The 72,089-nt window shown below is 38.8% G+C and overlaps 3 protein-coding genes across 3 annotated transcripts; 2 read left to right on the forward strand and 1 right to left on the reverse strand.

Annotated features, from left to right (window-relative positions):
* The first annotated feature begins 19,155 nt into the window (after positions 1–19,155).
* On the forward strand, positions 19,156–26,048 carry LOC145781836 (DCN1-like protein 3). Its single transcript, XM_082593517.1, has 7 exons — positions 19,156–19,466; positions 20,408–20,495; positions 20,779–21,054; positions 21,600–21,747; positions 22,342–22,452; positions 23,370–23,519; positions 24,277–26,048. The coding sequence occupies exons 1-7, from the start codon at positions 19,328–19,330 to the stop codon at positions 24,652–24,654; spliced, it is 1,290 nt and encodes a 429-aa protein (XP_082449643.1). The 5' UTR covers positions 19,156–19,327; the 3' UTR covers positions 24,655–26,048.
* Positions 26,049–29,906: 3,858 nt separating this feature from the next.
* Positions 29,907–44,374, forward strand: LOC145782379 (uncharacterized). Its single transcript, XM_082594162.1, has 5 exons — positions 29,907–30,068; positions 30,705–30,860; positions 43,375–43,443; positions 43,540–43,665; positions 44,069–44,374. Exons 1-5 carry the CDS (start codon positions 29,907–29,909, stop codon positions 44,372–44,374), a joined length of 819 nt encoding a protein of 272 aa, XP_082450288.1.
* Positions 44,375–50,734: 6,360 nt separating this feature from the next.
* On the reverse strand, positions 50,735–54,364 carry LOC145782380 (uncharacterized). Its single transcript, XM_082594163.1, has 3 exons — positions 54,285–54,364; positions 51,968–54,080; positions 50,735–51,172 (listed from the first exon to the last, which is right to left on the reverse strand). The coding sequence occupies exons 1-3, from the start codon at positions 54,362–54,364 to the stop codon at positions 50,735–50,737; spliced, it is 2,631 nt and encodes an 876-aa protein (XP_082450289.1).
* Between the last annotated feature and the right edge of the window lie 17,725 nt (positions 54,365–72,089).

The raw sequence follows: 72,089 nt of genomic DNA on the forward strand, positions 1-72,089 counted from the left end.
CTTAGGCTACAGCAATGTTGAACACAGTAGTGCTAAATTTTCTGTTCAAATGTTAAATTGCTTATTATTGTAAAATTTCGGCGTTAACTTTCGGCTCAGTAACGTTGTTCCAATGAAACCGTCTTTGTTTTCTTGACGACAAACTTTGCTGGATGCTGCCGTTACCAACTTTATCATTCTTTCCACTGCTTGCGTGTGGCAAGGAATTTTGAAGAGCTCACTTGGCACCGGTATCAAGAAGTCCTGCTCCTTACAAGGCACTTTTAGAAGCAGAACGTGTGCAGATGTAAAATCCAAACATTTACAAGCAGCAATATCAAATAGCTTCTTTCCTTGGTTTTGAATATTTTGTAGTTTGTCTTGGTACAAAGGAGTGTCTGCTCTGAATGGATAATTTTTCAAAATTTTCAGCAAAATGGATATTTTCAGAAGCTGTGAAGAAGCTGAAGGAATAGTTCAAATGACTCCAATTTTGTTTCTTAGGTCAATTAGATATATCTAAACAATATTGTATCTACCCAAACTTAAAATATTTTTGCAAAATACTTTTTTAATTTTTTGGAAAAAATTGCGTTGTTGACCCCATTTTTCGATTTTTGAGCCCCATGAGGAGGCTGAAGGCAATTTGTTACGAATCTCAAATTTGTCATGAGTGTTTTCTCACTCATTGGCACCATTTCCCCACTACCCCGAGAGAATTAAAAAAAAGTTCAAAAACGAGCCACCCTATTGTTTGCACAATTTCATAAACTCCAGTATGACTCGCTATATGAGTTTAAAAACACAACAAAGTGGTTTGGCGACGAGGATGAGATGCTGATCGCCTGAAGGAGACGCTTTCAATGCTACGCAGAGTGATCAGTTTTAGCTCCTGCAAGTTTTAGTCATTACCTGCTCAAGATGGAAAAGTTCGTTGAACTGATGCAACTACAGCTAGAACAGATGTGTCAGCAAATGCAGCAGAAGCAACGTCATCAACAGTCGTGACGCGACAATTTATCGAACGACAGTCAATCGAACGACATTTCATCGAAAAGACAGTTTATCGAAACGACAGTTTATCGGACGACAAATCTCTCGAAACAAATTTTATCTAGGGTTAGGGTTATTCGTTCGACTAATTTTCGTTTCGATTAACCGTCGTTCGATAAACTGTCGTTCGATAAACTGTCGTTTGATAAACCGTCGTACGATAAACTGTTGTTCGATAAACTGTTGTTCGATAAACTGTTGTTCGATAAACTGTCGTTCGATAAACTGTCGTTCGATAAACTGTCGTTTGATAAACTGTCGTTCGATAAACTGTCGTTCGATAAACTGTCGTTCGATAAACTGTCGTTCGATAAACTGTCGTTCGATAAACTGTCGTTCGATAAACTGTCGTTCGATAAACTGTCGTTCGATAAATTGTCGTTCGATTAACTATCGTTCAATAAACTGTCGTTCGATAAACTGTCGTTCGATAAACTGTCGTTCGATAAACTGTCGTTCGATGAATTGTCGTATAACCATCAACAGTAAACGTCATCAACAGGATGACATGAACTCCGGGACTACTCGGAGAATGCCCCCTGCCTTCAATTTTTCTGTGGATAGGGGGTCAGGGGAGCAATGGTGCCCTTTTAAGGTCATGTAGCTACTGCACATTTTGCAATAGGCCTATAACAATTTCTGCTATTCGCTTTCAGCCTAATTATAATCTTTAATTTTTGCCTTGAAATAATATTCACGACACAAAATTCTGTATTACAGTGGATTACATCATTATAACATAGTATGATGCCCTTCCGTCTCATTGTTCTTTTTACCGTATAACGGACATTTGTATCATTACTAGGGCGATTTTTTGTAACCTAAAAAGGTGACTTTAATTTTGCGAAAAAGTAACCAAAAAGTAACTTCATTCAACGAAAACAAGGGAGCAACAGAAATAGCAGCAATTCAACATAAAAAGCATTTAAATTAGTTTCAAGTTGTACTCAAATTATAATACGTGGCTGACGCTACCTGAAAATTTACCATCTGAAAAGGTTAATGCAATAAGCACATGATTCGCGAAATAAAGAGTAGGGGAAGACGGGGCAAAGCGGGACACTTTTCGTAAAAACGTAATTTCAGCAACAGTGATGGTTGGATCTAGTTAATTTCTTTTTTAATCGAAAGCCTTAGTTGGTCAGCATATTTGGTTCGAAGATCAAGTGGAATCTTTCTACTGTTATAGTACAAATGAAAAAAGAATTTTTTTAAATGTCCCGCTTTGCCCCAGCCGTGGGGCAAAGCGGGACACTTCATTTTTGCATGATTTGGTACTGTTTAACCGCTTCTCTCAAAGACACCTTCTTGCTTTTCACATCTTCTATTGCATTCTTAATATTGATAGCCTATCCGTCCATTTACCTATTTCAGTTTTTCTATTATAGCGACGAACCATTGTCAGAATTAAATTGCGTAGGCCTACCGGTACAATATAAATGAATGCTGATAAATATTTTACAATCTTGAAGGCTAAAAGAGTTATAAACAAAAATTCAATCAACAGAAGAACCACAGATACAATCTAGACTTCTAGAGTCTCATATTGCCCTAATAAAGCTGTCCCGCTTTGCCCCAAAGTATAGCCTTTAGAAAATAACATCTCTGCTGAAAACTGTAAAGTTTTAGGTAAAAGTTGCTTTTGTTATCAACAAATACTGTCTCAATGTCTAAGATAAAAAACAAAGCTACCAACAAATTCGCTTATGCTAACGAATGTGGTAGCTACTTTTCCATCTTTTTCTTATAACAAACCATGCCAAAACACATTTTGCTTCCTCACGACATGCGTTGTGCTCTGCCAGTCGCCATTTTTTCACAGCAAATACAGTTTATAGTTGCCTAACTAGTGCTTCCGGTTAGAGGGACCCAAAGAATACAAAACGTGAGAAATCGCGATGTCCCGCTTTGCCCTGTGTCCCGCTTTGCCTCGTCTTCCCCTAACTAACCAAGCAACAGGCAGTAGCCTATTGCCAAATAAAGAATAAAAATCCGTAAGCCCTAACAGAATGCATTGCTTGCACTTTTATGCACATGTCCTTCCTTGCTATTCCAAAAAAAGAGAGATAGCACCAAAAAACATTACATGTAGTTGTAGTGTACTGCCGCAATTCCATAGACAAACGTGAATCAAACACTTTAGCTGTTGCAGAGAAAACAAGTGGTTAAATATAGTTAGACTAACACAAATTGTTTCATCGAAAAAATTACTTAACGAGTTATCAGGTATCAGAAAAAGAAAAAGGTGACTTTAATTTTGTGAAAAAGTAACTTTATTCAACAAAAACAAGAAAGCAAAAGAAAAAGCAGACGTTCAACATAAAAAAACATTTAAATTTGTTTCAATTTGTGCTCAAATTATAATTACACGTTCAAATTACACATATGTAATGCTTTACATTCTCTGGCAGAGTTTCTTTCAATCAAACACTTTAGCTGTTGCAGGGAAAACAAGTGGCTAAATATAGGCCTAGCTAACACAATTTGTTTCATCTAAAAAATTACTTAACGCGAATTTTCGGAAATACACGCGATACGAACAAGCATGGGCTTGAGCAAACCTAAAATCCGTACCATAATAGAAGATATATCAAAAGTCTTGGCATTACGGTACATAGAATGCAAATTCATCTCTTCAGTAGCAATGAAAGATAAATAAATAAGGGAATTAGGCAAAAAAGTATATATGCAAAATAAAGTAACCTAACTAATGAAAAAAGTAACTTTAGTGACAAAAAATCGCCCTAATCATTACTCGATAATGAGCTGATATATGGCCATTATCGCTATATCTTATCTTAAAACTTAAAAAATGGCCTTTCAACAATAAAAGTGTCCTTTTTTCATAATTCTGCCCCCCCTCCCTCAGTCAAAAATCGTTCCGGCGCCCCTGGTTGTAGTATATTTAATAAAGCGACGTTAGCTACTGTAAATCAGCACTTGGAAAGCTCAAGGACTTGCTTTTGTCTGAAAAGTCTGAAAAGGGTAGGTACTTTAACATTACCACTCGTCGAAGAGTGCCTGCTTTTCAATGTGAAATTGCTTTGTGTTTTAGTGACAATTTTCCTTATGAACTCCATTGATTGCAGTCATTAAGATCCTTCTTGCACTCAGTTCAGTTGCAGAAGAAAAAATAGGATTAGCAGAGGGTGGGAATCGAACCCATGCAATCGAAATTACTACTCCTCTGCCCTAACCATTAGGCAACGCTGGTTGTAGCGAAGCTTTCAGTTAAATTTCTTTGTATCAAAATTTTTCGATCAGAATATCACGTGTCGAGTCACATGACTGAAATCAGCTGAATCGCGAGTACGCTTTTCGACGAGTGGGTAATGTTAAAGTGCCTACCCTGAAAAAAGGCCTCCCAACCACAAAACTATTTTGCTAATAGTGATAGTGAACATGTTCACTATTCTGCTATTCTTAACAATTCTGTCAGCAATTAAAGTTGTCGGCAGCATTGCCGAGTGGTGAGAGCCCTGGAATGAATTTCGAAAAGGCGCCGGTTTGATACCGCTCAAAAGCATGTGGCTGTGTCTTTGGTAAGTTTTCCCACTCTAAGTGGAACATCATCGCTTGAAAAGTGGACTAACTTCTTTCAGAAAGAAACTGCACTTAACTTGTTAAAAGTTGTCCAGTATGCAATTTCTGTATCTAACGCCAATGTTGAGAGAATTTTCAGTGTTATGAGTAACATATGGACAGATGAGCGAAACCGTTTAGCTTTTATTCTGTTAAAAGTGAATTGTGTGTATACTTTAACATACCTTTTAGCTGCTTAGAACTTAAAGAACAAATTTCTGCAAACAAACCTTTATTGAAGGCAGCACAGTCGCATGAAAAGTATGTTAATTAAACTACCGTACATAAGCAAGTAGGAGTGTTGTAATCAGGTCCGTTGATAGGATTTTTCGGGCCCGGTACCAATGTATTTTCAGGCCCCCTTCATTGACAATGTTATGAATGTAAGTATTGTGTACAAACTTTTATTGATGCAAATTTTGAGCAATCTTAAAATTTCTTGTACCGGGTACTGCAAAACTTACGATCTCTATTTACTAGTATTACTTCCAGATTCCATCGATGTTTCACTGGTCATTCTAGTCTCACCAGAAGAGAATTTACAGCAAAGGCAGTGCAGACAGTCAAAAAGTTTTCAATTTGATTTGGGAAAGGTGTTTATGGGCCTTGGTCTAACATTTGCTGATTGCTGCTATCTGAAAAGCGGTTTAGATCTAATTTTTAGTGCAGAAATAGGAATAGCAATCTTCTTTCCTCTGCCATTTCAGTTTTTGAGTTTGAACAAATATTAGCGTATTTATTTTGAAATTCGTGTTTCGGGTAATATTCGTGGTTAGGGAAATCACTATAACCTATTATAGAATATAGACTAAATTTTTATTTTACTGTTTGGAGGCAGAAGTGGCTATTTTATCACCAGAAAGCTGAAGTGAGCGCAGGGCCGGATTTAGCTGATGGGGGGCCCGGGGCACTTTTAGATCGGGGGGGCCCCCGTGCAAAAAATTTTTCGCGCCTACGGCGCGTAAACACCATCTCTACGTCTACAGTAGTATCAGTCCAGTACTGCACAGCATTTTGCAGAAACTTTGAAGGTCAAAAGGAATAAAATAACACAAAACCACACTTTTTTCCACATATGGGGGCCCTTCAAAAGTCGGGGGGCCCGGGGCAACTGCCCCCCCCCTAAATCCGGGCCTGAGTGGGCCCGGTACTCAGAGGAGGCGCGGTACTTTAACATCTGATGGCTGTTTTAATCTCTGATGGCAATTCCTTTAGATCTGATTATATTAAGATCTTGATAATGTTTGAAGTCGCGGAGAATTTTTTAAACCCGGGCCTCTTAAATTTTCTGGGCCCGGGTCCAAAAGTAGCACCTAGATTCCCTGTCAACGCCCCTGGTTGTAATTAGCGCTTCTAATCGTGGGTCTCTTTTCTTGCCATTTTAGCATCTGTAGGTATACATATGCTGTGTAGGCTACACTGCAAGATACTATAGCTAGCTCATTAGCCTACCTGAATTCAACCTGTGATCAGTTGAGCACTAAAGAAGATCAAGAAAGTAACATTTTATTAATTTTCATCTGTGGTATCAGTTATGAACCAAATTGTTGTGTCAGACAATATCACACATAGCCTAATTAAAATTGCAACAATTTTTTGCATACTATGCAACAATTCTTTGCATATTTGGGCGTAGTTGCACATATTTAGGCGCGTGGCGTGCGTGAGAGGGTGCGGTCGCTCGTATTTTGGCATGTCTTGGAGGGTGCGATTGCGCGTATTTTGGCTTGTGTCTGAGAACTTTGAGGGTTGGGCACTTTCAAAATGTTCACCATTTTGAGAAAAAAATCTGGCAACCCTAACCACAACTGACTTTTTGCCTCGTACCGTAGCATCTTTTCACATATAAAATAGGTGGGCAATTGCCCACCTAGTCCCTTCGCTTGCTCCCCTATCCTTTTCTTTGCCCCCTAGTTTGAAACTAGGTGGGCAATTTTAAGACTTAAGTTTTGCTTAGGTTTGATCATAATTTTATCTTAAAACAGCAAATCTGTAGTTTTTCTACATATACAGTAGGCTATAATATAACATTTCATTTCTGCGATCTATCAGCTGGCAATACTGAAAACAGCAAGGGACAAATGCAGCGTTTTCAAGGTAGGCACTTTAACATTACCCACTAGTCGAAAAGGTACGCAATCATGCGTGACATGTTCATTCGCGATTCAGCTGATTTCAGTCATGTGACTCGACACGTGATATTCTGATTGAAAATTTTTGATACAAAGAAATTTAACTGAATGCTTTACCACAACCACCGTTGCCTAATGGTTAGGGCAGAGGAGTAGTAATTTCGATTTCGTGGGTTCGATTCCCACCCTCTGCTAATACTATTTTTTCTTCTGCAAATGAACTGAGTGCAAGAAGGATGACTGCAATCAATGGAGTTTATAAGGAAAATTGTGACTAAAACACAAAGCAATTTCACATTGAAAAGCAGTAGGCACTCTTCGACGAGTGGGTGATGTAAAAGTGCCTACCCGTTTTCAAGGTCTGGTGACTTCAGCTGTTCAAGTCAAATGTAACATTTAGCTCAGTGGTTCTCAATCTCAACCTGTATTGTTCTATGGACCCTTTTTTTAAAATAAAATTCCATGGACCGCTTTGTTTTGCTGACACCCCAAAAAGGCCATTTGTGGAAACTGTATTGCGCAAGGTCAGGGACCTCTAGTGTCAGTTCTTTGCCACTTAAGTACTGGTATGTATCTTCTAGTTTGTAGACTACGCTCAACCAAACTACTAGCCCGATTTAAACAACTGCAAGTTGAGTGGGGACTAGTGGCAGATGTAAAAAAAAATGGGTGAAGGAAACAAATATTTGGAAAAATGAAAACTCACAAGACTAAATAAGCAATGAAAAGTTTATGTTGTTTTAGTTGTGGAAAAGAAACAATTGTAGCAAGAGGTCTGGGGGTTTGACCCTAGATAATTTTGACAAATTAATCTTTTCTTTGTTCGGCTAAACGCACTAAAAGTGCCCTTTTTTGAAAATTTGCTCCCCTAGTCCCAATTTGTGAAAAAATGCTATGTTCCGTACCGACGTTTCATGCGATGGCACTCAGTTAACGCACCAGAAAATCCATCCTCGGAGTCATGACTGGTGTTGGTTTCACTCTTAATTGTTGGTATCAGCGTATCTTGATGTTTCCCACAATAGTCGAATGATTTCTGCTTGATCGAATGATTTTCTGCTTTGATTTTTTCCATTTAAATTGGAAAGAAGCGGGAGTGCGACTGAAAGAAATGCCTCTTCGCTACATTGGAAAAAGTAGCGCCGCTACTCCAACAAAAATGTGACGCCGCTACTTCTACCAAAAAAGTAGCGCGCTACTGTCCACTTCTGCATAGCCTATTAACTACAGGCCTTGCCAACGTGCAAACCATACGGGTTACCGAGATTGGCTGAGTGAAGCTTCCCTAGTCTGGGTTTTGTGTCTAGCTACAGACATTTACCATAGGCTACTACTTGAACTATAGCCTACTATTTCTAGGCACGTTTTAAACCTTTCAAGGTTTTGCCACTTTTCCCGTTTATTGACGTGCTGGCATCCCTTGGCCACTGTTGCAGAATGCAGTTAGTAATATAAAATCATTTTATTTTTCGTCATTAACGCGTCCGGGACGAAAAAGATACTAACTACAAAAATCGATATAGACCTACCAGCACGTGAATGAACGGGAAAAGGTGGCAAAACCTTGAAAGGTTTAAAACGTGCCTGAATGAAAAATTATGTAGTAGGCTATATATCAGTAGTTAGCACGGCCACAAAACCCAAAAAACAAATAGCAAAAAATAAAACAAAAACAGAGAGAAGCACACATATCTTTTTTGTTCCGGACACGTTAATGACGAAAAATAATATAGTTGTTGTCTGTGAGCTGGTTGTAGCTATATTAGCAGAGCCACTAGCCTATATAGGCTACTATTAGGGTGGCTCGTTTTTGAACTTTTTTTTTTAAATTCTTTCGGGGTAGTGGGGAAATGGTGCCAATGAGTGAGAAAAAACTCTTGACAAAATTTGAGATTGGTAACAAATTGTCTTCAGCCTCCTCATGGGGCCAAAAAATCGAAAAATAAGGTCAAAAACGCAATTTTTTTCAAAAATATTTTTAGTTTGGGTAGATACAATATTGTTTAGATATATCTAAATAACCTAAAAAAAACAATTGAAGTCATTTGAACTATTCCTTCAGCTTCCTCACAGCTTCTGAAAATTTCCATTTTGCTGAAAATTTCGCATTTTTGTTTGTGGTTACATAATTACAAACTTCGTCAGTGACGTAAATTCAAATAAAAGACGTCACTTTTTCCTACCAAATTAACCCAATTTCATTAAGAAATGACGCAACAGCTCAGAGCAGGTCTATAAAGAGAAATACAATGACGTTTTATAGCTGGCAAAATGTCTAACGCAATTATGTATCATGTAACCAGAGCCACTGATGTAACCACCCACAAAAATGCGAAATTTTCAGCAAAATGGAAATTATCAGAAGCTGAAGTAATAGCCTAGTTCAAATGACTCCAACTTTTTTTTTTAGGTTAATTGGATAGGCTGTATCTAAACAATATTGTATCTACCCAAACTAAAAATATTTTTAAAAAAAATTGCGTTTTTGACCCATTTTTCGATTTTTGGGCCCCATGAGGAGGCTGAAGACAATTTTTTACGAATCTCAAATTTTGTCATGAGCGTTTTCTCACTCATTGGCACCATTTCCCCACTACCCCAAGAGAATTTTAAAAAAAGTTCAAAAACGAGCCACCCTATTGTATATTCTATCCACTAAACGCCGCTAAATATAGAGCAGTCTTAATATGTGCAGCTCGAGCACAGGCTCCCACAGCCGAATCAGCAGCGCGATCTTGAGTCGGCGCGTGACCATTAAGCTAACGTGACGGACCCTCCTGCTTATTATGCACAAGTCGTGCCCATGTAATTTTTATTCTGAGCTCAAGGTTAAACACTGCTTTAAAATGGTAGTTTTGAGAATCTAAATCCCCAAAATGTGATTGTTGAATCTCAAATCACTGCCAAACTCCTTATTTCAAATTAAAAGACATGACAAGTCTTCCCCATTACAAGTGCTGCCAGATGCTTTTCTGATTTCCAAAACAATTCAATATATTTTTGTTTGTTTGTTTATCTTTATCCTGCATTGCGGGAAAGCGGACTTGAGCGCTATGCATCGGTGTTCACCTTCCGACATACACCTGACCCACGCTGCAGCCGACGGCAATGTCTGTTTCCGGTTGTCTACTTTACTTATGACTTAAATTTGGTACTACCCATTACTCGAAATTGATCACTGGGTGGAGGCAATTATCGTAAAGTTTCTTGCCTAGAGAAACAACAGCAAGTGCGGGTGGCTGGAGTCGAACATGCAGGCTTTCGACTGTGAGCCAAACGCGCTAACCACTCATTCATTGCAGCTGGCGCGAACACGTAGAAAACGACAAGGTAAATGCATGATATTTGCACCAACAATAGGATAAGGTGACAAAGCCAAAAGTTTTAAAATTTACATCGATAAAACACTACCTTGAAAATGCACAGCCACCAAACCTTGAAATAAAATAAAACTTTTATTTTGTCAGTTGTAATTTGTAAAAATAGACATACAATCAACACTTGCAAGTGTAACAAAGGCAATTTAAATTTTAGAAGATAACCTACAAAAAGTGACTAGCTTTTATTTTTCAAATTCAACAGTATCGAATTCCAAAACTTAGTTGTGAATTGTGATGTCATAAAAGATTCAGCATGTTAAAAATTACAGGAAACTGGCTCGGTAGGCACTTTAACATGCAGATATTCAATCCAGCACGAACCAATCAGAAGCTACGCTTTTCATGACGTCATCAAGATTGCGTTTGGGAAGAATAAAGGAAAAACGCAAATTCTAGCTAAATTAAATCATCGCTTTGCCATCGGTTGGCTTGGCGCATTGGTTAGGGCAGTAGTAGTCATTACACTGACGTGGGTTTGATTCCCACCTCTACTATAGCTCTTTTTTCTTCTGTAATTACCAAACAAAGTTCAAAGTAATTATTAATTCTCTGGCTGAATGCTGGAATGGTCACAATAGCACATAACGTACAGATAACGTAGCATCTCATTGGTTCGTGGTTGGATTGGATACGCGCGTGGATTATTAGAAATCTGCTTGTTAAAGTGCCTACCAACTGGCTCAGCACTCAGCAGTGTGACCATGCGGTTTTAGAAAAAAAGTAAATAAAAATGGGGTTGTAATAAAAGGATGCAACCTAATTCGTACCATGAACAATTTGTACCGTCAGTTCGTACCTTGAAAAGATCGAGAGAAAAAATTAAAAAAAGCCGAAACGAATTTTAGGTTGCACCCTAATGAAATACAGACATATAATATATACTGATTCTATTCAAGTAAACTTTGATCAAACAGTTTCAATTTTTTAGTGATATTACAAACGTTACAAGTCAAATAAATTTTTGGTGATTTAAATGCAATTATTATTTCACTAAAAAGTTTGTCAAAGTGATAAAACAAGTTACAAAATCTAGTTCCTTATTTGTACGGTAGCATAAATTAGTACAAAAGTAGCTCAAATTCCTGAGAATATACACAACGAATATGTTTATTAACTATTACTTACCGTAATTAAACTATCAACTCTACAATGATTTTGACTGCTTTTAAGCGTTCCCTAGCATATCGTCCCAATCAAGTTTGAAGCTTGCACATTGACATTAGGCATGGCTTGTGGTCGCCATGAAATAATTAAAAGGATATGAATGCTTTTTTTTGTAACAGGCTTACTGCCAAGTAATAGGCTAGGCCTAGCTGAACAAAAATATGCTAGTGGAGTAAGCAAAGTTACAAGTACCTTGCAATCATACCTTACCAAAACTATGGGGTACGGTAATTTTAAATGTTCATTAATCATTATGTCGTAGATGTGCTGACTGCTGAGCACATACTTAAGCTAAGGTCTTCAGAATGATTTTTAACATAAGCAGGCTAATTCACCAATGGAAAGCCAGAATGGCATGCATGCCTAATAGGCTACATGGTGTAGTCCAGGATTGACAAACCATTTTTATTGCATGGGTCACAAAGGAGATGAAAATTTTTAAAAGGTTGAGTTTGAATCTTTAATTCTCCCTGATAGCTCAATTCCAAGGTTAGATTGCGTGACTTCTGAAATGAAGAAGCTTCAAGATGGACAACACTAAAAGGCGGAAATGTGGAAACGCGGAAATAAGCCGAAATAAGTTTAGAATTAAAGCAGTCATAGTATTTAATGATCTCACAATTGCTTCTAAATAATATCTTTCAATGATATTTTAACATAAGAAAATGTTCGGTATTGAGTTGTGGCTAAAAATCGCATTTCCGCCTTTTTCCTATTTCAATAAATTCCATTAAACGACCTCACAATTGCTTCTAAACAATATCTTTCAATGATATTTCAACATAAAAGTAGGTTCGGTGGTGAGTTGTTGTTAAAAGTTGCATTTCCGCCTTTTTTCATGTTGCAACATTTCATTCTTTCATGATGAAGTCATCGCTATGTTAAACAATATGGACGCCAAGATCGTACTTCCGCGTTTTCTACATCGGCATTAAATCGCTACTTCTGCGGACAATACGCCATTTCACGCCCGGCTTATTTCCGCGTTCCGCATTTCTGCCTTTTAGTGTTGCCCCTTCAAGATCAAGCAGCACTGGTTTGACTCTGGGTGTGCACTTCAGCGGCATCTAATAGATGGAATCATTTCAGGCAACAAGACTTCAGCAATCGGAAACTTTGAGTGCAACCTACAGTAGTTCGTACCCTTAACAGTTCGTACCCTGAAATGATCGAGAGAAAAAATTAAAAAAAGCCGAAGTCGCTGTTCGGAGTTTCCGCAAACATTTTAAAATTTTCCATCTGAAATGATCGAGAGAAAAATTAAAAAAAGCCGAAGTCGCTGTTCGGAGTTTCCGCAAACAAGCAAACTGAAAAGATCGACAGAAAAAAATAGAGCAAAGCCTAAGTCGCTGATCGCAGTTTCCGTTTTTCCACAGTTTCCGCAGACATTTTAAAATTTCCGGTAATGATCCTAAGAGTTTGCCAAAGTCGCTAATCGCAGTTTCCGCAAACATTTTAAAAGGGTTAGGGTTTAGGAAAAGACCGAGAGAAAAAATTAAAAAAAGTCGAAGTCGCTGATTGGAGTTTCCGCAAACAAACAAACTAAAAAGATCGAGAGAAAAAAATAGAACAAAGCCTAAGTCGCTGATCGCAGTTTCTGTTTTTCCGCAAACATTTTAAAATTTCTGGTAATGATCCTAAGAGTTTGTCGAAGTCGCTGATCGCAGTTTCGAGTTTCCGCAAACATTTTAAAATGGTTAGGGTTGAGATCGGAGTTTTCGCAAACAGCTTAAAATTTCCAGTAATGATCCTGAAACTGCGATCAGCGACTTCGGCTTTGTGTTATTTTCTCTCTCGATCTTTTCAGATGGAAAATTTTAAAATGTTTGCGGAAACTGCGATTAGCTACTTAGGCTTTTTTTAATTTTTTTTTTCGATCTTTTCAGGGTACGAACTGAGGGTACGAACTAAGTTGCATCCTAAACTGCCATCAGAGACATTGTCAGTCTAAGGATTTATTCAATGAATCTTTATCCTCAGACTGGGAAAACTTCTTGCAGAGCTTAATCCTGACAGTTTCGCATAGGTACCGGTACTTGAAAAGGCTTTGAATCACTGATGCAGGCCCGGTTACCGAGATTGACAGAGTGAAGTTTCCGATATTTGAAGTCTTGTTGCCAGGGAATTATTCCATCCATTAGATGCCGCTGAATGGAGAGCAGTCCTTAACGTGCAGTGCTCAAACGCACACCCCTAGAGTCGAACCAGCGCCGCTTGATCTTGAAGCTTCTTTGTTTCAGAAGTCACACGTTAACCAACTGAGCTATTGGGGTGGTCAGCTATGATCAATCTAACTATAAAGTAAAGAGCCCAAAATGTAGATAATAAACTCATGTTTAGCAAACGTTTCGAATCACTGTCATAAAAAGTTTATATTTTATAAATAAAGCACTGATCAAAATGAAGCTTTTGATCGTTAATCAAAAGCTTTCAATCAAAAGCTCAAAATAATATTCACAGCACAAATTCTGCAACACAATAGGTTACATCATTATAACATAGCATGATGTCCCTTCTTTGTATACCGGACACTTGTATCATTACCAGGGATGTGCAGTCAGGTGAGGCAGTGCCTCACCTGCCAACATCTGGTAAAGCAAAAGTTATATCAAAGAAATGGTTATCACAGAATAAATATTTTTTGTTAAAAAGTAGTAAATATTGCACGTTTTTAGGTGCTTTAGTTTGTGTGAATTGCTGTAGTCGTGCCCCCTTTCCCCCAAATTTTACGTTTCTACACCCAAACTGTGCTTTAATTTGTGTCTGTTTCTGTGGCGATATTCCTATCGAGCGTTCATGTGGTCAAAATCGTTGAAATACGCAAGGAGAGGCAACGCCAGCTTTGCCTCACTTCAGATCAGAAAACTTCCATACACTGCACTATGCGTGGCTTTTTCTTTCGCAAAGTCGCCAGAAATCATCATGAACGATTTAGCTACGATTTGAGGCACGCCTCAAATGTAACGTCACAGCTATGAAACCTTTTTCGTCAAGCTGGAGTGCCCGCGAGGGTATGTAACTTCTTGCAGCGTAAAGGATTGTTTCTTATAAAATGTAAATAAAATGGAGGAAGATTTAGTATCAAATCTGAGAGATTTTTAAAAACTAAACTTTCAATCCAAAGTTGAAGTCATAAATAAAGGAAGACCTGTTCCAAATTTATAAGGTTTGCATCAGACAACTGAACAAAAAAAAATAACTTGCAACTTTCAAAGAGATTGGTACTCAAAAAAGAAGTGGCTGTGTGGCTATGCTTTAAAAATTGCCTTTTCTGCTTTCCCGTCTCTTATTTTCAATATCTAGTGATAATGTTTGGAGTAAAGAAGGGTCTCTACAACAAAGTCACAGATGTTTTAGTCCAAAAGGATAGGCGCATGGATTTTATTTTTAATAAATGTGAAAGCATGCTGCTAATTTTTTTGATTAGTAAGTTATGATACCGTTTCTGTTGGTAAAAAATTTTATTGTAAAAGTGACTTGAAAAAAGTAGTGCCTCACCATCTAGCAACCTAACCGCACGTCACTGATCATTACTCGATAAGTGAGTTGATAGATGAGCATTATCGCCAGAGATGTACGTATACGCCGCAAATTCTACGCCGCATACTTGCGGCATAGACTTTTTGTTTGCGCTAACGCTTGCGGCCACATTTTTTAGGATAGTTTGCGCTTGAGGCTACGCCGTAAAGTTTTTGTGGTTTTTTAGCGCAAAGCATCAACGCATACTTGTTAGGCAGTGGCTATTTGACCGGCTCCGGTCTTTGAATCTGAAACACTATTTGACCGGTCATGACGTCACTAAACAGACACTTTTTTTTTTTTCTCTTCAAAGCAAAAGACGAGATATGCCTATATAAGTTCTAAATTGGATAACGTTATTCAACTCGGTACATGCCGCGTGGGATACGTCTCCGCTTGTCATACCAGAGGTTTCAGTTTATTTTTTGTTTTGTTGGCGAAAAAGAAAGACACAAAAAGCAAAAACACAATAAACACAAATAATTCGCGCAACAAGGATGGCAGCGAAAGACCAAAAGGTCACCAAAGTCAGCTGCCACCCAAACATTTAAACAAAAGACCCAAAATTAAGAACATTAACACATACGGTATATAATAAATAGCACAATACCAGCACTTCAATTTGTAAAAATTAACAATGGAATTAACAATGGAATAACACAGGGCAACATAAAAAAAATATTGTGAAGAGAAATAAGCGGATGATACGTTTCAGGAGTGATCATTGTACAAATTCTTTAATAAACATTTATATTTAAAAACATTGTAAGACTTTTCTTTTATTTCTTTTGGTACTTGATTCCATAGTTTCACTCCATTAAAACATAGCATCTTCTTACCAGAGTTTGACGTTGTAGAAGGCAAATATAAATCATTTTTTTGGTTCTGACGGGTTTTATGATGGTGAATTTCATTTACAAAAATAAAGCAGCCAGCAAAGGCCCGGGGCAGCATTTTGTGCACATATTTGTACATAAATTTTGCAGTTTCTAATTTAATAATATCTTCAATTCTGAGCACATTAAATTGGTGATAAAGAACAGTTGTATTTGTTGACCTCGGCAAAAATAAGCAGGATCGAATGAACTTGTTTTGTAACACTTGTAGTGGAGCAAGCAATGTAGAGTTAGCTCGTCCCCAATTTATAATCGAGTATTGGATCTTGGATTCAATTCAATTTATTTTTCTTTGTCGGAAAACAACAGCAATGATAAAGTTACAAATAGTGAACGGGAACAAAACCAACAAAAAGAAAAGGTGGCAAAACTACAAAGTTTAAAACGTGCATGCGATGCAAATTTAAAGGTTACGTACACGAAAGTAAATTAAGCACGGCCACCAAACCTAACAGTTTAAAGTAGATGAATTAGTTGGAAGAACCAGTTGGCTCCACATACCTAAAGCAACATCTTGGATTGAAACATAGCATAATATAAAGCCCAGGGTTCGAGGGAATGAGTTCGATACTGCCGAGAGACGTTTTTCTTCTTTCAATTAAATTTTGACCAGTAGTGCATTTTTGTAGTCAATTTTTAATTTGACTAAGCCCTACAGCCCAATTTTTTATGTCTTTTCAAATGTGAGTCTTAAAGTTAGAGTTTAGAGCTGGTATACAAGTCCCTGCCCTGGTTAAAACAGCAATGACGTCACGGAGGAGGTATTGACCAAAAAAATAGTGGAAAAGTAGGGTGAAATCAGTTAACCATGACGATAAAAATCATACAAGTGTCCGCCTTTTCTAAATTAGTTGTGATTTGCTTGTTTCTGCTTCGATTTTAACAATTGAAACATCCCTGCAAAGCACAAGATCTCACCTATACAAAGCAATGTAATACAGGCCCGAAAAACACCACATATCTCCTTAGAAAAGAGTTAAACTTGACCGAGTTTGACCATTTATCCGAAGAATACTTTTAAAGATACCAGCATATAATCAAGAACATATCTCTGTCGTTTCTGCTTCGATTTGAACAGTTGAACCATTGCTTGAAAGCACAAGCTATCGTCTACCCAAATAAAGGTACGTAAGCCAGACTCTAAAAGTTAAAAATATTTCCTAGGTAAAGAGTTGAACTTGACCGAGTTTAACCATTTATCCGAAAAATACTAATTTAGAAAAGGCGGACACTTGTATGCTTTTTATCGTCATGGTTAACTGATTTCACCCTACTTTTCTACTATTTTTTTGGTCGATACCTCCACCGTGACATCATCGCTGTTTTAACCAGGGCGGGGATTTGTATACCAGCTCCGAGCAAAAATATAATGCGTCGTTCAGCAAACACGGTCACATCCTCTTATGACGAACGGAAAGTTACCCAGAGAAATTCTCAAATTCCAGCAAATTAAAAAAACTCTAACTTTACGACTCACATTTGAAAAGACATAAAAAATAGGGCTGTAGGCTACTCAAATTAAAAATTAACCACAAAAATTCACTTCTGCTCAAAATTAAAAAAAAAAAAACGCTTCCTGCAGTATCGAACTCTTTCCTTCTGGTATGGCAAGCGGAGACGTTCCCCACGCGCCACGCATCGAGTTGAATAACATTGTGCATTTTAGAAGTTATATAGACACTTCTCGTCTATTGATTTGAAAGAGAAAAAGAAAAAAAGTGTCTGTATAGTGACGTCATGACCGGTCAAATAGTGTTTCAGATTCAAAGACCGGAGCCGGTCAAATAGCCACTGTCTACTTTTTAATGTATTTTTTTCTCTACAATACGTCAATATCTTCCAGCGCTGCAGTTGAAAGAATGTTTTCAATGGGCAAAGACATATTGGAACCAAAACACAGCAAAATGTCAGATGAACACTTTCAGATGCTTGTGTTTCTTCGTGAAAATTCAAAATAAAACTTGTTTGTTTCGAGTGGTTTATACCGTGTAAATGTTTGGCACCTAGCAAACAAAATTAGTTTACGCTAGTGTATGCGCTGACGTTGACGCCGCCAACTTTTTTTACAAGTTGCGTTGACGCATACGGCGTATGTTTTTTTGAACGTTTGTGTTTACGCTGACGGCGTCAATATTTTTTGTATGCGCGTACATCACTGATTATCGTTATATCTTATCTTAAAAGTTTAAAAAAAATTAACCTTTCAACAACAAAATTTTTCATAATCTTTTTCATAATCCCTTTTTTATAATCCCCCCCCAGTCAAAAATTGTTTCGGCGCCCCTGTTGTTACTCGTGCAGGACATTTCCTTTGAAAATGCTCAAATTTCCAATAAATAGTTTCTTGCCCTTGTGCGTTAAGTGCACTATAATCTTTGTAATGAAGCTGGCCACTATATAATACAGAAGTTTTGGCTTTCCTTTTTCGCTGCCATTCTGAATCAGGGACTCTACACTCTGTCTGCTCGTCTACAGCACGTCACATCTAGAACATCTCTAGCATATACGCTACCCTAATTAATTGTTTGTAAAGAATTGTAACTGTTTTACAAACAATTAGTATTACGGTCAATTGCATGCACAAAGAAATGCTTTACGACAAATTGTGTTACAAAAAATTTATTTTACGAACAACTGTTTACAAAAAAACGTCGGACACCGGCGGAATGTAATCATGTATATCAAAATCCTCGGCACTAGCTTCTTCGAGCCAGTTAAACTTTTTGCTCATAACAAGTACCGCTATTTATACAACAAGTCAACAATTGCTGTGTTATGTTGGTCATTGTAATATGGTTGCCGTGATTTAACTAGCGGATAAAATAAGAGACCAGTGTTGGTCTTAACACTAATCTGATATATAGCAATTTTTGTGGATACCGGTATTTAAGAGGTTAAAATGCCAAAACCATTTAAATTTTTTCGGCCCCCCCCCTAAAAAAAGTTGGCCCCCCTTGCTCTGCGGTCTGGCTACGGTCCTGATTGTGATAACACGCATTATGCAGTATATGGTACTGCTATGTTGCATTCATCAAATGCTGGCATTTGCACAACCTTTTAGTGTAATTTATTAAGATTAAGAACCGATTTCGCTATAGTAATAGCATCTTCAGCTAGCACATATAAGAAAGAAAATTGAAAATAGATATATATATATATTACACTGCAAGTTGCAGATGCAACACAACAGACAAATGGTAGCAGCCCAACTGTACAGTCATCCATTCAACATCTCCCAATTTTGTCAAACCTGTAAATGTCCTGCCAAGAAACAGCCTCACACTTGTGAGTTCTTAACTTTGTATGTGCGAATAACATCTCATCAATTATTGACTACTTAGTACTGATCTCAACTACTGTGACATTCATGTTTCAAGGTTACTTTCATAAAAAAAATAATAATAAAAACTGTTTCAAGGTTACTTTCATAAAAAAAATAATAATAAAAACTTATGACAATTGCTGCAACATTACAATAATCTTTACTGTTCTAAAATAGAATAAAGTAGCTGAATAAATGAATTAGGCCTGTTATTGATTATTGAAAGTCTGATCCTGGTCTTTTGGGTACATTGTACTCAACTGATTCAGTCAAACGCTTGTTCTAATTCAATGAAATACAATGGGAAACAAGTGCTCCAACCAAGAAGGCAGTTTCTTTAGTTGCTGTGGCAGCTCAAAGAAATCCCATCACAGAGCTCCTTCAGGTGACGTACTTCCTACAGAACTCCATGCAAGCAGTGGACAAAAAGTTAATACAGGTTTGTAAATATTGTTGAAATAAATTATATTTAGATACTACTTTCTAAAACCTCTACACTACAGCCTGTTTCACCCTAAAAGGAGGATCATCAGAAGGTTCTGAAGAATATACAAAAACAATAAAATAAATCAGTAATACCTGAAAAAAACTTTTATTCCATCTGCAAAAAACTAAGATTTACAAAGAGCTACCATTATCAGATGTCACAAAAGCCTCAATAAAGATGTCTAAATTAAAACAAACCAGATCTTAATAACAACATTTGTGACATCATTATTTATAGAGAAGCAAAATGCGATAACCGTAGTTACTTGTAGAAATTAATTTTATGTTATTTTGAAGTATTTGAGCTTAAGTTTGTCGCGATGATGACATTTACTCACCAGAGTACTTATTCAGAAGGTGGCTACAATTGGCCTTTAAAATGGCCAGCTTTTCAGCAAGACAAAGGCCACAATTATTGCAGCCACTTCCATTGTAAGGTGGAGCATAGCTGTGGATGGACCATGATATTGTAAAATGTAAAGGGCAATCGAATTTCACCCTACTTATTGCAACCAGACTGAAATGTCATTTTATCAAGAATGATTTTGTTTATTTTATGGTATTTGCATAGTTTTAAGTATAAATATTTTCAGAATCTCATAATATTAAAACTAGCCTGAGTTAAAAAGAATTTTAAAAACAAATGGCAGCTTAAAATTGCAAACTACTGCACCTAAAATTTTTTATTAAATAGTGGTGTACTAACTCAATAGGCTATACATTATACAAAGTATAAAAATCTTGAGATGGGCACTAAGTGTAAGTTGCTTGAAAGTAGCCTAAGAAAAAAATAACAATTCAGAATAATGCTACGGTTTATAAAAATATGCAAATTGAGCTAAAATACTTCAAGTTGTCTTCAACAAAAAGCATATATATTGATGTTGTTTTTAGAACCATCATTGTTAGGACCTACTACTGCAGTTGCACGACCAGGGTCACTGGAAATACATCCTCTTCCCAATGAAGAGACTAATCTGAAGTATGATGAATGCATTGCCGCTACTTGCTATCAGTTTTCCTTTGTGTTATGTTGAGTTGGCCAAGCATGCTTGTTGAGATTTCTTCTAAATAATCTCGGCAATGTGATCTGTATCTTGTGCCATATGATAGTAATTAGCCGCCTCTTCTGTACAAGCTTAACACTACAGATGCTTTTGCCAAGTTAATATACAGTATAACGTTTGGAAGTAATTACATCTGGCTTGTCGCAGATTTCTTTTTATAGTTATAAATTAAACAGTATAATATTTGCTTCTTTACAGGTTTCCTGCCTTTCCATTGCATGGGATTCAAAAATCGTCTCCTAGCTTGGCAAGTGGGCATGGCACACCCATAGGAGAAAGCACACCTGGTGCCATTGATGTCAAAAAGATCGAACTTTTGTTTGAAAGTTATTGCGATTCCTCCACTGATGAGGATTCTATTCTTCCAGACGGTGTGGAACGTTTTTGTCTTGATTTGGAAGTAGATCCTACGGAATTCATTGTGCTTGCTCTTGCCTGGAAATTCAAAGCGGAAACCATGTGCAAATTTACAAGGTTGTTTGCAGCATCAGTTTACTGATAATTATGTTCTAAATTTCATACATCATTTCATGAATAAGTAATTCATCAGAACTTTTCGAAACATAGCACTGCTTTTGTCTCAAAAGCAAATATATACCAATTTTCCGCATGGACAGTTGGACATGCAATTAATATTAGTGCACTGCAATCGTTCTTATCGTAAGCCTAGTCAAGTGTTTTTAGTTTTTAACTGAAAGACACACATCTCACCAAGTGCCACACAGTTTTGCTTCTGCACTGCACACATTAAACAAACTTGACAAGACCAACCTTTCCTCTGGATACACAGTTCTCAATGCCAAGGGGAAAGGTGGATTTTAATTCGGTTTTATGGAATGTTCACTCACATGTTTGCACTTCATAGCTTTTTTTGTTTTAGTATTAAAAGCAGTTCATTCCTGACGCCAAAAGATTACTGGAAAGAAATATAGAATATATAATACTACTTATATAGCTTATTTTTTCTTTATGAGATTGGTGCTGTTGTTTCTGTGTTAGCTAATTTGTTTTGTTTTTAGGAAAGAATTTGTTGAAGGATTTCTTAATTTACAATGTGACTCTATCAACACACTAAGATCATCTTTCAAACGAATAGAATCTGATGCGATGTCTAATTTCAAAGATCTATATCGCTATACCTTTCAATTTGCTTTGGACTCAGACCAGGTGGGGCCCATTACTTGCATAATGCATAGGTTTCACCATGTGTGAGTGGTTTCTTAAAAAGTTGAAAACCCAATTTAGTTAGGTTTGTTATTTTATGTGGTACATGTGTTGTGTGTAATTTTTAGCTTGAGGTCAATGCTTACTCACTTCATTTTGTTTATTATATATCTTATTTTGTTTATCTAAACGTGCTGGAGTGTGCGTAGGTAAGATATCCAGCAATTGTTAAATGAGTTGTTAAGTCTTAAAATAATGCGTGGTGAGAGGTATGAACTATTACTATGGTAAATGTGTTATTGAAGTATTCTTTACAGGTGTCTTTCTTAGTCTAAGTATTCACTCAGTTTACGCCATTTCGTAAATTTTCATAACTGCATGTTGTTTGTCATGGTGGTTTACACGTCCTGCTATCATGGTCAGGCAGCAATGTCGGGAGACAACGAAAATTAAATTAGTTATAAGCATGATTTGAAATCACAGTATTTGGCATTAATAGAATTTTATGGTCCGGAAACTATTGTCCTGCATGTTAAAAGTTACAATAGCACTTTATTTAAGTTAAACATTGTTTAAATTGTTTTGCTTGTTGTTTAGGGTCAAAGGTCACTGCCTTGTGAAATAGCTGCGGCCATGTGGAACGTTGTGTTTTCAAAGAATGCACCTGCGATGTTGCCGGCTTGGATTAGCTTTCTTGAAGACAACAATGTAAGAAGTTAATGCTTTAAGACAGTGTATTTGTCTTTTGACTGAACCTTCCATTGTTACGTCTATTCAACGTTAAAGATACACTAATCAATGTAATCATGTAGGCTGAAGCTATTCTGTAGCGACATAATGCCGAATTAAAAAAATACCCATTGTTATCGCTTAACTAATGCTGTATGTTTCAAGCACGCTCAAATTGTGGGAATCCAAGTTAGATTGCATATATGCGCTTCTTCGAATCGGCATTCAGTCTAAACCAGGGGTCGCCAAACTACAGGGCGCGGGCCAGATCGACCTGGGAGGTCCGCCCACCCATCGCACTGTACAAAGAATACGATATACACAGAATAAAAATCCTATCCAAACTTAACGTTGCGTGAAGCATTCAAACGTTAATTTTCGGTTTTCCGTCCCATTGTCTTCCGACATCCTATTCGCCTGCAACGACCGAGCGTGTCAATGGTGGCATACAACTGAATATATCAAAGACTTAGGGTTTAGACTTCTGGTCTAAACCACTTACTAAAACGTCTAATCATTGATGATACATTTCATCGTCACACGCCGTTGCATTATACATGATTTGTTAATGATCTCTACTTCTCCAAAAGGCTTCAACAGACTTAGTAGCCTTGTTCTCAGCAATGCATTTTCTACACTAATCCTCTGAAAACTGACTGTTAACATTTGAAGCTTTTATCGTTTCAAATATACGTAAAACTCATGTAGAAATAAAAAGCGTACCGGTAGTTAAAGTTACAATGGTTTGATCAGTCCACAAATGAAGATTAAATTATGTGTAACATATTAACCACACGACGCATGCTTTTCTAAATCCGTTTCCTGTCATCGATGCAATGTCTGCCGGAGTTGAATGGATGTGGGAACGACGCAGTGATCTTAAGGTTTGCATAAAGGTCCGAGGGATCTCCCGAGACACTTGGAACATGTTCTTGTACTTGACCGAGTCGCTTCAAGAGGATTTCTCCAACTACAACGACACTGAAGCGTGGCCGAGCATCTTTGATGATTTTGTGGATTATCAACGCGAGCTTCTGGAGAAGAAGGTGACTGTGTTTATGATGTTAATTATCTTTAAACACGCATTATATGGGACTAAGAAAGCTTCTCGTAAAGTTACAACCTCATTTCCTGTGTAATATTTTCTTTTTCAAACCTTTTTCAGTTCGATGTCATTAGAAAAATGAGTCGTTGCTTGCGATTGTTTTCGATAAAGAAAACGTGTTAATTTGATCAAAATAAAAGCTGGCTGTTTATCTGTTAAATCAAATTCTTAAGTTTTTACTTGGAAAAACACAATATGTGACTTCAGGTTCTGAATTACATGTATCGATTAATCAGTATCCGGTGGCTTACATGCAGACTATCTTTTCGCTCATATTGAAACTAATCTAGTTTATAACAACCTGGAGCCATACTTCTGCGATACCGTACTGCTTCATTTTCACAATTATTCTTCAAAGCGTTTATTGTAAATCTTTTTACTTGGAAGTTGTAGGAAAGGATTTTAAATAGAGTAAAATAACGAAGACTAGAGACAAACGCTTTTAACCGTATGGTGCCATCATGCAGGTCTCCAGCGGTTCTTGAAGTAAGGTCTGCGGTTCATTAGGGTCCCATGAACTGATTATTTACATTTAGAACATTAACATTTAGGTCAAGTCCAAGCGAGTGTGATTTTCTTTCGTGTGAATTATATCAAATCAGCTTGTTTGCTATTCGAACACAAGCTATCATGAACGATCGAATGTACTTTGTTGTTTGCATACCAACTCTATGACGTCATTTGTGTTGCTCTTGCAGAAGTCGGCTGTTGAGAAGGAGGTGGTAGGAGACGATCTTTCCAACAGCATTGTAAAAGAAGATGAAGTAGATGAGGAGCGATCATCATCTGACGCCATAGGAGGTGATCACCTCCAAGATCTTCCTGCGGAAGCTGCACATACAGGAGAAGACAATGGGGAAAGAAAGCCTCGTCTTCCAGGAGCCATCTCTTCATCGGATGATAGTTTGGAACATTCTAAACAAGATAGTCATCATTTTACGAATGATGCAGAAATTGGAGATCACATCACAGAAGAAAAGGAGCAAGAAGAAGATTTAAAAAAAGATGAGCAGTCTCCTAAACCGGACAAAGAACACTTGCATTCCAAATATCACACTTCGGAAACTTCCGAGTGACTTTGAAGCTTTCCACTCAGCTGGTCTGGTTGGTTTTCGTTGGTACTGCCTTTTAATAACGTAAAGATAACGTAATGTGTCAACCGAAAGTCATTAGCGCACTGCTCTTTCCCAGACAACAAAATTGGTTAAATCCCGTTAAATCGAGGTTAAATCAATGTAAAAATGACCAATTTTGCTGTCTGGCTTGTTTTAGAAACTAATTTGTATTTGTTACTTTTTTCTTTCAGCACAATCTTATTGAAATTATTTCCAGCCCTTTTCTTTCTGACACAAAATGAACTTTTTTATGTCGATTCAACGTCTTAAGACGGTGAATCGACATAAAAAAGGTTCAGTTTGCGAAATGTTTCCTTTCGTCTGAAACTCCTTAAGTTCTCTTTCTAATCTGCTGCATGTGTTTATTGTCTTGTTTATGCCTTTTTATATCTGAATGCAGTCATTTGTTGCCGAACTCATCAACACCGTTGAGATACAAACACTGTTTTTAGTCCTTACAGCGTCTACATTTGTTTACTAAACGTTTACAAATCAACCTCGTTTCATGGCACTGTCTCCAACATCTATGGTCAAATATCGGGAACGTTTCTTAAAATTATTTTCTTTTTAAATAGGATAGATCGATTCAATCTGTTTCATCAGTCAACTTGTCATGTCATAGTTGGTTGAGTATGTTGCTAGCTATCAGCTCAATGCATGCAGTTTGACGAAAACCGGTATTTGGTCAGAGGCAGGTCGCTTGATAATGGGCCATGCAGTCATACATTTAACCCCTGCATGTTGGTTGGCATGAGAAAGCCGCATGATCTTTTTATCTCTTTACATCAACTCCGCGTCATAGGCAGACACGTCTGTCACTTCAATTCGTTGGAAAGCTGTTGTCTTTCAGTTGCTTGGTTCTAGAAGAGCGACAATACATGGCGTTGGCGCACTTGGCACGTGATTTAGGTCCCACAACGTCATACCACAAGACCTCCAGTGAATTGGATTTGTAAAAAGACCACACTGCATGTGAACCACCTACGTATTGTTGTATTGCAAGTTACATGATTTAAACTAAAACACATTATACTGTATGATGCATCACTATTAAATGACGTATTGTTGCAATGACGTAGTTCTATTCGTGTGTTATTGAACCTTTTCAGATTCATTTCAGTTGCCAAAACCTGCTTTCAAGCGACGTTGAATCAACGTACAGTCGTACATTTTTGGCCTGAAGTTCCATGGTTTTAATGAAAAAGTTCATCATAGAACTTTCAACGCAGTAACACCCTGAGTTGGCTAAACCAACTTTTTAGTTTGTATTTTAACTTTTGCATGATTTGTATTTATTTGTGCGACGCTGTGTCTTGTATGCAGACTTTCTTTATCAAGTCTTTGTTACAACGTAAGTCATGTTGATCATTTCAGCCGTGATAGCAAAGAGTGGGGTGTGAGTACCCAGACAGCAAATTAAAACAATTTTCTAACAGCAGCTTCTCATTGAAGTTCTTTCACGCTTGTTGAAGCTACGGACGAAGCTATTGAAAGCGTCGAACGAATGTGCCTAGCAGTTTGGAGTTAGCATCATGACAGTAGTTGAAGTCCATTATGGGTTCTTGTAACATGGATTCTGTTGTTGTTCTTGACACCAAACATTAAGAGGATGTCTGTGGCCATCGAGTTATCGCAGCAAGAGCACCATAGCGTGTGAAACAGTACTTGCGACATTTGTGTGTTACAGAGATTGTTGGTCATGTGAGAACGAACGTGTGTTTTCACAATGAAAGAAAAGACGGAAAGCGTCGTTTTGATTTATTGGGAAGATATCGTCCATCCCGTTAGCTCGGTGGTTACGCGCTGGGCTCAAGATCAAGCGGCGCTGGTTCGACTCTCGGGGTATGCGCTTGAACAAGGCATTCTAAGGACTGCTCTCCATTCAGCGGCACCTAGTGAATGCAATAATTCTCCGGCGACAACACTTCAATAATCGGAAAGCTACACTCTGCCAATCTCGGTAACCGGCCCTGCGTCAAGAGCCTCTACAAGTATGCGAAACTACCAGGAATAACCTATCAAGGCTTTGTCAGTCCGAGGAAATAAATTCAAACCAATATCACGTCTGAAGTGATGTGAGGGCCTGATTGCGTTTCGGTACTCTTAGGCTCTGTTTGAATAGAACACGCACCTGTAATTTGCTGCTGGGTAGCCTCAGCGTGCTCTTCACTTTCAGCTGAGAAGGCCTGTTTGAAAGCTTAATCTTGGCAGTCGCGCAAAATTAAATAGCTGTTGAATCAGTGACGCAAGCCTGGTTGATAGAGTGAAGTTGCCTGTAAATTATGTCATTCACCAGGTGTCGCTGAATGGGAAATTGTCGTTGTTTAGCACCCAAGGCGCCTGAAGATGATCTTCAGTAGCGCTAGTCTTGAGTTTTGTTTGATTTTCAATCTTTATCTCGGACTGACAAAGCCTTGATTTATTCCTGGTAGTTTCGCATTCTTGTAGAGGCTTTTGACGCAGGGCGGTTACCGAGATTGGCATTGAATTTTCCGATTATTGAAGTGTTGTTGCCGAGGAATTATTCCATCCATTAGGTGCCGCTGAATGGAGAGCAGTTCTTAAAATGCGTTGTCAAGCGCACACTTCGAGAGTCGAACCAGGGCCGCTTGATCTTGAAGCTTCTTCGTCCAGGAAGTCACGCGCTAACCATCTGATCTATCGGGTTGTCAATATAAGGCCTTTCCATCAGTGCTGACCACCGAAGCCAGTCATGTTCTGATGACTATTTTTAATTGTCGCACTGCCGCCATCGATGGTCCTCTCTATCAGATGTATACATCTTCGTAGTCCAGGGTGGTGGCTGGATCGGAAGCAGATGAGGTCATTCTTCGATGATAGGGCTTTCTCTGGATAGTTAGATTTGAAAGGAGTTGGCGGGGGGTTGCATTTGCTGTTGATTATGGTATAACGAGTGGGGCGTTTAAGGTTGGAGTCGAGTTGGGAAAGGGAAGAGCTAATTTGGCTGCTTGTCAGCAAGTTGTCAAGAGGTGACAATCACAGAAAGTTAAAAGATTTGAGTTTGTTTGGAGAAAGAAAGAGCTACGATGAAACTTTAAATGGATAGATTAGTAACAGTTGGGTTTGCAGTAAACGATCTGAACTAGCTTAACGATTTACATTCGCAGATGATGGATACCAAGGACCTGCCGTGGTATTGTTGTAGTAGCCAATCAATAGCTGTTGTAGTAGCCAATCAATAGCTGCTGTAGTGGTATTCAGCAGTGTAGGCTGCATAGCTCTGCAGAGAGGCCTAGAACGACGTTTGGAAAGGCGCAGATTTGACACCCGTCAAGATCCTGTGTCTTTAGCAGGACACTTGAAACCCTGACTGAAGTTAGATACGAAGATTGGCCTCCCCTGCTATCAAATCTTTAACCACTGTACGTAAACCTGGGTAAGACCAAAAATGGCCTTTATTTTCGACTAAAAGAAGCTGCTGAATATCTCGAAAGGAAAGTGCCAGAAGTGACTCTAAACATTCTCATATCTTTCTACTACTCCAGCTCTGCCGTTTTGCGTACCATCAAGGATTGAGTCCTCTGTGAAAATATTAAATTTCGTAGGATTATCGTTAAAGCGAATTGCTGAAGCGCACATCCCGACGTCCACGCCGAAGCTTACTGCATTTTCTTTGCGCTATTAAAACTAAAACAATGCAATGTAGCCGCCATCGCCTGATTAGAAATCTTATTTTCTGCGCCTTGTTTCTATTTTTAGCACATCGTGGCCTCGAGCAATCGCTCGAACAAGATGGACGCGCCCGATACGAGCTGATCCTTTTGGCGGCTTTATAAGCAACTAACTGACTTTATGAAAACAAAGCGACCTGCGAATAGTCGTCTGTAGTTTCATTTTGGCCGCATATAAAAAAACAAAATAGGCTATGATGTTTTTGTGACTTGTCAGTCAAATGCGTGATGTTAGTTTCTAAACAAAGAATCTTCAAACCGAAGTTGGTTTTCAACTTCTGTTTCAAACTTAAGCACTGGTAGTAAAAGTTATGGTTAGTTAAGTAAATTAGGCAAAATAGACATGAATTGCTTTCAATAGCGAGTTAGAAATGCACATTATCTAATTTTGTTCTCTGAAGTGCATATGCACAATGACAGCCTAACACAGGTAGGCTATTCTGAAGTTGATATGGAGACCTGTATCTGTAGTAGCCTAATAATAATAATTATGGTAACGCAACACAACAATGATCTTGCAAGGAAATTGTCAGAAGCTTGACTGACATAATAAGCATTGTAAGCAGTAGCGTAGCCAGGAATTTTCAATGGGGGGTGTTTTGACGACCCTACGGCTGGGGGCCCTCCCCCAGAAAATTTTGAGAAATTACTTTGAATTTGGTGCATTCTGAAAGCATTTTCAACAAAAATGTGGGTATGAATATTCCTGTAAAATGGTGCTGTCCGGTGGCATAGCGAAAGATCATGTTTTTTCAGCATTTTTCGCAAATAAAGCTAAGTCTCTATGTTTTTTTGTTGCTAATTCCTGGCTGAGATGTTGGGTATTGGCAAAACTCGCTCTTTTAATGCAGTTTTGTTAAAAATTTGGCAATTTTGTTTAGACTGAAAGCATCATTCTCAAGCATAAAAAGACTGAAAGCATCATTCTCAATATCGTAACGTCACAGGCGTGCCAAAGGGGGGTTGTAACCCCCAAAACCCCCCCTTGGCTACGCCACTGATTGTAAGAGAGACCGAAAAGCTAAAAAGTAGGCTAATCTTAAAAGCTAAATGTTGAACTTTGGGCACTCTGGGCCATGGCCAATGAGCTTTTCTTTTTGCTTGCCTTGATTTATTTTAAATACCGCATTTTTTCAATTTTGAAAGGCCACGTAACAACTAGGCTATCTGAACTTTTTATAGTCTTTCATAAACCACACTTGCACACCAAGGAAATTTTTATATTTAGTTAGCCTACTAAAATGCAGTTAGCGTTTGTTATTGTAGTGCGATTCACTGTAGCCTACAATGGTGAGAGAAACTAAACACACAAATTTTATGTTAAAACCTGTAAGTTTATTGGAGTATGCAAGAGTAGAGTGACAATAGGTAGCCTAACCTACTGAGCCAATGGGTAGCCTACTTATCAACTTACAAATTTTCTTTCATGGCATCCTTACGTTCAAAACTTTGCTTTTCAATCTTCAAAAGTGTTGTTCAATGATGTTTTTGTGTAAAGGCTGACGGAGTAGAGAAACAAACATGTCTTCTCATCATGTTTACGCACCCTCCAAGCATAAGACTTGTGAGGGTATCTCATGTTCTATGGCTGTTGTTACTATTTTTACATTTATAAGTGGATTGATTTTACTGATTGATGGATTTATAGTCGCCCGACCAGGAATACCAGCGTTAAACTTTAAGGTGAGCGAAATGTTTGTAATACCAGCAATTGTCTACTATTCAAGCAGAAAATCGGTCTTTTTTACATTGATTTTACGGCGGTAGACGTTGAATTGATGTAAACAAACGACTGATTTGTTGTCTGTGGTATTGACGTGCTGATGTTCGACAAAAACGTCTGATCAATGTTCGACGACCATCGAAAGCGCCCCAGCTAGAAAAATTGATCCTGTTTACATTGACTCGACGTGTGCAGACGTGGAATCAATGTACAAAACACCAAATTTGCTGGCTGAAACATTGCGGTGTCCTGCCAAGACACTGGGTGACATAATTGAAGTATACTTCTTTTCTTTCACGTCGATTTGGTTCAACCAACAAGCATAAGCTTGGATACAGTGAAACACATTGCAGGATTTTTAGCACAAACCCAAGCAGCAAAATCCATCATTTGTATATTGATTCAACGTCTGCAGACGTTGAATCAATGAAAAAATGACGGATTTTGCTTCTTGGGAAGAAACTTGTTTTCCAAGTGTGCTGTGAGGTCCACATTGGAAACTACTGACCTACGCTTTTATGTGACAATGTTTTTCAATCCAAAACATTTTGCAGAAATAAAATTAAATGAAAACTAAAATAAAACTTAATTTTTAGGAAACCACCTGTACAGTAAGAAACCTGACGTTCGTAGGCAGTCGTACATGCGAATGTGCGGGCCTTACCAATGACAACCCCTACTGCCGATCGCAATTTCCTTGTATTCAAGTTGTAGCGGATTTCTCCATAACAAGTGAAAACGAAAACAGTAACGTAAGCTTCCACTTTCACGACTTTGCGATTGACTAAGCTGCTAGTGCATTGACTCAAAGCGAAACATTTTTAAAATCGTCACCGCTCAGCATAATTATGTCCCGTTTCACGATTGCAGCAAAGTATTTTGCCAAGAACAAATCCAGCGTATAACAACGCTAAGGCTGTTATCAGTGGTGCCGAAGTAGGGGGGGTATGGGGGATATATCCCCCCCAATATGTGGGCAGCATCCCCTACAATAATTCAGAAAAAAATATTTGCTATTAAGTTGTACTTCAAATGCAAATTTATTATTCAATTTATTATTGAAAATTATTATTAAAAGAAATTTATTATAAAATGTAATAAAGAGATTATTAAATTTAATTAAAAATTTAATATTATGGAAATTTATTATTCAAAGATTATTATTCATTGGAAGGTCATAGGTTCGAATCCCGCTAGAGGTACCAATTTTTCTTTGCTTGTTTCTTAATCTTGCAGCAGTCATTCACAAGGGCATTGGAAGCACTTTTATCTCCATGATTTCTTATCTGTATATTATGCTGTTAACAGCTAATTTACCGAGGTCCGGGGATTGTTTAATAAACTAAATACCGTAGGCTACCACTAAAGTTGTGTATAAAATATACATCCCCTCCAATGTTCAAAATCGCCTCAAACTTGATAAAATGTTGATTTATCCCCTCAATCCTCAACTAACTTCGGTACCACTGGCTATTATTAATATTTGAGCCATGGTAACTTCATCTCAAGCAGAAATCAGGCAAACGCAAAGAGCTCAGTATAATTTTCTTATAACTTTCGTTAGAACTTAATTGACGTCTTTTTTGAGCACTTGCAACCTCTAGAACCGTGTGTCTATCCGTTTCCCAGATTTTCTATCTGCGTTACCTCTTCAGAGTAACGATAACAACCGAGACCGTGCTAAGAGACTGAGAGAGAATTGTCATTGTTGGGATTCGCCATCCAAGACAAGACTCTCCGTCAAAAAAGACACGTTTGTTGTTGGTATGGGCTGCGGCCTAAACTCAGTTTCACATTTGCAGGAACAGAAAAATGCTTCTCTTCACAGATAACTGATTGAACAGCCTCGATCCCGTAGAGAAGGTTAACCTATGTCTGGACGAATGGTCAAGTGTCAGAAATAATGTCACAGAGCCTTGATGTTTTGATATCCATATACTATGCCCAATTAGCCAGAGAAGTGTGTAGTTTTTCATGGTCACTCATGTGGAGATCAGTGATGGAGATGTATACACGTTTAAACTTTAAAGTATAGCGACGACCCAGGCCCAATGTCGGTAGACCAAATCAGCACCGGGTTCTTTGGCCATACTTAAAATGTTAAATGGCTACGCCATCCACCAGTGTTGCAAGCAAGCACAGGCCGATGCCATAGTTTGTAGGTCGGCTGCGTAGCCGAGTGGTGATAACGTCTGTGCGACGTTCGAAAGGATGTGGGTTCGACACCGCTCCAGAGCACGCGGCTATGTCTCGGCGAAAGACACTTAATGGCAAGCCAAAATAAGGGGAGCAGCTGACTCGAAGACTATATATGTCACTTCTCTGCTTCCTGTGGTCTGTTGTATCGCATTTGTGATCGCAGTGGTATGTATGTTATTGCAAGGGGCGAAAATAAAAGCATGGTTATTATTATTGTAAACTCCATTAATGGGTCTGTGGGGACGCAGACTATATCATCAGCGATTATACTATTTTTCAAGCCATCAAATGGAGTGGAAGGTCTGCGTGTCTTGGATGATGAAACCAAAGACTGGATACTCTCTCGTAGCCTTCCAGTGTAGTCCGGGAACGTTGTGAAACTGTGGATGTAAATGGCGATGAAGAGCAAGCAGTTTTATCAAACCAGTTTCAACCCACACATATGTTTGTTGCTGTTTAGCCTTCATTTTCAAGCACTTACCATGCCGCCATCCAAACAAAAGTAGTTTTGTTGTTTTCAAAGTAACAGTATGATAGGAATATCATATAATCTAAGCTTAAACAGATATTAAATATTTTTCTTCGCATCTTGTTCCCGGTCCTTGGTTATTGTAGTGGTTTCAAAAAGCAATGCTTTCTGACTATAGTTTATAGAAGTGCAACTGTGCAACCAATCGAAAAATATAACGACTTTTGAATGACGTGAAAACAAATAAATAACAAACATTCCAAATGAGAGAATAGTGAAAATACGTGACAGCTAAGCTTCGGTTCAATAGCGGATCTAAAGAACAACTTAGGGGTGTTCCAGACAATTGTTCACCTAATCAAACGTCATATAAAAACCGTTCAGGTCTACTGAATCTTAGCGTATTAGCTCTACGTCATGGAATTTTTCCTAAAAATGAGCCAAAATTGCACCATCGTTCGTAAGACTTGTGTCAAACCTGTTTAAACATGAAACATTGGATCACCACCTTTGAACACCTGTTTGAATTGCGTGACAATGTCTTTCACTATTGCGTCACAGTTACTGTTCACGTGAGTTTGAGATATCGCAAATTATTCTAGTCATTTTAAAATTGTTGCTTGAAGAGGTTGGTCGCATGTTTAACTGTTTTGCTTAGTGCTTGTCAGCTGGACGAAAATTTCCGTCTTTTATCCAAGTAATCTGTTCTGTAGTGACAAGTCTTTAGTGGTGTATCGCGTTGCACCCCATTTTCGACAGCTTTGAGGCTATTTTTACAGAAATACAATTCTCGAATAGACGTTTCCTGAAGAGTGTTTCTTTTCGGTCATTACATACAGACGAACGGATCTGGGAATCTTATGTTACAATTTTCCCACGAAGAGATTATGGTTTACCGCTGTGACCATAAAAAATAAAAGACGTGACTTGTTAGCTGGTAGGCCAAGAAGCACTAGAAGCACATAAAAAATAAAAGACGGGGCTTGTTAGCTGGTAGGCCAAGAAGCACTAGAAGCACATAAAAAATAAAAGACGGGGCTTGTTGGTTGGCAGTCTACAGAAGAAAAAGATTAAAGCCGTTTTCTTCTCAGTTGGTGCAGAAGAATTAAAGCACAAGAAAATTAAAGACTTTTCTCAGTTGGTACTGAAGAACTTCAACCAAAAAATTAAAGAAAAAACAACATTGACATTCACTGGCAAGAAGAAGATTAAAGACAATCCATCTGTGCTTGAAGATTCAAGTGAACGAATCCAAGCAAGTTTTGTGGAACTTTAGGACTTCATATATATAACCCTACAACTACGGTATTGTTCATTTAAATTCTTTTTGTATTTTTACGGTCTTTGCAGTTAAGTTTTTTATAACTTAATATTTTGTGTGTTTGTGTCAATTTTTTAATTGTTAAATTTAGCCCCAACGTTTAATATGTCTACCCTCGGTGGCGACAGGGACTCGGCCGCCGTCGACTCGACTGAGTTTAAGCCTGATGATGTTCTTTGCGGTCGGGCAGGCCATTCTGGGGAGGGACCCAGTAACGATGAGGCTAAGTCAGTTCGAGAGGCCCGGCATCTTAGAAGGGATATTTTGACTCAAATTGGGGAATTTTCTGTAGCCCTAGGTTCTTTGAGTGATAAGCAGGAACTATTAATTTTTCGATCTAACTTATCTACTCTAGAAGAGGAATTACGGCATTTCCATACTCTTTTGAGTAAAATTTTTAACTCTGCAATTTTGGCAGAACTTCGTGATAGGGTAGATCCCGAATTTAACTCGTTGAAAAATAACTTCGAACAAAAAGTAAGCGAGTTTTGTACTGTCACTTCCCCCCTTTCCTTCCTAACTACCTGTTGGGTAGCGCTATCAAAATTTGCAGAAAGTTTATTTGATTTTTGACTTTTAACCAAAACTTCATCTCCAACCCGAATATCTGAGTCGACAGCACGTCGCTTAAAGTCAGTATATAGTTTACCGTCTATTTTACCCTTCCAGTCTCTGTCTCGAATCCCTTCATCAAAGATCTGAGGTTCTCGGCACAGTTCAGGTAATTTAGACTTCATTTCTCTGCGAAACATCATATAATAAGGAGTAGAACCTGTAGAAACTTGCGGAATTGAACGATATGCCATTAGAAATTTGTTGATCTCATACCGCCAATCTTTCTTTTCAACTTGAGCAACTTTGATTGCCTTTAACAATGTTCGATTTTGTCGTTCCACCTCACCGTTTGCTTGAGGCCATAATGGTGTTGTTTTGCGGTGTATTACTCCATATTCTTCAAGAAAATTCTCAAAATCATTCGATACAAATTGTGGACCATTATCAGTTCGCAATGAGTAAGGTACTCCAAACCTTGAAAACATGGGCAGAATCGCTTGAATCAATTTTTCGCTTGTGATTGATTTCAAGATTGCAATTTCGTAAAAACGACTAAAGTAATCTACCACTACTAAAATGTTCTCACCACTTGGTAATGGACCAAGAATATCTGCCGCACAATCTTGCCAAGGCCCACTTGGTGGCAATACCCGAGCAATTGGTTCTGGTCTGCAAAAGTCGCTGGTGACTTGACATCCGTGACAAAGTTTACACATCTTTTCTGCATCAACATCGATCTTTGGCCACCACACCTTTGTGCGTAATCGATTCTTTGTCTTGACAATGCCTTGGTGACCCTCGTGTGCCAAATTGAGCACTTTTTCACGCAATGTAGCAGGTATAACGAGTCTTGTCCCTCTGAGCAACAAGTTTCCATATGTACACAGTTCATTTTTTACATGCAAAAAGCTTGTGTCTGTACACTTGGACCAATTTCCTGAATGAATATAGTCCCTAATTTCTGACAACTGTGGATCAGCAGCGGATTCTTGTTCAAGTTCTTCTGTAGATAAAGCGACTGGCATACTTTGAAGAACAATAGATCTCACATAATCATAAGGTTCTTTTAAATCTCTGCTTTCTTCATAGGGCTCTTTATTTAGCCTTGACAATGCATCAGCAATGTTAGTTTTCCCTGGACGATAGATAACACTAAAATCAAACGATTGTAAACGCAATACCCAGCGTTCTATTCTTGCTGATGGTCTTGATTTCTTCGTGTAAATGTATTGCAGGGGCTTATGATCTGTTTCAAGTTCAAAATGTCTTCCAAATACATACAAATTGAATCTTTCACAAGACCAAACCAACCCTAGAGCTTCTTTTTCCGTTTGGCTGTACTTCTTTTCCACATCTGACAAACTTCGAGATGCATAAGAAATGACTCTCCACATTCCATCTTGTAACTGTGTCAACACAGCACCTAGACCAACTGGAGATGCATCTGTCACAATTCTTGTCTTGCAGTCATTCCGATAATATGCCAATGTATCAGCCTTTGTGATCACTGTTTTTAATTTCAAAAATGCATCTTGGTGTGCTTTATGCCATTGAAACTTTGCAGTCTTTTTGGTCAAGTCTAGTATACCCCTTGCAATGGTTGCTAAATTTGGGATAAACTTAGCTGAAAACTGAACAAGACCCATGAATGATCTGACTTCACTAGCTGAAGTTGGAGGTTGTGCTTTTTGAATAGCTGCAATTTTCTCTGCACTGGGACTTACCCCTTGTTGGTGCAAGTCATGTCCAAAAAATGTAAGCTTTGACATTCTAAACTGATATTTTGTTTTATTAAAAGTCAATCCAGATTTTAACAACTTTTCCAGTACCACATGTAATCGACTGTCATGTTCTGTCCTGTCTTTTCCATAAATGACAATGTCATCTGCAATGTTAGCAACACCATCGCAGTTCTTCAATAAATCCCAAATAATTTTCTGATATTTTTCAGGAGCAGAACTCAGTCCAAACATTAGCCTTTTATATCTGTATAGACCTCGATGTGTAACAAATGTTGTAATATGGCGGCTCGTTTCATCCAACATTATTTGATGAAAGCCCCATTTTAAATCCAACTTACTGAAAACAGTACTACCATTGAGTTGATACAACAGTTCTTCAACAGTGGGAATTGGATGTCTCTCTCTAACTATAGCCTGATTGGCTTGTCGCATATCAACACAAATGCGAATGTCACCATCACTCTTAGGTATGACTACCAATGGAGAGATCCAACTTGATGGTCCTTCTGGGACTTCTTCTATAATATCAGCATCAAGCAGTTCATTTAACTTTACATCTACCTTTTCTCTCATCGGAAATGGTATTCTTCGAACAGGTTGAGCTACTGGCTTAAGAGAATCATCAATATGCAATTTTAACTCATAATCTTTTAACAAGCCAACACCAGTAAATAAACCATCATACTTAGACACAATGTCATTATCAACTTGAGGTTCAACATTATTAGCACCAGATTTAACACCATTTACATGTATTGGACCAACATGCAACAAACCTAAAGTCTCTGCGGTGTCTTTGCCCAATAGTCTGTGTCCATCGGTATCTGCTACCACAAAGTCAGCAACACATACTTTTTGTGTAACTTTTGATTCAACTTTTGCCGTAAATGTTCCTAATGTTGGAATTGGCTTCTTACTTCCATACGCGTACAATGTTTTAGCAGATTTCCTTGTTGTTGCATTAATATTACATGTCTTCAGCCATTCCCAAGTTTGCTTGTTCACAATGTTGCATGATGCACCGGAATCAACTAACATGTCTCCCACCGACACACCACCAATGTTTAAACTTACACTGCACAGCCCATGTGTTGAACTTTTCATTGAAAAGACATTAGTTGATGCTCCAAATTCATTTTCACCCAATCCTGAATTATCTATTTGATTGGCATTAGATTTTAAAAAGGTTTTAGATTTTGCATTTCTTTGTTGATAAAACTGTGTTGTATTCCTTACTTTTGATCTGCATTTCTTTTGAAAATGTCCCAGATTTCCACATTTGTGGCACTTCTTCCCTCTTGCAGGGCACTGCCTGTCAAGTTTGAAATGACCAAATAATCCACATGCAAAACACTCTTGTGTGTCTTTTCCCTGTTTTGACTTAATGTTACTCTTTCTTTGTATAGGAACTGAATTTACTTCATGCTGCATGCTTGGTTCTAATGATTTTCTTTCCATCATCTTAACCTGTGAATTAACTGCTTCATGTGCTCTAGCAATAGCTAATATATCATTTAACTGCACATCTCCTTTTTCCAAAAACTTTCGTCGTAAATGATTGGAATGAAATTTATCAATTACTTGATCACGAAGTTGGGTATCCAATGAATCACCAAATTCACACATAGCTGCCTGTTGTCGCAGTCTGCAAACAAATTTGTTCACCGGCTCATCATGTTTTTGCATCAATTGCCTAAAAACATGGCGTTCAAAAGGTACATTAGCCTTAGGAAGAAAATGATCATCCAACAATGTTAAAGTCTCTTGAAGAGTTTTACCTTCATTGTCTGGAACCAAAGAAAAATAAATTTCTTGCACATCCAAACCAGCAGTATGCAGAAGCAGAGCCTGTTTTTGCTCATCACTGGTGACACCTTTTCCAGTGATATATAATGAAAATGCCCGTTTCCATCGCTTCCAACGTTGTCCCTGGCTTTGTGCATCACCACTGACATCAAAGGGTAATACAGCTGACACCTCACAGGTAACTGCAGCTCCATTCATGATGCTCACTAGTAGTTTGGACAACACGATAAGAACAATTCACTGTCTGCTTGGACCTCTTGAACTAATAGGCTACAGATTTAAATATTTTCCTCGTCGCCAAATGTCATATTCTGTCTGTTTACTGGTGTATTATATACAGAAATAACATGCACTTCTACTTTGATTAATTACTGACAACAGAATGTCCTTCCGGGATACTTGCCAGGGTTGCCAAAAGATAATCTGGTAACCGGTCATAAGTATAACATAACAATCACATTTCAATACACTGTATGGTGGCACTGATGAGCCTACTTTTCAGAGTTTGTTTGATTTTGTAGTACGGGAGGAAACGCGCAAGTCGACTGATTTTAGCATTATGCTAATGGGCGATTCTGGTGAGTCGCAGCATTTTAAAAAGTTTGGCAAAGGAAAATTGCTTTCTTGTCCGGTTAGGCAGACGTCGGTAAAACCCCATCATAATGTGATTTCAGGGAGTTCGTAGTACTCGACTGCTGTTGGCGCACCGCGCGGTGGTGTGGTCAGTCGTAGTGACATACCGGCATGTTTTTGTTGTTCGTCACGTGGTCAAGTTGAATATCATTTTTTGTCTAATTGTAAAGAATTTTTGCGCTTGACACCTAAAGATCGGAGAGATGTCATTGTGAAAGCTGGCAAATGCTTGAATTGTTTGCGCCAGCATATGGTTAGGGATTGCGTTCATGCAAACAACTGTCGTAAGTGTGGCCCTAACAACGATAGGAAACACTATTTTCTTCTGCATGATTTTCATGTGACGTCACGTGATTCTCTGGATTCGATTGGCAAAGGTGATGCTGGTGCCAGAGTTCCTGTGCGTAATGTTAAGATTGGAAATGTTAAAGCAGCCTTTAATCGCGTTACTGCTGCTCGTGTTTTGAATCCAATAACTGGCAAATCGAAGTTGGTGTATTGTCAGCATGATCCTGGTTCGCAGTTGACGTTTGTTTTGAGTGATTTGGTGTGCAAACTTGGTCTTAAACCGTATGACAAAGCGTCGTTTAAAATGGATACTCTGGCTGGTCAGAAACCTACTTGTGCTAACCTTGTTAAACTCAACATCCAGTCGTTAGAGACAGATGAACTGTTTTGTGATATAACTTCGGTGGTTAACCCAGCTTGGGCTGACGATGTTAAAACTTTACCGCATAAACAGGATTTAAGTGGTTTCCGTCATTTTCATGACGTGAATATGTTTCATTTGAATGATTGTAGTACTGTAGATGTACTGATTGGCAACGACAACGCTTATTTGATGTGGGCAAAAGAAGAACGTGTTGGTGAAAATCGTAGTGAACCGCATGCTTTACTCACTCCTCTCGGTTGGTTGGCTTGTGGTGGTAAGTCACCCTTAGTTGAAAGCGTTGCTAAAGTGTGCAGAGTGCAGACGTCTTCAGAGTCGGATGTCATCTCTGGCTTTCAGCGTAAAATTGAGTCTCGTGATATGGAAATAGCAGACCTGAACAAAGTCATTCAGGATTTGACTTTGCAAAATGAAACCTGTGAATTGTCTCGCAATGATATTTTGGCTAGAGAACTTGTCGAACCGAATATTGAGTTGAAAGATGGTCGATTTGAGATACCTGTTCCGTTGAAGGAAGATATTGATCTACCTAACAATTTTGTGTTGGCGTCAGATACTGCTGCTTTAAGGAAGAAGGCTTTAAAACAACCTGAACTTTGTGATTTCCTTACTGACACCATGAAGGATCTTAAATCTAATGGCTATATTGAGCGTGCTGGTGAAGCAGAAAATGTAAAGGGATTTGAATGGTATTTACCATACTTTGTGACGTCACAATTAAAAAAGCGCATTGTTTACGATGGCAAGTCTGAATTTCGAGGAACTTGTGTTAATGATGTAATGTTTTCGTGTCCTGATTTGTTAAACCCTCTGGCAGATCTCTTGGCTAGATTTCGGCTTAGTAGATTTGGTTTCGTGGCCGATATGACCAAGTACTTTTTTCACATTTTGGACACTTCAATTCGTCAGCCCAATTTCATTGAACTGCTTACGTACACAGGCAGTGCCGTTCGGATCGTAAACGAACGCCCTTTGGTACCTTTGAGTGACGACCCTAGGGATTTTACTGTCATCACTCCTGCCTCACTTTTGACCCCATACTTAGACCCATACTGTGCTGTTGGGCAACCACATGATCGTGACCAACTAAGAAGGGATTATCGGTTCAATTTGTCACTTTCTCAGCAGTTTTGGAGTAAATGGATCGATTTTTACTTGCCAGGGCTTCAGGGCCGGAAAAAATGGTTAAAAATGGCCGAGAATTTGGAGCCTGGTCAACTTGTAGTGGTGGGTTCTCTCCAAGACATTGGTAAACGTGGAAAGTATCAACTTGGGAGGGTGCATGAGGTAGTTCCACAAATCAGGAAAGGGAAGCCTGTGGTTCGTAGAGCCAAAGTTGCCGTCTGCAACTATGATGAGAGTACGGGGAAAGTGAAAGTAGACTACGTGTTGAGAGATATTTCGTGCCTCGCCCCCGTAAAGAACACTTAAGTGTTAAGGTTTGAGCCTGGTTTTGTCTGCGGTGGCCGACACTTGTCTGAGCCCAGAACAGTCGGTTATTATCGCAACCATTGTACATAGTGTCATTTTAGCGTGTACCTATGGTACCAATTTCATGTATCGTCGTGTATTATTCGTATTGCTGTTCATTCTTTGCATGCCCTTTGTATTTGCATATTAACTTAAACGTGAGTGATTCAAACAATTTGTCTATCATGTGTTTTTATTCATTGGCTCACAATTGTCGTCAATTCTTTTTTAGTTATGCCATGTCAGACTGTCATAACTAGGGGCCGCTATGTTTCAGACAATTGTTCACTAAATCAAACGTCATATAAAAACCGTTCAGGTCTACTGAATCTTAGCGTATTAGCTCTACGTCATGGAATTTTTCCTAAAAATGAGCCAAAATTGCACCATCGTTCGTAAGACTTGTGTCAAACCTGTTTAAACATGAAACATTGGATCACCACCTTTGAACACCTGTTTGAATTGCGTGACAATGTCTTTCACTATTGCGTCACAGTTACTGTTCACGTGAGTTTGAGATATCGCAAATTATTCTAGTGATTTTAAAATTGTTGCTTGAAGAAGTTGGTCGCATGTTTAACTGTTTTGCTAGTGCTTGTCAGCTGGACGAAAATTTCCGTCTTTTATCCAAGTAATCTGTTCTGTAGTGACAAGTTTTTAGTGGTGTATCGCGTTGCACCCCATTTTCGACAGCTTTGAGGCTATTTTTACAGAAATACAATTCTCGAATAGACGTTTCCTGAAGAGTGTTTCTTTTCGGTCATTACATACAGACGAACGGATCTGGGAATCTTATGTTACAATTTTCCCACGAAGAGATTATGGTTTACCGCTGTGACCAAGGGGAGAGCAGCAGAGTTTGAATAAAAGTACTGACGAAGCCGCCTTTACAGCGGCGAAAGCGGGGGCGAAAGTTCTACAAATGAATTTTATTTAGTTGCCAAACCTGCTTGTTTATTTGCTCATACAAAACAGACGATGTAAAACTTGAGGTTCTATACCAGGGCTACTCAACTAATCTTAACAAAGGTCCAGTTTGACAATGTGAATATTTTTTGCGGTCCGGTGAATAAGTTATTTCACACGCAACCACGAAAGTTAAACTATTTGTACCAATCCACTTTTTTTAGGTAAAATGTAACTCGAATTGGATTTTTGAGAAAGTGTTGGGGAGTCTGGGAGTCGAAGCCCCCCAGCAACTAGGATAATCACAGTAAAAATTGCTTCCTTCCAGTAGAATCTGTTTAAATAAGCCCTGAAACGTGGCAATGAGGTTCTTCTTCTAAAAGCTCAAGGTCCATCATCAGCACCCAGAAAGTTCGGATTCGGACCGCGGTCCGCCAGTTGAGTAGCCCTGTTCTATACGTAGGAAGTAACATAGCAAGGGTGGGAGCTCGCACCAAAAAAATTTTGACATATTTATTTTGTTTTGGTCGTTTTGCATATTTTGTGACCCCATAATATTCTTTGTAGACCACATGAGGAAGTTACTTAGATTAAACCTAGCCTTCTGTAGAAGTTGGAATGACAAGATTTTGTTTGATGTTAAATTAAATTTCTAGTTATTTTTTAAATCAAATGTAGTTATTACTATCTGAAGCCTTTACAAATTGTTTCACCTAACGGATCATCAGAAGGTCTTATTCAAATAGAATTTTAAATAAAAATTTTTATTTTTATTTTAAAAATTATTTAATTTAAATAAATATTATTTAATTTAAAAATGTTTTAATTAAAAATTTTTATTATTTTTATTAAAAATTTAAAATTTTTTTTTAAATAAAATAAAAATAGAATTTTTATTTAAATTCTATTTGAATAAGACCTTCTGATGATCCGTTAGGTGAAACAATTTGTAAAGGCTTCAGATAGTAATAACTACATTTGATTTAATTCGCTCTGCCTTGCCTTTTTGCTTGGCATTGAGCACTTTTTGTAGTATTAATAGTTTTCATTGTTTTAGTTATGTTTTATATATATTTTTACATTTTTATAATAGTCACAAAAGAAATTTTCCCTGTAGCATATAAGGCATATTTCACCACATACCCCTATTGACGCTGGAATAGGTTCGGCTAATGAAACGTCATTGAGTGAAAAAGCGAGCGAGAATTTTTTGAAACACTGAGGAAAATTGCACGTTCTTTCTCGGTTTTTGAGGGGTCAGCAGATCAAGGTCCTCCTGCTGGACCGCTACTAGTTAGAATAGAGACGCTTCGTGGTGATGGTGTTTACATCCAACTTTAAACTAATTACATCTTGCTAATGTTTAATTGTAAACAACTTTTTAACGTCACCTTGCATGCATTGAAAATTGACCGCAGCGATCTTTGTAGGCACCGTAGTAAAAATTGGTGATCTTTCTAATACCAACATTATGATTTTACTTGTTAATTTACAGAAAACAGACACCATCGAAAAGGCGATAGTTCACGAGCATGAGTCAATAGCATATTCAAAACATGCTGATGTAAGTAGACAATAAATTATGACTTAAAGTGATTTCAAAACGGCTTATTTCCAAAAGTAGTCGAAATTGACTTATCTCAGTTACATTTATTTGCAGTGTTCAATACTGTCCTGTGAAGCCTCCACCAAAGGTAACACTCACAAGATTAATCTCTTCCTTCAAGAATACGGAGAGATCAATTCAAACTACGCTTGTTTCTTCAACCAATACGACCCAAGCATAGTAAGCAAAGTACTGTGTAGTAGCAATAAACTGAATGGTCGTTTTCAGAAGTTAACATAAGCCTATGCAAGACTACTGAGAGAATAATTTGGGTTAGGTAGCCTACCAATAAGATACGTAACAGGCCTCAACTTAAGACACTTCAAAACTCACTATATCGAAAGAATACGTTCGTTGCTCAAGTGTTGTATGTGTATTATTCCATCCACTAAATTCAGTTGAATGATGAACCATCTTAAAATGCGTTGCTCAAGCGCACACCCCGAGAGCCGAACTTGCACTGCTTGATCTTGCGGTTTCTTCGTTCATAAAGTCGAACGTTTATCAAAGCATTCATCCACATAAAAATCTACATGAACAAATTAGCAGAGTGCAATACAGTCTAAATTTTATTTGTATTTAGGTAATATTGAAGAAAAATTATACACGTTTGGCAATCATTCTTTCTCTCGTCATCCCAGGAGGAGTATTTGTCACAATGTTGGTTGTTCTCATTGCATTGTGCGTTGCTCATCACAAGAATAAAAAGACAAAGTTACCAAAGCCACCAGTGGCAAGAAGCTACATGAATGGAAGTTATGTGCCAAGTAACGAAAATTCGGCACCAGCAAGTAGTTCCCACGAACTTCCTGGCTGCTGTGAAAGTCAGACGTATACAAGACTAGAAGATCCTGCTCCTCCAAATACTCATGCTTCAGATAGTTGTTAATTTTTAACAAACAAGATATCTTAATGTGGTAGACTAACTTACAACGAAAAACCAGGCGTTTGTAAAGATTTTAACTATTTTCTATGCATATTTTGACAAATCCTGGCAAATCGTTTTGTTTCTTTGTGATTTGCTTAGAGCGTCATTTATAGCCTACTATTAGTATGTTGTTGTCAAGCACATTCTTATGAAACTCGTTCATCCAGTAAATCTTACCTAGGCCCCACACTTAGGCTACCTACTACCTAGGAGTGAAGCTCGGTAGGCAATTAGCCTATAAACAAACACGCTGAAGCTCTCCGTGCTAAGCTATCAGCACGCAGCAACTTGCTGAGATGCTTAGCTGGAGTGTCCTGGGGTGCTAGTGCCTCCACACACCGTACAAGTGCTCTTGCACTTGTTTACAGCACCTCCGAATAGGCTATGCTCCCCCACTTGGTGTCGCAGCGCGCGTACATCACAGAAAAAATGTATTAGGTTTGTATGGTAAAACCTAATATAATCTCAATGTTGGCTTTATCCGCCTTATTGGCTTATTTAATGTTATGCTTTTGTATGGTAAAACCTAATATATGCTCGGTGTTGGCTTTAACCACCTTATTGGTTTATTTAATGTTATGATTTTGTATGGAAAAGCTTAATATAAACTGAATTGTTTGTTTGTTTATCCTGCGTTGCGGGAAAGCGGACTTGAGCGCTATGCATCGGTGTACGCCTTCCGACATACACCTGACCCACGCTGCAGCCGACGGCAATGTCTGTTTCCGGTTGTCTACTCTACTTATGACTTAAATTTGGTACTACCCATTACTCGAAATCGATCACTGGGTAGAGGCAATTATCGTAAAGTTTCTTGCCCAAAGAAACAACAGCAAGTGCGGGTGGCTGGAGTCGAACATGCAGGCTTTCGACTGTGAGCCCGCGCTAACCACTCGGCCGTTGCTGCCAATGTTGGCTTTGACCACACTATAATTTTATGATTTTGAATAGTAAAGCTTAATACTGTATAAGATTATTGGCTACTAAATTGCCTTGGCAGATTTTTTACTTTGACGTTTAGTGTGAGTACAGCAGTACCCTGAAATAAATAAATTGTGGATTAGACCTACTTTGCTCGTAGTAGATATAATAGAAGCATTAACATACAGCATAATTGAACCAAGTCGTTATGTTGATGCCTCCTTGATTTTTCAAGGAAATTTTTGCTACTTGCTGTGATATGTTGGTTTTAAATCACAGTCATAACATTTCAGGAAGATAATCAAATTTATTTGTCGACTGGATAATGGTGTTATTAAAATAACCAAACTTCTAGTTAGGCCTGCAGGTGGAACCGCAAGGCGTCGTTACCGTTTTAGTTATTCCATGGATAGTTTCTGCACGTTTTGTGAAGTTTTCCTTTTGCCGCTCATTGTGCTATGTTGTCGATTACTGTAGGCTAAATTCTGTTGCCGCTTTACTGTCGTGTTGCTTGCATTAGTCGTACATAAATAAACATTAGGTAAAAATTATTGCAGTTTTGCAACTGTACGTGTAGGCTACACTGTCTCCAAGTGATTTTACGCTTTTATTCAGAATACGGAAATTTTTAAGAAAAATGATATGTTTGATAACAATAAGTCGTACCAGAAAAGAACTCTTGGCTGCAATGAAGGCACAGTCATGTTACCATGTCATTCATTCCCTACACTACATTGGTGGTCACAGCGGTAAACCATAATCTCTTCGTGGGAAAATTGTAACGTAAGATTCCCGAATTCGTTCGTCTGTATGTAATGACCGAAAGAAACACTCATTTGAAACCGTCTATTCAAGATTGTATTTCTGTAAAATTAGCCACCTGGCTGTCGAAATTGAAGTGCAACGCGATACACCACTAAAACTTGTCACTACAGAACAAACTACTTAGATAAAAGACGGATATTTCGTCCGGCTGGCAAGCACTAAGCAAACAGTTAAATATGCCTCCAACTTTCAAGCAACCATTTTACCAATGACTAGAATAATTTGCGATATCTCAAACTCACGTAAACAGTAACTGTGACGCAATAATGAAAAACATTGTCACGCAATTCAAACAGGTGTTCAAGGTAGTGATGCAATGTTTCATCAGGTCTTACGAACGATGGTGCAATATTTGGACATTTTCTAGCAATTTTCATGACGTAAGATGCCAGCTAGGTTAAGTAGACCATAACGGTTTTTATATGACGTTTGATTTGGTGAAAATTATCTGGAACATAGCGGCCCCTAGTTATGACAGTCTAACATGGCATAACTAAAAAAGAATTTAAGGACAATTTTGAGCCAATGAATAAAAACACACGATATATAGGCTACACAAATTGTTTGAATCACTCACGTTTAAGTTAATATGCAAATACAAAGGGCATGCAAAGAATGAACAGCAATACGAATAATACACGACGATACATGAAATTGGTACCATAGGTACACGCTAAAATGACGCTATGTACAATGGTTGCGATAATAACCGACTGTTCTGGGCTCAGACAAGTGTCGGCCACCGCAGACAAAACCAGGCTCAAACCTTAACACTTAAGTGTTCTTTACGGGGGCGAGGCACAAAATATCTCTCAACACGTAGTCTACTTTCACTTTCCCCGTACTCTCATCATAGTGGCAGACGGCAACTTTGGCTCTACGAACCACAGGCTTCCCTTCCAAACTTTTTAAAATGCTGCGACTCACCAGAATCGCCCATTAGCATAATGCTAAAATCAGTCGACTTGCGCGTTTCCTCCCGTACTACAAATTCAAACAAACTCTGAAAGGTAGGCTCATCAGTGCCACCATACTGATCACCTAAAAAGTCAAGATAACGCTGCTTAGCGTCAAACGGGAGTTGCTTAGCCAAATCCAAAACAAAACGTCCTTCCAATTTATCACGCTGACCATAAGCTTGCGCGTAAAGCAGACACTGCGACAATTCATCTTTAAACTCTTTCAAATCACTGGAAAAGATCGAAGTCAATTTGCTACCATAGCGATACTTTCTAATTTCCGGTTCGGCAAAAAGACCTCCACGAACTCCAAAACGCTGGGACAAGCGATCTAACGACATTTCTATCCTGTCTTCCTCTGACAAGCCAGGAGTGTCAGAAACCAAATTAGCAATCGTTTGAGCAGCTGTCCTAACACAAGCTGCTTTTAACAAAGTCAAACGAGTTCCTTTAAAGGGCGAAGCTGCAATTAAGGCCGTCACACGATTTTTAAAGAAGATAAATGAACTAGTGTAACTTAGGCTGACTTTGTGATTTAAAAATGCCATATTGCTGCTCAGCACTAAATTGTAAAACTGGTCATGGAACTCCAAAATTTAATGATAACGAACTTCCGTGATATAGGCAATTAAAGTTATTTCTTTATTCCAGAACTAGTGTAACTTAGGCTTACTTTGTGATTCAAAAATGCCATATTGTTGCTCAGCACTACATTGTAAAATTGGTCATGGAACTCCATTATTTAATGATAATGAACTTCAATGATATACCATAGGCAATAAAGTTATTTCTTTATTCCATTTCCAGAACTAGTGTAACTTAGGCTGACTTTGTGATTCAAAAATGCCATATTGCTGCTCAGCACTAAATTGTAAGACTGGTTATGGAACTTGAAAAATTCCTTCTGGGGTTTCAATTCATAGGTATCCGATAAACAATCCAACTTTGTTGAAAAATATCAGTCGTGAGAATTTTGCTCCTACCAAAAGTAGTCGCATATGTTCATTGCACTTTTTACCCAGTGATTTCATTTCAACCAGTGTAGATAAAAAATGTTACAAGGCAGAAAAAACTTAAGAAGAACTTGGTTCGCAAAATATTGAAACCTTGCGCCATTCCAACTGTGTTTGAAAATCTTCCTAAATATAGGCTATTGTGTCTTCTCCATCAACTTCAAGATCAGGGAATGCCACCTCTACATCTAGACTTAATATAATGGAACAACGTCACATATAATCTATTGCTGAAATGTTTGAGAAGGATCGTGTCTATACCTTAAGTGAGATTGAAACAGGACTCAACAAAGAGAAAACACCTAAAGGTTAGCTTAAGCATTTTATCATTTTAGGTTTATCAAAAGGCAGTGGCTATTTGACCGGCTCCGGTCTTTGAATCTGAAGCACTATTTGACCGGTCATGATGTCACTACAATAACACTTTTTTTCTCTTTCAAAGCAAAAGACGCATTTTTGTGGTCAATTTTTAATTTGAGTAGCCCTTATTTCTCGTCTTTTGCTTTAAAACAGAAAAAGAAAAAAGTGCTTATGTAGTGACGTCATGACCGGTCAAATAGTGCTTCAGATTCAAAAACCGGAGCCGGTCAAATAGCCACTGCCTTATCAAAATGGATCCTTGTCAGGGCAATGGCATATTAATTCTGACATTTTATTCAAACTAAAAATTGTTTTTTAATGCAGTGGTAAAAGGAGGTGGCAATACTTATGATGCCGTGCATATAGGCTAAGCCTCATTGGTCACATATCGATTAGTTTAAAAATTGTTCAACACATCATTGGCACTTTACTATAACTCTGCAGAAATACTTGTAGCCTATATTGTTGGCTTAAATTTTACATTTAATATTTTAATTGTGCCTTTTAGGATTTCATGGCTGGTTGGAAGATAACATCCTCTATGTATGCTACATTCAATTGAATGATGTTTTGATGCCATCTATTTCTGCAATTGTCATTATAGAGGAAAGTACCATATGCAATTGAAAGTTTTTGTTGATAGCAATCCAATCAGTTCCAAAGATTTTAAGCACTTACTGACAAATGGAAGAATTGAAACACTATCTCAAGTGATCAATATAATGTCTTTAATCAAAATATAAAGTATTGAGTAGAACTGTTTAAAGCATGCAAACACTGTTTGTATGTTTATTTTTACAAATTGTGTATTTTTTGTGTTCAGTGTAGGCTAATATCTTATACGCTTTGACCCTTGTTGGCTACTATGTATTAATTTGAGTAACCAAAAGTGCTCGTTGACAAGCCTACCGGTAACAGGCTATTTGATGATTTTATAAAATACATTACTAACATAGTATGTGCACTTTTCAGCTATTGTAACTGACAATTTTGCTGTGAATCGAAGGTTTATGGTAAATTTGAGTGGGACGAAACATCTTGAACCAGTTATTGAAAATCCAGCCAATCCTGAAAAAATTTACTGTTGTTTTCATTCGCCGTATCTCAAAAGTTTAACTGTTGCTTTGTTTCGGTGACTCGTTTCACATATGATGGGACGCTCATTGTTTACTTTCATTTAGTCTATTCTTTTCGAAACAGCAAATAAAAACAAAACAGCAAAATGTTGCTTCTGGCGTATCCATATGCTTATGAATTATGATGCATTTAATTAACAGGCTGACAATGAAAGGAAAATAAACATCTTCTGTCATGACACTCTTTTATGTGGTTCCAGCTGTCTACTGCAGTGCATCTGTAATTATACTGTAGATCAAATGTGAAATAAAAATCTGGTATTATTACAGTTTTTGCACTTTTTTGAAATTGCGTGCATCGTTGACTATATATATTGTGACGTCACATTTGCAATGCATCCTTTATGACGTCACCTAATGACCGACGTAAAACAACTCTGAATTTCAGGGTTGAATATTGTAACAGTTTTAAAATCTTGAATGATTTTAAACACCAGTGGTTGGCCGAAGTAACAAACGCAAAAGTTGCACCACTCATGAAAAGCCGCATTTAAAGACTCCAATCCTTCTAATTCAGTGATCCATGGCCTAACGCGCAACTGTACGAAGATCGAAAGTACATCGCTCCTGCTCTTCTTCGAGTTCTTCTCTGCCGATCGAGCACTCTGAAGGGAAGCGCCTTCTGGGAGATTCTTCTGTATTGTTGTCATCCGAGACATTCTTCGCGTTCCTTCCGCTCGTTTTCTCACTTCTTTCTCGATAGTTGTTGCTCCTTCCGCTCGTCTCTCTTCTCAGATTTTACCGCCTCCCAATCTACGTTTCCAATGAAACCAAAACATGACTTTCCAGACTATGTATATAGTGGCTCTGATAATACCATTGTAGTGAAACCATCTACAATTCCTCTATTAAGAAGTTTATTACGCTAAAATGCAACTAGGTTGTTCTGACGACATAAACTGCAAACTGAATTGAGACTGAAAATAAACACCAGTAAAAACGACAAAGGAACTTAAGGCAACGTAACAAAGTAATCAGCAACGAAGCAATCAGCAACAACGTAAATTACAATGCAACTTAAAGCAATAACACGTCATTCACCCCTTCCATAGATTATCAATAGGGATCAACAAAAATTAAAAGCGCTAATACATTAAATACATTTAATTAATTTACAAATCTGTTTGGCGGTCGCCTTGAACGAGATGAGCGCCGGGGCATGGGGCGCTCGCTGGAATCAGTCGGTATATGAGTTTCCGATGACGGGGCAGGTGCATCTTCATTGACAGACTCATTATTAGTTGTTATTTGTTCGGGAAATTCCACAGATGGATTGTTTATCCCTTCGTTTGGACTCCCGGGATCCGGCAAACTAAGAGTCGACTCGTCAAGGCCACCACGAGCAGTTGGAGCGATGTCACGAATTGACACTGTGGTTTCGCGTCCGTTCGCGAAACGAACGTGCGCGTAGTTCGGAGTTGCATGAGTCATTTCCACTTCTTCGACAAGCGGTTCATACTTGCTAGCACGAACGTGTCGTCTCAATAAAACCTTTTGAGGACATTTAACCCAAGTAGGTATGGAAAGACCTAGACTTGAACGACGCTGAAAATTAAAAAATCGCTCGTGTGGCGTCACGTTTGTTGCAGTACATAATAAAGAGCGCATAGAATGTAAAACATCAGGTAGAACACACTCCCATTTAGAAATAGGAAGATCTCGAGTTTTCAAAGCAAGTTTTACAGAAGTTCAAATTACGTCGTTGTATCTTTCGCATTGGCCATTAGCCCGTGGATTGTATATAGAGGTTCTGCGGGTAGGAATACGCAAACTGTACATGTAAGACACAAAATCCTTAGACATAAACGATGCACCTCTATCCGAATGCACATAACCACATTTACCAAACATTGCAAAAAGACTAGACATGCACAAGATTACAGTTTCAGTGTCTACTTTACTACAAGGAAAGGCGAAAGGGAATCGAGAGTACTCATCTACTACAGTCAGAATGTATTTGTTATTCGTAGCAGAAGGTAAAGGTCCTTTGAAATCGATGCTTAAGCGCTCCATAGGTTGCGTAGCTTTTATCAATGGAATTTCAATTGGCTTGTAGAACTTAGGTTTCAACTCAGCACAAATTTCACAAGCGGATGTCATTTTACGGATGTCATCAATAGAATAAGGCAAATTCTTTGTTTTAACATAATGATGCATGCGAGTTACTCCAGGGTGGCATAAGGCCGCATGAATTTCATACAACGAATTGTCCATCATAGTTGCACAATACACTCTAGATAAAGTGTCGGGAGCAGTATTATACTTCCCTGCTCGATAAACAATTTCATAATCGTACTGTGATAGTTCCAGTCGCCATCTCAAAATTTTTACGTTTTTTACCTTGCCATGGTTGTTGCTGTTGTACATGAATGCCACCGATTTTTGATCTGTGACAAGTTTGAATCGGCGTCCCGCTAGAAAATGACTCCATTTTCGAATGGCTTCGATAATTGCCGTCGCTTCTTTCTCTATGCTTGAGTGAACTTTTTCACTTTTGTTGAGTGTCCTGGAAAAAAAAGCAACGGGTCGCCCGTTCTGATTTAAAGTGGCTGAAATGGCAATGTCAGATGCGTCAGTTTCTACTGTAAATGAAATTTCTTCATCTATCACCCCAAGCGTAACTTGAGCCAATTCAGCTTTCAACGTCGCGAAAGAGTTTAGGGCTGCATCATTCAGAGGAAAGGTAGTGTTTCGAATTAGAGGCTGAATCTTGTCAGAATAACGCGAAATCCATTGCGCATAATACGCAAATAAACCGACAATCCTCTGCTGTTGTTTACTACTTTTTGGAGGCGGGATTTTTAGTAAAGATTCCACTCTTTCGGGGTTAGGACTTAAAGTACCTTTAGAGATTCTATATCCAAGCAAGTCGATTGTATCTGCCGAATAAGTACTTTTTGCTTCATTGAAAGTTAGATTGCATTCTCGAGCTACTGCAAGAAATTTTGATAAATTTTGATCGTGCTCTTCTTGGGTTTTCCCGCAAATGGTAATATTGTCAAGATAAGCGTACGTACCTTTGCACTCGTAGTCTTTGATAATGTTGTCCATTATCCGTTGAAAACCAGGTACTGCATTCGTTAGACCAAACGGCGTTCTCTTCCATTGCCACAAGCTTCCATCGGCTTCGAAAGCAGTGTAATTTCGATCTTGCAGAGGAACTTCTACCTGGTGGTACGCACTTTTTAAATCTAGCGTTGTATAGATGCTGTTCCTAGCAACATTGTTCACTACGTCTGACATAAGAGGTAAAGGATACGCGTCCAAACAAGTGAATTTGTTTATGGTTTGGCTAAAATCGATGACCATACGCTTTTTGTGATTTTCTTGAGTGACCACAAGAGGTTGTGCTCGCCATGGCGAACGACTCGGCTCAATTAAACCTTCCTTATAAAGTCGCTGCACCTCTGAAGAGATAAAACTTCTATCGGCTTGAGAATACTTTCTAGGCTTTGTAGCAATCGGAAGGCACTCCTTCCTTAAGTGTTTGAAAAGCTGTATTGAAGTAGACGTTTTAATAGCTTCTAATGCTCCGATCTGTAACGTTGGCATAGGCCCTCCAAATTGAATGTTCACGCTTTTGTGCTGTTTCATAAAAGTTTGTCCGATAATTAGGTCGGTGAGCAAATTTTTCAAAACAGTGACTCCTACATTATCATACTCTTGTCCAAAAAGCGCGACTTTTACGTTACAGATTCCTAAACTTTGCGATGAACATCCTTTCACGGCTAAACCAATGCGGCATTCACTTTCTTCAAGATTTAGTTTTAGACGCTTTCTTAAACGGTCGCTCATGTGACAAAGGGTAGAGCCAGTGTCGATGAGAGCATTGGCTTGAACTCCGTTAACTGTAACAGGGACGTTGACCTTTGCGTGGGTGTCGAAAGATTCGGTTGTCATATTCGTAATGACATCTCGTGGAGTAGAAGCAGATGAATAAATAGGTTTTCGATTTACCCTGGAAAGACGACAAACTTTTGAGAAATGACCTTTTTTAGAACATTTGAAACAAATAACTTCACGAGCAGGGCAATATCTTCTACTATGTCGCCTATTTCCGCAATAGTTACACTTTTCAACCAACGCGGCGCTAACATCTGAGCTTTCTTCCTTATCTGAAGAATCTTCAATTTTAAAGGTAGGACGTGTTTCAAAAGCTGTTGCGCCACAATCAAAGGAAGACGGAGTCTGGCTCGCAGTCATTTCGACACGATTGCAAAACGTTTGGGCATCATCTAAGGATCGAGCTTTATCAAAAGTGTGTTGTAGCGAAGCATTTTTGTCCTCTAGCAAGCGTTGTTTAATGTGATTTGACGAAATCCCAGCGATAAACGAGTCACGTATAGCTTCCTCTTTATGCGCAACTGCCGATACGGCCCGAAAGTCACAGGAGAGGCTCAATCGCTTTAAGGTCTGCATGTACTCGTCTAGTGATTCGTCTGGCTTCTGCTTCCTAGTTTTTAAAACAAATCGAGAAAACATGGGGTTAGAAACCTTTTCAAAAAGGCGCTTCAGTTGTTCGATAGCTTCATCATAATTTGTTGTCTCACACACCAGTTCATATATTGAAGCGTCTATATGATTTATAAGCAAATTCAACTTGTCTTCAGCTGAAACTTCTCCGAGCTTTTCTAGATAAATTGTAAAAGACTTGTACCAATGCACCCATTGTCGTTTAGCGTCTTTACTTTGCGGGTCCGCAGCTAAGAGTCTAGGGCGCAAGTCTTTTAGATCCATACTTTATTAGCGTAATAAAATGTAGTGAAACCATCTACAATTCCTCTATTAAGAAGTTTATTACGCTAAAATGCAACTAGGTTGTTCTGACGACATAAACTGCAAACTGAATTGAGACTGAAAATAAACACCAGTAAAAACGACAAAGGAACTTAAGGCAACGTAACAAAGTAATCAGCAACGAAGCAATCAGCAACAACGTAAATTACAATGCAACTTAAAGCAATAACACGTCAACCATCATCATCATCATTAAGTTCTTTCCTCTCGTCGAGGGTTGGAGGCAATGAGACGCCAAGTTTCTCTGTTGTGAGATATTTTTACTGCAGTTTTGTAATTAAGTCCTGACCAGTCTTCAATTTCATTAGTCCAAATTCTTGGTGGTCTGCCCCTATTTTGTTTGCCGTTCATTTTTCCTCCTCGTTGTTGTCTTTGAATAGAATTATTGCGAATCATGTGGCCAAAATATTTCAATTTTCTTGATTTAATTGTTTGTAGAATTTCCATGTTGGTTTGTATTCTGGATAGTACATCTTTTCTAATAATTAGGGACAGTAGATTACCGGGATGGTTAACTACATCCGCTTTTCGTTCATCCGCAACATTAGAAGGGTAATTTTTTTTTATTTACAAAATAATGTATTTTTTATGGGTTATATAAAAAGAGTGAAGTTGGTTTTGAAGTAATTTAAAATTTTTAGTTGAAAGCAAGCCAGCAGCAAAGCGTGAAAAAAATGTCAAATTGGCAATTTACCCTTCTAATGTTGGCGGAACAACGGAGTTGCGCGTCCCGGTAATCTACTGTATCTAATAATACCAAAAGTAGCGATAAAGCGAGACGTTGAATAGCCATAAAATAGCCATAAGCCATTGAATAGCCATAAAATAGCGTAGCGACGTTGAATTATCATAAAATAATGTTAATTGCTCAACCAGGTACTGGTAACAAATTAATAGCTCCCTGCGAGAAGATTGCCTCGATTTACGTATCCACTAACATCCACCAGGGATTCATAGTATAGGAATCGCCAACTCGGCTGAAAATCCGACAATCGGAGTGTAAAAGTGTTGCCAGATGTATTTTATATTTTTAAAACAAATATTATTTTGGCATTTTTAAAGAGTAGTGGTCGCCCAAAGCTTGTCCGTTTAAAACTAACCTGAAGTTTAAAGTTGCACAAGATTGAGTTAAAGTAGTTTGTAGTTGTGTAACTTTGCAATAAGAATGTTCTAAATTTATGTATCAAACTTAAATAAAACTTGCAGGTGTAAAATAAATTATTAGAAACCAGTTAAGAACAAAAAAAATTGAGAAAATTAAAATACACCTCAGGAATAAAGAGCTTCATGTTTTAAGTGTTGAAGCCGGTAATTATTTTTCAAGTAGGCTTAATATGTTTTATGTACAAGAGAGGGTAAATTTGCCAAAAATATGATAGTTTGATAAGTGAACAATAAAATTGCTTTAGATTAGTTTTAAAATATTTATTTACGGGCAAGTTTTGGGCAACTACTACTTTAAAAATGCCAAAATAATATTTTTTCTAAAAATATAAAAACTATCTGGCAACACTTTTACACTCCGGTTGTCGGATATTCAACTGAGTTGGCGATCCCTATAGTATGAATCCCTGACATCCACTAACTAATTTGGGCACAATTGGGATACTGCAAGCAACACAAAGTCTGTTTGATAAAGAACTAGCTGTCAGAATCGGAATCATCAGATGCTGTATCGGAGGATGAGGTTGTCGTGTCATCACTGAAATCAGAAACATCAAGAGGCTCATCGCTTGGCTGTAAATCTACATTGTCTTCGCGGTTCGCAATGAAGCGTCCACGTTTTGCTGCTTTCGTGCTTTGATACCCATCCACACGCCTCTTTCGCAGAGCTCCATCAAGGTGTTGACTAAGGGTGTTGACTAATCAAATCTGTGGCTGTGGCACAACGACTGGGAGGAATGTCTAACACTAACCTTACAAGCGCTCGTGTGGCCTCGGCATTTTTATTGCCGACGCTAATGCGCCATTCATGCATCTGTGTCGGCAATCACCTCAGCAATTGCCGACACTAATTTCGAAGACTGAGAAACTTTTTTCTTAATTAGAACAGAAATATCGAGTATTTTTTTTCAATATCGCCGAACACTAGCTGGTTTTAAGAATCCGCGAATAGATGGTTGACTTTGCTTCATGTTTAACATTTCAATATTGAAATGACAACATCGCGCGGTGCTACAATTTATACTCAGCAACAAGTTTGTGATGAAAGATTTATAAAAAGCGATTGTTTCAGTACCAGGGGCGCCGGAACAATTTTTGACTGGGGGGGCAAGATTACGAAAAAAGGGCACTTTTGTTTAGTAAAAGGCCAATTTTTTTTCAAGTTTGAAGATAAGATATAGCGATAATGCTAATCTATCAGCTCACTATGTATTGAGTAATGATAGCCTACAAGTGTAATGATTAGTGTACAAGAGTAATGATGGCCTACAAGTCACTCGGCAGCAGTGGCCGAGTGGTTAGCGCGTTGGGCTCGCAGTCGAGAGCCTGCATGTTCGACTCCAGCCACCCACACTTGCTGTTGTTTCTCTGGACAAGAAACTTTACGATGATTGCCTCTACTCAGTGATCGATTTCGAGTAATGGGTAGTACCAAATTTCAGTCATAAGTAGAGTAGACAACCGGAAACAGACATTGCCGTCGGCTGCAGCGTGGGTCAGGTGTACGTCGGAAGGCGTACACCGATGCATAGCGCTCAAGTCCGCTTTCCAGCAATGCAGGATAAAGATAATAAAACAAAACAAAAAGTGTCCGGTATACAAAGAAGGGCATCACACTATGTTATAATGATGTAACCTACTGCCAAGCCTTAAAGCAGCCGGCGGCCATGGCTGCTAAGTAGTGCTTGAATGACCGCCAGTGCTACTTCCTCAAATCGGCCAAGTTTGGCCACCGGTCTCTTGTAGCCAATTATTTAATTTCGCAGTACAATGATCGTGGATTAACTGTCGAAAATATGTAGCATCAAAGAGTTGTGGTTATATATTATTTAGGTTATATTTAACGTATAAGGATAAGTATGAGAATAGTTTGTTTATAAGTTGAATTAAGATGAAGGCTGTCTGACTGCCTGATGAAAGTTCTATTTATCTAATTTATATATCTGACTCCATTATCTGATTTCCACACAATTGTTATTCGAATTATAATTTTAAGTTATCAGAAGGTGTTCGTATAATGTTGTAGGTCTATAACACAATTTGAATTTAAACAGTACAGAATAATGAAATTACAGGATAGTGAAACATTATCACGAGTTATTACATTTTAATTAAACAATCAATTTAATGTTTTTCTGAGAGCTGAACTGGTCTAACTGAGCTGGTTTGATGTGAGCTAGTCCGATTTGATAGAGCTCTGTGTCTAATTGAGCTGGTTTGATGTGATAGAGCTCTCGTCAAAGGACGAACAAACCATTTTATTTTGTGTTCCCTTTTTCTTATTTACTTCGGGAGCAGACTAAATGGAAAATTACAATTCTTTAGGAAATTACGCATGGTTTGAAATGGTTCATTTTAGTTAAAGAAAGGGAATTTATATGATGAAATAATGGATCGCTACAGAGGCCCCCCCAAATTTGGGCTAAATTGGAACCATGGGTACCAAGTTTAGCTCAAATTTAAGGAGTTAAAACGTTAACACAATTGTAACAGACATAGTGTGAAATAGATATGTTTAGTGTTTATGATAATAATGTGGTGTTGTGTTTGTGATATCGTGTCGCGAAGTGATTCTGCGTGGTTCCACCGCCTTCCGCAAAGGAATGTCTGAGTTTGTGCTGTGTTGAAGAGTCCACCTCGTAGAAACATTAATTGTTTTGTAAGCGCCGTTGAAAACCGTAGCAGGCATTCATTGTTTGTCTGGCTCTTTCTGTTGAAAAGCAGACCATGCCGATTGAGTTGATGCAAATGCAGCAGCAGCCTTGTCTCCTTTTTGTTTGCTAGAGATCAACGCAGCTGGAGATCATTGACATTCGGCCTTTGCATTCGCTGTGAGGCGCTAGAGAGTCGGTTGCAAGTGGCTCTGAAGCACTTTTTTCGTTGCAGGCGGTGAAAAGGGCAGAACACTTGCGTTTTTGATCTTGGTTGTTCATGAGGATTTCTGAGAAAGGCAAAGCAAATTGATTACAAGTTCAACTTTGAAATATTTAGCGACTTGGTTTATAAGTCGACCTGTACAAAATGTAAAGAAACGATTTGAAAGGCAAACAAAACTAATTAAAACAAAAGAACATAGGCATCGACAGGTCTAAATACCATTCACAAAATCGTAAATGTCCATAAGTCTGAACAGTCGTTCAGCAACTGCAAACAAAACACGGAAATAAAAAAAGATACAGTAGGCTACATGATTCAAAACCATGCAGTTGTTTCATGCAGTATGGAAAGTAATGTTTCGTGGACATATGCATGCTTGCCCAACATAGGTTAAATAGGTTAGTAACATGCCATGCCAACCGTTAGATGCGCGCATTTGCATGCCACTCGCAGTCATATTCAACCATACACAATAAACAAAAACGCTTAGCAGACAACCTATAAAGAGAGAAAGGTTGAAATAGACAACCACTGGATCTGCATTGGAAAAGATGCAGACAGTGGAGAAAAAGACAACGATTCCGTATTAATGCAATATTTGCATTTTTCTTGCGATGAAGCTATATAACCTACAGTGTATAGGCCAGAGCTTTTGAAAAGCAGGTTGGCCAGCTTGTAGCCTACAAGAGACTTGAAAAAGAATTGCCAATTGGCTGAGATGCATCTCTTTCCGAAGTAGGCGTACTTGAGATGGCTATACTGGAAGACGCTGTACTGTCCTGCAAAGAACTACATAGGATGATTAAACAGTCACATGTATTTAGAACAAACAAAAATAACCTAAATTGCTGCGAGTCTGCAGACTTCAAAATAAACAAATGGACGAATGCTGGAGTGGACAATCCTTAAGACCATTCGTCTCAGCACAACAGCTTGGCGCTGTTAAAAATACACAAACACTACAGTAAAAAGTTACGTAATTACAATATTAAAATACAACGTAAACGCAAGGTTTTGCAGCTTTTAATCACATGAGCTGCCCATCGACTGTTCGCCGGATGACGTCACTGATTGATGAGGTTGTTGTTTAGCTACATTTCTGGGGTTCGAAGGTCCATCACTGTTGTTCACAGCGTGTGACATCATTGGTGGCGATAATAGCACTGTTGACGAAAAAAAACGTTATACAGCAACATAACTAAAACATCGAAAACTGCTCAGGCAACGTGAACACTGAACACTAAGATTTGCAGTCAACCGTATGGGTTGTCTTGAAGATTTTCAGCGATATGCTACAAGACGGTTGCCAAACGTTGATCAGACATATTTTGATAGAAATAGAAGAAATTATACAGTGTCATTTGGGTCGAAGGAGACTGGCGTCATCAATAGATGGTTTTGCTGAGTAAAAGTTAAGTGTGATGGATATTGCTGTTTTGTCGATCTCAGCACCAGCACACGTGACAGCGATTCTGCCTTCTCAAGAGACAAAAGATATTGCTAAATGCCAAGCAAGCTTACACAAAAAGTTCCATTACAGGGTAAAAAAAAACTGTGCATACACAGTAGTGCAATGCAAACAAAAAACAGAAACAACGTTTCTTAAATCATGTTAGCTCCTAGTAATATTTAAAAAAAATGGGGCACACGAAAACTACAACCTCTTTGGGTGGCTTCGCATAGTTTTCCCTGTCTTTGCGCCACAGAGTTATACAAACTGATGCTTCAGCTGAGAACATAAGGGTGGCAAAGTTGTGAAGCAAAGTCTTCACAATGATTTCTCCTATTTGGAGATCTCCTTGTCGGAGTAAAAAGACGCACAAACTCACGGATGGTTGCTTGGAAGCGACACCATAACGCTTTGCAGAGCTGTGCCTGCACGTGTACGACTGTATAAAAATGAGATTGAGGCTCGAACCTGGCAATCTCGCATGCTAGTTGCATGTTTAGGTTAAGGCAAAAATAAAAAAAAATATATTAAAATGAGCTAAGGATTTAAGTAACATTTGACACTGCGATAAATCTACAAAAAATTACATAATTATGTTTCCCTGTAACGGCAACTTGTTGGCAAGTACTAGGCTTTATCTAAGCCAGGGGTCCGCAAATACTGGGTCGCGACCCAAATTTGGGTCGCGAGACCATTCACAGTGGGTCGCAAACCGGTTTAAAATTACCATAAATATAACTTGTATGGCAAAAATAAATACAATCATATAGTCTTTGATGTGCTGAGTTTCGTACAATTTGGTAGGCTACAAGAAAATTTATACTTTCGATTGTAGTACAGTAGTTAAGCCCACGGTTATATATATAGCCTGGAAGACAGCTTGAGCCAGGGCATGAAAACTCTCTCAGCTTAGGCTATCTCCAGAACTGGCGACTGAAACTTAGCGAAAACAAAACTTTGGCGGCAGCTTTCCACCTATAGCCTACAGTCGGGAAGTTGATCGTGGGCTACATGTTCAGAACAATGGAAAACCTCTGACCTTCTTGTAACGTCTTGATCTCTCAAGATATATTGATTCTTATACTGAATTATAGCTTCATCAAACTAGCGTCTTGCGCATACATCAGTAACTCGTGAGAATGTATATTTCGTCATAATGATGGTAACCGCACATATATACAAATGGTAGATGGCGCTATAGGCCTAATCGTTCAATCTGTTACATCTTCCTTCTTCAAATAGGCCAACATTATTTACACAGCATAAAAATACAATCGTGAAATATGAACAGTAACACAAATGCTTGTAAGTCACAAGTCGGTGAATAAATCAATCATGATATCTTTGTGGGGTGACAACTTGTCTGCCAGATCGCGTTGTCCTATTTTCAAGTCGAGAAGTACTTGATTCATTTCGAACATCAGGCACATTTTGATTCAAGTCATGATTATTTGCGATACAGTTTTCATCAGGATCAAAATTGAAATCACCATGACAGTACGGATCAGCGGGCATTTGCAATAGATGTCTACGATTACGTCGAAGAGGTCCACGTTCATTGCGAACAATGTAAGATCGAGGTTCATTGCATACATTCGAAACAACAGCATTGTTCCAATAATTACGTGTTTTATAACGTACTTTATCTCCTTTCTGCAAAGTAGGTAAGGATTTTGTATGACGATCAAAATAAGACTTCTGGCGATTTTGACGTTTGCGTAAATCAGCATACACATCAACAACTTTAGGCACAAGTAAAGTGTTAGCAATAGGCAATTTACTGCGAAGACGACAACTCATCAAAATTTGAGCAGGTGAGTAACCAAGACCAGCAATGGGTGTATTACGGTACTCTAACAAAGCTAAATAGGGGTCAGTGCCTGCATCAAAAGCTTTTTTGAGCATTTTCTTTAACGTCTGAACAGTGCGTTCAGCCTGGCCATTACTCTGAGGATATTCGGGGCTGGAGGTAATACTCTTAACACCATACTCTTTACAAAACTCAACAAACTTTTTGCTTCGAAACGGCATATTGTCGCTGACAATTTCTTCAGGAATACCGTGTCTCGCACAGACACTTTTAACTTGTTCTACAACAGTCTTTGCTGTCTTGTCAGCTAAGGAAAGCAGTTCAGGGTACTTGGAATAATAGTCAACAACAACAAGATAATCGCGATTTTTAACAGTCATTATGTCCATAGCAATTTTTAAAAAGCGTCCATCTGGAATTTCGTGAGAAACTAGCGGTTCACGTTGGTTGTTTCGTTGATGAGCACAACAAACATTGCATTTTGCAACAATGTTTTCGATGTCTGATAACATCCTAGGCCAATAAAGCAAGTCCTGCGCTCTGGATTTGCATTTTTCCATTCCAAAGTGGCTTTCATGGATTAAATTCAACATAAACGATCGTAACTCGACTGGAACAACGATTCGATCGTTGGCCATTATTAAATGTTCGGCTTCATGCAATATGTCACGCATATTCCAGTAACTTCTAGCTTCGACTGGAACGTCTCTTTGTGCACGAGGCCATCCATTTTTGCAATAGCTTTTGACCTTTTTTAGACCTGCATCTCGCTCTGTAGCCTCAATAAGCTCGTCCATGCGAGATGGCGTAACTGGAAGGCTAGTTATAAGAGTGTGGATTACACGAACAAGGTCATCATTCAATTCATTGTCTGGCACAACATTGAGATAAGCACGTGATAAAGTATCAGCTAGGTACATTTCTTTTCCTGGAACAAATTTGATTTTTAAATCGTATGGCTGCAAACAAAGCATTAAACGTTGAAGTCTAGGCGGAGCTTTGCACAATGGCTTCTTCATAATTGATTCAATTGGTTTGTGATCAGACTCAACAACAATAGAGTCTTTTCCATAAATGTACTGATGGAACTTTTTTGCTGCAAAAACGATAGAGAGCATCTCTTTTTCTATTTGTGCATAGTTTTGTTCGGCGGAAGTCATGGACCTAGAAGCATAGGCAATCGGTTTTCCATCTTGAAGTAAGCACGCTCCGAGTCCCTTTTGAGAAGCGTCGGACTGGATTGTTACAGGCTTCATGACATCGTAGAACGATAAAACTGGCTTACTTGTCAAAAGTAATTTAAGATGAGTTAATGCTTCGTCATGAGCATCAGTCCACTTCCATTCAACTCCTTTCTTTAACATATCACGTAAAGGCGCTGTAATGGAGGATTCATTAGGTATATATTGAGATAAGAACTTCGTCATTCCTAGCAATCGTTGCAAAGAATGGACATCTGTGGGCTTGGGCATGTTCACAATAGCGTCAATTTTCTTTTCCTCCGGCTTCAGACCATCTTGTGAAACAATGTTACCCATATATTCAACAGTTTTCACTTTGAGTTGGATTTTCTTTTTGTTAAACTTCACTCCTTTTTGACGAGCTCTGTCTAGCACAGCTTTGAGAATTTCATCATGTTCTTTCTCAGAAGATGCTGCTATGATGATGTCATCAGCTATGACATGCACATTGGCAATGTCACCAAATGTCTCTTCATTTCGTTTCTGCATTATTTCAGATGCGGACGACAGTCCAAAAGGCATTCGAAGAAATCGTTTTCTACCCCAAGGGGTGTGAAACGTAGTGAGGTACGAAGATTCTTCTGTCAACTTTACATGCCAGTAAGCGTCTTTCATGTCAATTACAGTAAATAAATTCTTTCCGGACAGTTGGGATTGGACATCCGCTGGTGTGGGAATATTATGACGTTCACGCTTAATAAAAGTATTCAATGGTTTTGGGTCTAAACAAATGCGCAACGATTTGTCTTTCTTTTCAACTACAACAAGGTTATTTACCCAATCAGTAGGCGTATCAACATCAGCAATGATTTTTTGTGTTTTAAGTTTTTCAAGATGCTCTTGCAAGTGTGATCTTATAGCATGAGGGATTTTTCTTGGGTGCTGGATTACAGCTTTGGCATCAGGCTTGAGCATTATGTGGTATTCTTTATCATAAGCTCCAATGCCAGAAAAAATATCAGCATATTCATGGGTAATATTTGCAATAGTACCAGTGCCATTTTGTGTGTATGCGTCGATACGTTTAACAAGGTTTAAAATAGCACATGCATGTTCACCAAGAATAGCAATATCAATGACATCAGTTACGTAAAATAACAAGTCAAAACAATTGTCGCTTTTATCATAGCATTTGATTACGGTGGTGCCATGCGGCTTAACAACGCTATTACCAAAACCACAAAGCTTGGTGCTCGTCTGCTGCAATTCAAGACCGGACATTTGTGCAAAAAAATTGTAAGGAATAACATTTGCAGCTGCACCAGTGTCAAGCTTACACAATACAGAATATTTGTGACCATCAGGATCACCAATAAGCAAGCGAGTTTTCATTTTCGTGCTGCTTTCTTGTTCATCAATGGTAGAAACTTGTAGAAATGTTGGTTCTGATTCTTCGGCTTTGATGTCGTGCATCGGCTTCGTAGGTGGCTTTCGACGCACCGATTTAAAATGATTACGCACACCACAGTTGAGACATGTTTTACCATAAGCAGGGCATTTTCTGGGTGCGTGGACTTTACCACAGTATCTGCAACTGTCTCTTGGCTTTGGAACGGGTTGCATCGCAGAGGCTGCGCGGTTCGTCATGGTTGACTGGCGTTTACTACTAATGCTGTCGATATGTTGTGGTTGTGTGTTATTCATGACCAACAAATGGCTTCTTGTTGCGTCATAAGCGTGGCATAAATCAATGGCTTTTGCCAGCGTTAAGTCTGAGGTTTGCATCAGCTTTTCTCTAATACTCTGGTTTGAAATACCACAGACAATTTGATCACGAAGATTTCTCTCTTTAACAGCTTGATTATGAAATGCACAGTCATTTGCAAGTGTTCTGAGATCATTAATCCAACAATCAAAAGACTCACCATCAAGTTGATTTCTATGCCAAAACTTGTACGTGGAAAAAATTTCATTCTTCTTTGGTTCACAATATAACCGAAATTTTCTCAGTACGTGGTCGTAATTGTCTTTGCTATCATTATCATCATTGTCTGGAAAGACAAAATTGCTAAAGATTTCTTGTGCTGCAGTCCCAGCACAGTGTAGCAAGATTGCGACTTGCGTCTCTGCTGACTTCTTACTGATCTCAGCGGCTACATAATAGGTTCGAAAAGACATCTCCCATTTTTTCCATGCTTCTGCTATGCTTGAACTGTTGAAGTTCATCGGGGCAGGCTGCTTAAAATCTGCCATGTTTTAAGACTAAAAAAACGACTATTGATAATTCTTCTTGCAATACGTAGGTTCAAGGAAGTTCTGACACCATGTAACGTCTTGATCTCTCAAGATATATTGATTCTTATACTGAATTATAGCTTCATCAAACTAGCGTCTTGCGCATACATCAGTAACTCGTGAGAATGTATATTTCGTCATAATGATGGTAACCGCACATATATACAAATGGTAGATGGCGCTATAGGCCTAATCGTTCAATCTGTTACACTTCTGCCCCAAACCAGAATATCTTGGGATGACACTAGACAAATCGTACACATACCGCCACCATTTGGTGTCACTGCGCAAGAAAATGACATCCCACGCTGCACTACTCAAGCGCCTGGCAGGCCACAGCTGGGGGGCGAGGGCTGACACTTTGCGTATAGCAGCCTTAGCTCTTGTCTACTCTTCAGCAGAGTACTGTACACCTATTTGGTGCTGCAGTGCACACTGCCATAACATCGGCACTGCCATAAACAGCGCCCTGCGCACAGTTACCAGATGCATGCGTCCCACACCATTGGATAATTTTGCCATTCTCGCTGGCATCCAACTTTCTGAGCTTCGTCACGAAGAAGCCACTCTGTTTCTTAGCCGACGGGCACTAAAGCCTAACCATCTTCTCCACCACAAGATCTCTGCTTCCCCAAACCAGCACCCCAGTCGACTGAAGTCAAGACAACCATTCGTGCCAGCCGCTCAACTTCTGATCAACGCAGCAGATGAACTTCATCTCTGCGGCTACTTGGGCGGACTATAAATGGAATTCTGAAAGGAAGTCAAGTACCACCGGACTTCATTCGTTCATCCCCAACGCCGACACATGCCCCATCGGCCTGACACTACAAAAACAAGCATGGGTGCGCCTCAACCGTCTTCATACGGGCGTCGGGCTTTTCCGGTCAACCATGCGCCATTGGAGGAATTGGCCTCTTCCTCCTCCTGTGAATGTGATGCCGAGGAAGAGACTGCAGACCACATCATCAATAACTGTACCATCTTCAAGCCACCTAACGGAGTGGAAGGTCTGCGTGTCATGGATGATGAAACTAAATACTGGCTGCTCTCTAATAGCCTTCCAGTGTTGTCCAGGAACATCTTGAGTCTGGGCTGGTAAAAGGATAGAGTAGACCCTCGGCCCCAGAGGCTTGCACGACGACGAAGCGCAGTGTTAATAGGTCCACCCGCTTTTTAAGCCCAATTTGGTCCATTCCGGAATTACTGAAGATATAGGAGTGGAAGAAAATTGTCTCCCGCAGCCAAAATCGTCCGGTCCCGATGTGGCCTTAATAAGTGGGGACGGCCGTATTGGAATTGATATTAATTTGCAAAGTGTTTTGCGCAAAATTATATGTTTCCGAAACGTTTGGGTCGCGAAGACTTCGAAGGATTGCTTTTTGGGTCGCACCAAAAAGTATTTGCGAACCCCTGATCTAAGCAACGTTTAAAAAACATTAACTTTGGCAAATGGCGCTTCGGCATAAAATCAAATTGTCGACATCGGCTGCTGAAATGAATAGTCTGCCGTTGAACGATTCGCTTTATTGAGCGAACAACAATAAAAATCAGTTACGTTTAACAAGCAATAAATTGCCGGCATGGTGCTTTAAAAAGTAGGCTACAATACGCTACAGAAAAATTGTTGGAAAACCGACGCGTGAAATCATAAAAGGTGACATGTTTTTACAAAATAATTGTGAGCTCGTTTTTTTTTTTTATTGACGTAGAAATAAAAGTTTTGTAGCATAATGTACTTACCAGAGTCTCCATATTTTGGTTATCTTGTTAAACTTACTTTTATTTTTAAAAACCTACTTACGTGCGGGGTAACCAATGTGGTTATATATTATTTAATTTATTATACGTAACTTATAAAAATGTGGTAATATTTTATTTAGATTATTTAAGTATGAGCTTAAGTATGAGAATGGTTTGTTTATAAGTTGAATTAAGATGAAGGCTGTCTGACTGCCTGATGAAAGTTCTATTTATCTAATTTATATATCTGACTCCATTATCTGATTTCCACACAATTGTTATTCGAATTATAATTTTAAGTTATCAGAAGGTGTTCGTATAATGTTGTAGGTCTATAACACAATTTGAATTTAAACAGTACAGAATAATGAAATTACAGGATAGTGAAACATTATCACGAGTTATTACATTTTAATTAAACAATCAATTTAATGTTTTTCTGAGAGCTGAACTGGTCTAACTGAGCTGGTTTGATGTGAGCTAGCCCGATTTGATAGAGCTCTTTGTCTAATTGAGCTGGTTTGATGTGATAGAGCTCTCGTCAAAGGACGAACAAACCATTTTATTTTGTGTTCCCTTTTTCTTATTTACTTCGGGAGCAGACTAAATGGAAAATTACAATTCTTTAGGAAATTACGCATGGTTTGAAATGATTCATTTTAGTTAAAGAAAGGGAATTTATATGATGAAATAATGGATCGCTACAGAGGGACGCAAAATTAGGTCAGCGCGTCATAATCGCCATTGTTGCATTGTGCGGGAATATTTGTTATTCTTCTCTCGTGTTGTCGCTATATGTCAGGCCTGTCAGGGCATCCGTTGGTTAGCCACTGCCTGGTGTCGTCATCGATGGAAACTAGGCCTTCCATAGGCTACCATGAGGTGGTCTGTATAGCTGGCAATCCTTGATAATGTGGGCTGCCGTCTGCATTTCACCACACTTATTGATGGAATATATCTATCTGCGATCACCAGCGCTGTAAGTCTTATTTGTAATTCCCGACGTTTATTTTAACAAAGTCTTAATCCGAAGTGCTAATTTACATCGGCTGGCAATATTGTCGTTTTTATGTCGATTCGATGTTGTCGGACATTGAATCGTTGTTAAAAAGGAGAACTAGGTTAGTTGACATCCGAGGGAAAAACATTTTTTGTTCTTATTTTGCAAAAATTATGCTTCTATAAGTACCGGTAATGTCCTTCACATCATTGAAATACTTATTTTATTACCTTGCCGTCATCGTCAACACATGTCGAACGTTGTTTTTCGTTGCTACAAAGAATTCTAGGGGAGTGGCAAACTTCTTTAAAATCAGCCACATTGGAGACACTTGTGCGAGTGTCGTTAGATGGTCCCGCAGTACTGGATTACAATCCCCCGATAAAGCAGTTATATTGCGTGGTGCAACGATTCTATTGTAGGACGTCGCCCAGGCCCAGACCTCAACAACGCTAAGTGATCATTTTAGCATTGTTGCAAGTTTAATTCTATTTACTTGTGCTATCGTTATTTTGTATTTTGGCCTCTAAGCACGCAGATTTGGCCGCCGAGAAGGAGCTCCCGGTAGGCCACGATGGCTGCCAAAAAAACGAGTTTTAAGGCCTCTTACCTTTGTTGCAAAATTTTGTGCCGTAAATATTATTTTGAGGAAAAAATGAAAGAATATAATTTAGCTAAAAGCGAATAGCAGAAATTGTTATATTGCAAAATGTGCAGTAACTTACATGACTTTAAAAGGGCACCATTGCCCCCCCTGCCCCTCCATCTGCAGAAAAATTGAGGGCAGTGGGGCATCCGCCCCCCTGCCCCCCCCCCCCCGCTTCCGGCGTCCCTGTTCAGTACGTCTTTAGTTTGTATCGGTTATTTTATTGTAATGTTCATTATGATGTCGTATTCATATTCCCTTACGCTAACCAGGAACTGAAGTTTGATTGTGACGTTACGAAAGTGAGACCATTTCGGTGAAAAGATTAAACGTGGCTTTCTCTCACCAGGAATTGCTAGCCTGTGGCAGTTGCCGTAGCAACAACAATGCAGTGCGTAGACCTACCACCTTTTTTTTAACGCAGTGTTGTTGCGGAATTGCTTTGTTCTGTCGGATACCCAGCGAGAGACATAGCGTAAAACAAGAAGTTGCGCTGCAGTTGGTTGGATAATTCAGCGTTTAACAAAAACGGAAATAATTGTAACGAACACTTCATAAGTGTCATGAAAACAGGGTGGGCGAAACATATTTTGCCTACCCTCGTTTCACGGCGGGTGGGCGCCGCCCACCTGGCCCACCCTATTTCGACGCCTATGGGCTTACTCAATGAGGTGTTTTAACACAGATAGGTAATTTATTTTTAAGATAAGCAATTGTTCCAGACGGTTGTTCGCCTGGTCAAACGTCATGTAGAAACCGTTCAGGTCTACTGAATATTACGTCATGGAAATTCCTAAAACATGAGCCAAAATTGCACCATCGATCGTAAGACCTGTGTCAAACCGGTTTAAACCTGTTTCAGTTTGAAACCTGTTTGGACATGAAATATTGCGTCACACGAACTGCTCTCGTGCCTTTGAGTTATCACAAATTTTTCTGATTCATTCTCGAAGTTGTTTGTTGGAAGTCGGTCGCACATTTAACTGGTTTATTTGGTGCTTGCTAACTGGACAAATTCTCCGTCTTTTATCCAAGTAATCTGTATCGTAGTGACAGTTTTAGAGGTGTAGCCATTGCATCTCCATTTCGATAGCCGCGGGCTAATTTTACAGGAATACACTTATTGAATAGACGTTTCAAGAAGTGTTTCTTTTTCGGTCACTATATGCAGACAAACGGATCCGGGAACTTTATGTTACAATTTTCCCACGAAGAGATTATGGTTTACCGCTGTGACCATAAAAAATAAAAGACGATTTTTGTCAGTTGGTAGGTCAAGAAGAAATTAAAGCAAAAAATAAAAATAAAAGACGGGTTTTTGTTAGCTGGTGGGCCAAGAAGCACTTGAAGGCATAAAAATAAAAGACGAGTTCTTGTTAGCTGGTGGGCCAAGAAGCACTTGAAGGCATAAAAATAAAAGACTTGTTCTTGTCAGTTGGTAGGTCAAGAAGAAATTAATGCAAGAAAAATAAACGACGTGTTTGTTGTCAGCTAGTGCAGAAGAACTACTTAGAAGTACAAGAAATAATAAAAGAAGATTTGTTGGTTGGTAGTCTACACTCTTACAGAAGCAAAGAAAAGTAAAGACATTTCTTCTCAGTTTGGTACAGAAGAAAAATAACTTTGACATTCATTGGCAAGAAAGAAGATTAAAAGACAATCCATCTGTGCTTGTAGATTCAAGTGGAAGAATCCAAACAAGTTTTGTGGACTTTTTAGGACTTCATACTCGTACAGCTACGGTATCGTGCATTTGAATTCTTTTCTGTATTTTATTGTCTTTGCAGTTAAGTTTTTTATAACTACTGTAGCCTAATAATTTTGTGTGTTTGTGTAACTTAATTTTTTAATTGTTAAATTTAGCCCCAACATTTAATATGTCTACACTCGGTGGCGACAAGGACTCGACCGCCGTAGACTCGACTGAGTTTAAGCCTGATGATGTTCTTTGCGGTCGGGCAGGCCATTCTGGGGAGGGACCCACTAACGATGAGGCTAAGTCAGTTCGAGAGGCCCGGCATCTTAGACGGGATATTTTGACTCAAATTGGGAAACTTTCTGTAGCCCTAGGTTCTTTGAGTGATAAGCAGGAACTGTTAATTTTTAGATCTAAGTTATCTACTTTAGAAGAGGAATTACGGCATTTCCATGCTCTTTTGACTAAAATCTTTAACTCTGCAATCTTGGCAGAACTTCGTGATAGGGTAGACCCCGAATTTAACTCGTTAAAAAATAACTTTGAACAAAAAGAAAGTGAGTTCTCAGATATGTTGGATGTTGACATACATCCTGAGGATAGCGCCTCAAATGTAAGCACTAGGATGTCTAGGACTTCGTCTCGGATAGTGGCACAAATTAACCTGCAGCTAAGACGAGAGGAGCTCCAGATACAAGCTGAGGCCGAAGCGAGAGCTGCTGAGGCCATCGCGAGAGCTGAGGCCATACGAGCTGAGGCTGCCGTGAGAGCTGCTGAGGCTGTACGAGCAGAGGCCGCCGCGAGAGCGGAGGCCGAAGCGAGAGCTGCTGAGTTCGCACTCAAAGACGCTCAGTTGAGGGCTGAACAACGTAAAGAGGTAGTTTTAGCTGAATATCGATCAGAGGTGGGCTCCCGGCGTAGCTCTAAGAAGGGCTCTTCTAGGCATTCCAGAAATGAACATCAATCGCAGTTTAATTTACATAACCTTTTCCAAACGCCCGTTCAACCTGTGAGTGGACCAGGGCAATCCACACGTTTTCCAGCTGTTTCAGGAGGTCTCGGGGCCGCGGCTAAGGGTCTTCCGAATGCTGTAGAGCCAAGGTCTGCGAATTACAACCGAACTCCTCCCCCAGAGCGTACAGGTCACGGGGCCGCCATTAGTAGTAATGCTTTGCCCCCTTCACAGTTTTCTGCGCCGCTAGGTTTTGATCGCCCAGCTACACGTAATTTGGGTGGTTGTGAGAGGCGTATTGCGTCTCCTGATTTTAACGTGTTTGAGGATCGTGGTCGGGCTGTGCATGTGACTGAGCCCACTCAGCCCCTTAAGGGATATAGCTTGTCTTCTCCCGCTAAATCGAGTTCTCAACAGCAAGATTGCTTTTTTGAATACCAAAATAGTAGGACGTTTTTCGATAAGGCGGCCTTGATTGGTTACGATGGTAATAATATGCCAGTTATCTTCTTTAAAAATCGTGTTACGGCCTTAATGGCAGCTTCGCCCTTTAAAGGAACTCGTTTGACTTTGTTAAAAGCAGCTTGTGTTAGGACAGCTGCTCAAACGATTGCTAATTTGGTTTCTGACACTCCTGGCTTGTCAGAGGAAGACAGGATAGAAATGTCGTTAGCTCGCTTGTCCCAGCGTTTTGGGGTTCGTGGAGGTCTTTTTGCAGAACCGGAAATTAGAAAGTATCGCTATGGTAGCAAATTGACTTCGACCTCTTCCAGTGATCTGAAAGAGTTTAAAGATGAATTATCGCAGTGTTTGCTTTACGCGCAAGCTTATGGTCAGCGTGACAAATTGGA

The sequence above is a fragment of the Aplidium turbinatum genome, chromosome 13 (genome assembly GCF_918807975.1).
Source record: "Aplidium turbinatum chromosome 13, kaAplTurb1.1, whole genome shotgun sequence".
Lineage (NCBI taxonomy): Eukaryota > Metazoa > Chordata > Ascidiacea > Aplousobranchia > Polyclinidae > Aplidium > Aplidium turbinatum.

Bases quoted from the DNA above. Each gene is read 5' to 3' on its own strand.
- LOC145781836 (XM_082593517.1), top strand. From the start codon at position 19,328: ATGGGAAACAAGTGCTCCAACCAAGAAGGCAGTTTCTTTAGTTGCTGT. The intron at 21,055-21,599 runs GTTGTTTGCAGC...TTTTGTTTTTAG, and splicing joins ACCATGTGCAAATTTACAAG to GAAAGAATTTGTTGAAGGAT. The intron at 23,520-24,276 runs GTGACTGTGTTT...TTGCTCTTGCAG, and splicing joins GCGAGCTTCTGGAGAAGAAG to AAGTCGGCTGTTGAGAAGGA.
- LOC145782379 (XM_082594162.1), top strand. From the start codon at position 29,907: ATGTCTTCTCATCATGTTTACGCACCCTCCAAGCATAAGACTTGTGAG. The intron at 43,444-43,539 runs GTAAGTAGACAA...ATTTATTTGCAG, and splicing joins CATATTCAAAACATGCTGAT to TGTTCAATACTGTCCTGTGA. The intron at 43,666-44,068 runs GTAAGCAAAGTA...ATTTGTATTTAG, and splicing joins ACCAATACGACCCAAGCATA to GTAATATTGAAGAAAAATTA.
- LOC145782380 (XM_082594163.1), bottom strand. From the start codon at position 54,364: ATGGATCTAAAAGACTTGCGCCCTAGACTCTTAGCTGCGGACCCGCAA. The intron at 54,081-54,284 runs GTACAAGTCTTT...TTTAAAAACTAG, and splicing joins AAACGACAATGGGTGCATTG to GAAGCAGAAGCCAGACGAAT. The intron at 51,173-51,967 runs GTAAAAAACGTA...TTTAATTTTCAG, and splicing joins ACAGCAACAACCATGGCAAG to CGTCGTTCAAGTCTAGGTCT.